The following is a 72,089-nucleotide window of genomic DNA, read 5'->3' as shown; positions in this document are numbered from 1 at the left end:
GGTATGAGAAAGCCGACACTCATTTGGTTAAACGAGGCTTTCGTAACAGTCCAACAGATAGCACATTGTATGTAAAGTGTGAGGGTGATGTACTTCTCATTGTGGTTCTTTATGTCAATGATTTGCTGATCACTGGACCAAATGAGAGATATATTGTTGAATTTAAGGCTGATTTGAATGCTACTTTCAAGATGAAAGATTTGGGGCTATTGCATCATTACTTGGGTATACAATTTAAGCAATGTGATGGTGGTATTGCCTTGTGTCACAAAAGTTACATAGAGACATTGCTATGTAAGTTTGGACTTGAGGATTGCAAACCTATTGCCACTCCCATGGAAACAATTTTGAAGTCATGATGCTGGCGATCCTGCTGATGTCACTCTTTACCAAACTGTTATTGGCTACCTCATTTATGTATGCAACACAAGGCCAGATATTCAGTTTGCAGTCTCACAGGTTAGCAGATTTATGCATAGCCCAAGGTCTAAGCATTGGCAGGCTGTCAAGAGGATTTTCTACTACCTTAGTGGCACTTTACATCTTGGCTTGTTCTATCCCAAGGGGAGATCATTGCCGCCAAACTTACATGCTTTTTCAGACTCAAATTGGGCTGGTTTTTTTGACACGCAAGTGTCCACAAGTTGTTTTTGTTTCATGCTTGGCAGTTCATGTATATCATGGTTGAGCAAGAAGCAACCTACTATGGCCACTTCGAGTTGTGAGGCTGAGTACAAGACAGTCTTCACAGCTACGGTTGAGTGTGTATGGCTCAGACGCCTTATGGCTGATTTGGGTGTTGGACAGGATACTTCCAACACTAACTACACTGACAGTCAAAGCGCATTGGCATTTGCGAGGAACCTAGTTTTTCATGCTCGCACAAAGCACATTGAGGTGCATTACCACTATGTCAGGGAGAGGCTCTCAGCAGGAGAGATCAGCTTGGCTTATGTGCCAACACAGGACAACCTTGCAGATCTTTTCACAAAGGCATTGTCTCGTGAGAAGCTTGAAGCTTTCCGCAAAGCTTGGGGCTTACTCCCCTTTGTGGACCGATCATGTCCTCAGGGCATGGCACTTCCCTTTACTTGTGCCAGCTCTCATTCATCACATCACTCCAGGGGGGATTTGTTACCATTTACATGTGGTAGTGATGTGTGTGAACACACTAGGACCGCCGGGGCATTTTTTCCCTCTTTAGGAGGTTTTTCCCCCCGAGCATTGTATATACGCCCATCACTCTAGGGCTATCTATCTTCCATTGCATACTAAGTAATACACTCTCCATTGTGTACCTTGAGCTTCCTTCGTCTTCTCCAAGATGTGTGTGTTTCTCTGCAACCCTAATTCCAACACTCACTATGGAGTTAGAGGACATTAGAAGAACTCTACTTGAAGCAGTGAAATTCATCATGCAGCGAATGAAGACTGAGGCGGAGGCCAGATCAGTCGACTTGACAGATGTCAGAGATGATGAAGTGCCATTGATTTAGGTGGACTACAAAGTGAGGAAATAGTGGGAACCACTCTCAAGGGTTATACTAGATGGGGGAGCAGGGGTAAATATTTTGGGAGTACATCTTCAGCAAAGGATGGGAATTACTAATCTGAAACCAACACCTTTCAAAGTCCGAATGGCGGATCATAGAGTGGTGCAGGCAACTGGAATGGTAGAGAATATTCATATACGAGTGGGCAAAGCAAAGTTCAAAGCCAATTTATATTGGATGTACAAGGAGCGTATGGGATACTACTAGGACGCCCATGGCTGCGAATGGCACAGGCTATTCACGACTATGCTGATCAGACTTTGACAATACAAGGGGCCAGTAGCAAAATCCACATTCAGACGAATAACACCAGAAGTTGGAGAAAGGAACTGAGACCCAAAGAGCTCTGCCATAAGTACAAGGTGAAGAAAATTGGCAGCTATGAATATTTTTCCATTAATAGAGATAGATCTCAATGCAATTTTAATAAACAAAGATGAAGTTGAAAAACAAAAGAAACAATTTCCAGAACAGTTCATTGAATTGAACTCAGGAGAACGTACAATGAGGTTAACTGGAAGGCCAGAAGAACCAGTTGAGTTCAACACACCAGTAGAACCGGCCTGCTCTAGAGGAGCTACTGGAAATCAGAATGGTAATTCAGAGCTCAGAGGATCATCCTGGGATTATGCTGAGGAGTCAACCAAGAGAAAGGGTGGAGGGCCTAACTGGTTGCTTCCAGATGATCAGGAGATAGAGGAATGGAATTTAGGTTCTGAAGAAAACCCTAGAATGATCAAGGTAAATAAACATCTGAATCCTACGATGAAAGAGAAGGCACAACATATGTTCCAACACTATAAAGATGTGCTTGCATGGGAGCATACTGATCTGAAAGGGGTGGATCCAGAGGTTTGTCAACACAGAATACCACTGAAACCTGATGCCATGCTAGTACGACTGCAGCGCTATCGAATGAATCCGAATTATGCTAAGAAGGTCAAAGAAGAGATGACAACCTTCTGAAAGCTGGGTTCATTACTAAAGTAACCAGTAGTGATTGGTTGTTTCCTATTGTGGTTGTGCCTAAAAAGAATGGGAAGCTGAGAGTATGTGTAGATTATAGGAAACTGAATGCTCAAACCATTAAGAATCCATTCCCATTACCCTTCATAGCTATGTTACTTGATGAGATTGCAGGATATGAGATGTACAATTTTATGGATGGATATAGTGGCTATAACTAGTTACAAATTGCTCCTAAGGATCGAGAAAATACCACTTTCATTATGGAGTGGGGAGCATTTATGTATCTAATAATGCCATTTGGCCTTTGCAATCCACCGGCCACTTTTCAGGGATGTATGATGGAAATCTTCAGTGAATTTCTTCATCAATTCCTCGCCATATTCATGGATGACCTCACTGTATATTCCACAGAGGAAAAGCATTTACTATTTCTGGAGATGGTTTTTAAGCACTGTCAGGAGAAGAGGATTTGTCTAAATCCATTCAAATCTGTTTTCTTAGTCTAGAAAGGACAGCTACTAGGACATGTGGTGTCCAGAAATGGAATAGAAATGGCCAATGACAAGATCCAGTGCGTACAACAGGCCAAGGCACCTAGGAATGCATCAGAATTGAGTTCTTTTTTGGGATATATTAATTTTTACATAAGGTTTGTGCATAACTTTGCTTCTCAAGCATTACCATTGTATGAGCTTACAAAGAAAACCAACAAGTTCATTTGGACTGCTGATTGTGAGAAAAGTTTTCAGAACTTAAAGAGTGCCATCATCAATAAACCAGTTCTTCGCCAACCGAATTGGGATGTCATCTTCCATGTACATGTGGATGCTTCGGGTCTGGCAATGGAAGCGATACTAGCTCAGCCAGATGGAAGAACTGATTTTCCTATATACTTTGCTAGTCGCAGATTCAGCCAGGCTGAACAAGGATATACAACCACTGAAAGAGAGGCTTTTGGGATGGTTTTCAGTGCTACGAAATTCTAGCATTCTTTGCTAGGCAAATTGTTTCATTTCTATATGGATCATCAAGCCCTATTATTCTTGATTAATAAAGTCATTATTCAAGGCAGGCTAATAAGGTGGATGATGTTCTTTATGAAATTTGAATTTTGAATTTTCCATAAACCTGGCAAAAACCACTGTGGCATTGATTTCCTCTCTAAGAGTACGGAGGGCTACTCTAAAGCATCTTTAAGAGATGAACCAGTGGATGCTGAATTATTTCAGGTAGAATCGGCGGAATTAATTCATCTTGAATTATATGAAGCATATCAGTTTCTTTCTCAGGGTGGCTTCCCAGATGACTGGAAGCAGAACCAGAAGAAGGCTCTGGTTATTAAAAGTTTAAAGTCTACCATTATTGGTGGCTCACTCTACAGATTGGGTGTCGATGGAATTCTTCGTCGATGTGTGCCTATGGAGGGCAGATTGCAAGTTATTTCAGAAGCACATAATGGGGAATCTGGTGGACATTTTTCTACCGATATTACTTTCAAGAAGATTCTGCAGGATGGTTTATGGTGGCAAACATTAATATCTGATGTCAGAAGTTTTTTGCAAAACCTGTGACATATACCAAAGAATGGGTAGACCCACAGCAGCAGACATAACTCCTTTAACACCAGTACATCCACTGAGTGTTTTCATGAAATGGGGTTTGGATTTTATGGGACCTATCAAGAAGGTTACTCCTAGGAAGAATAGGTATATGTTGATGGCTACCTGCTATGTAACCAAGTGGGTAGAAGCTAAGGCTCTTCCTGATAATACAGCAAAATCCACTACAAGGTTTTTATTTGAGAATATTGTACGCCGCTATGAATGTCATGTGGAGATTGTGTTAGACCAAGGGACACACTTCATAAATGACACTATGGATATCCTCATGGATATGCTTTCAATCAAGCATCGGAAATCCACACCATATTATCCTAGATGCAATGGGTAGGCCAAAAGCAGCAACAAGACCATATCCTCACCAAGATTGTGGAGAAAAAGCCAGAACAGTGGGACTTGAAGCTTCAGACTGCTCTATGGGCATATAGAACAGCTTATAATGTCACTACGGGCTTAACACCATTCAAAATGGTGTATGCCACTGAAGCTGTTGTCCCTATGGAATTTGTTATACCCAGTCTCAGAATGGTTGTAGAGTATGGTTTAGATTTTAATCACAATTTGAAGAACAGACTGGAAGAGCTAACCCAGTTAGATGAGCTGAGACAGAGGGCTATGCTGAAACAAGAAATTGTTCAGAAAAGAAGGAAACACTGGCATGACAGACGAATGAAGGTTTGAGAGTTTCAGAAAGGCGATTTGGTTCTATTATATCAGTCCAAATTAGGCCCTAAGAAACCAAACTTAAAGATAGCTTGGGCAGGACCATTTGAAGTTGATTGGGTGTTCTCAAATGGCACGGTAAGGCTGAAAGATCTGTCTGGATTATTGTTGCCAGGGATATATAATGGAGCTAAAATCAGCTCTATTATTCAGAAGCCAGGGAAACGAGCATTGATGGTCTAGGAGTTGAAGACCAGGAAAATCCAGAATCGGCTATTTTAGGTCTTTTCCATGTACAACCAGTTCCAAAACCAGTCAAAAAGCCAGAACAGCACCAGTGTGATAAAACCCTGTCCAGACCAGAACCAGAAAAGTATGGACACCAATATCAATTTTTGAGGGACCAATGGTCAGATGGAATATTAGTAGTAATCATTTCAAAGACGAGCGAAATTATTATCCAATGCATGTCTGCCATGTCACTTGCGGTGCACAAAACTCTAGGAATGGTAAGTGGTGGATCTTTTATGGCGCGAACGCGTATAACAGTAAGGCGAGTAAGCGATTTTTCTTGCAATTCTCCTGCGCGACGCTTACCTTCTGTTGTCCATTCACCATCGCCGAGCTCCGAAGTTTCCTCATTGTAGCTGCAAACTTCTTCTTCTAAGGAGACTGTGGATTGTCGCTTATCCTTGCCAGCCACACCTGGATACGGGTTCGACGAATCAAGTAAGTCATATTCTTCTTCTTCTATTGCTTCATCGTCCTCAAGGTGTATGGGTAGGAAGAAAATTTCGGAGAAGATGCAGGAGGCTATTGACAAAGCCCAAGCTCTTATTACTGCGGCAAAGGCAACTCTTCATTCCGCATAGTAAGATTCAGCGTTATGTGTTTACTGAGCAAGCCAAGGCTTTACTCCAACTATGGGATTTGTGTGTGGTACTGCAAGCCACAAGGATTGAGTTTGACACAGCCATCATAAGGCAAGTCCTTGATTCTTTTAATGTTGAAGATGGAAGTGTTGTGGTCTATGGTAGAAAAGTGATAGTTACTCCAGAGAACATTGCTTTTGCTTTCCGAATGCCAAATGAGCCAAAGCCATCTGTGGCAATCCCAGAAGAGATCAGTGCAACTTTGAAGGAAGATGACGGTGCCAAAACGAGACAAAAGCCCAGTGTGCAAGGGATTCCAATAGCAGGTCTGCTTATCGATTTGTGGCTGAAGCTGTGAGCCTGAAAAATAATCCGACATATGTGTCAGAGAAACTCTTTGCTATGATTTTAGCAAAGAGATTGGATTCTAAAGTCGATATCAACCTCTGTCAGATATTGTCACACAATGTACTTCAGCAAACTGCCAAGTTGAAGTCTCAAAGTGTATTCAAGGCTTGGTATGTTTGGCAGTTTCTGTAATGGGCAACTTCTCCAGACGCCCATGATCAGGTGAGAATGGGTTGGAGCCAGAAGCCATTCCCGTATCCTAGAATGTGGAATTATCATCTGATGAAGAAGCCCCAGAAAGCCAGTCAGTTCCCACTGGACAAAAGAGAAAGGCTATACAAGAGGAAGCTGGCAGTTCAAAGAGGCCAAGGACGACACTGACCAAAAGCACGGCTCTCTTGACGCATCTATAAAGTCAAATCAAAACAGTGTCTATTGAAAAGACTTCAGCTAGCCAGACTGAACAACATACTGTACAAACCACTGGTGGAGTTAGCCAGCCAGCATGCCAGATTTCAGCAACCACTAGTACTAGACAAGGCCAATCAGAAAGGGTCAGTCATGAGTAGCCAGCAGACTAGACTGATAAGGGCAAAGGACCAGCATCTCCAAGTCCACTTGGCAGCGTTTCTGTCCCATACAGTGAAGCAGCCCTGCTATTGACAAAGAAAGATAGGTTACAACAGATGCAGACTCATCCTCTCAAGGGACGCCTAGTTTTGCAAAAATCTGATTATTCTGCATTACCCTACCTGGCTTGGTCTATGAGCCAACTAGCTCTGACCCAACAACAGTTAAGGATGGTTGTTCCGTACTTGTTCAGTCATCATGGAACACTATTGTCAATTGTATGGGACAAATGCTGGATATTGCAGGGTCAGAAGATGAACTCACTAAGGTAAAGACTAAACTGAGGGAGGCTCAGGAGCAGATTGAAAAGCAGGAGCAAGGGAGAGCAGTCCAGAACCTGCGCCACAGTATCCTTGAAGCTCAGCCAGCTAGGACTATTCAGCAGTTACAAAGTAAGCTTGACAAGGTGGAGTCTGAGATACGGACCATACAGGAAGAAAAGGCAGAAGCTGAAAGAGTCGTTGATAGGTTTGAAACTATGCTGAGAATGAAGAGAGTCGAGTTCAACTCCTTACTGACCAGCCATACTGCTTTGAAGGCCACATTAACAGAAAGATATATTTATAATAATCTAGCCGAGATCTTGAATCCAGAAGGGAATGCTGTTTTCTGAAACATGGATAACTTGAGGGCTCTCATGGAGACAATGCAGAGTGATTTGCTAGATTAAATTTTTGAATATAACAGTGATCTGGCAAATCAAGCTATCCTTGATTATATTGAACAGCAGAAGGATGATGATAAGGAGGAAGAAGAAGCAGAGAAGGAGGATGAACGAGAAGAAGGGCATGATGATGATGATGATGACTCTCCTCCATCTCCACCTCCAGAACCTGGTACTGGTGGTGCAGGCGAAAATGATCAGTCTCAGGTAGACCAACCAGACCAGCCTGAAGGGCAGTAGTCAAGTGATCAGCAGAACTGGGAAAGCAACAACCCAGCAACACTGGAAAATCACTAGCACACCAGTCACAACATAGTAGAGATGCTAAAGGGAAAGGCAAAGATGTGGCTGAGGGTCTAGCAGGTGATGGGAAATGTTCATTATAGCTCATCACACTGAATAAGAAATTGAGACATCAGCAGGCTCCTATAACCAGGCGGTATTTGGAGGATGATGATCTTATCTCTGATCTGGAGCGATTTCAGCGACTATATGTTGGCGCCAGGGAAATGGTTGAGCATTGGAAATCCGGTGCTCTCCATGATAAGGAGGTCTATCAACTGCATGAGCATCCCCGTACAATACAACTGTTAGAAAGGGTGCCTGAATGGATATTGACTGCTGAAGAGAGAGTAGCTAATCCACATTGGCATCGGCATTCTACTGCAGATTGTCGTTCCCTAGCCACGGAATTAGAACTTCTGCTAGGGAACAAGCCAACGTATAGATGTATGAAGGATGTCAGGAGTCAATTAAAAGAGGTTTTAGTGCAAATGCAGATTGCTAGGGGAGTTCTGAATCAAAGGGTGAGAGCTATTCTTGAAGATCAGACTGCCACCAGTAAGGGACCTCAGACTCGAATGTCAGTGGGAGAACAAGCAACTGCTCTTCGGCGACTGTTTCAGCTGGTTAAGGTAACCAGAAAGATGATGCAGCAAGGGAACCAGGCTGTCCTTAATTTCTTAGAATTCGTGCATGATTCCCCAGTTCTCGTGTATGCTTTACCAGCAAGAGAGGTAGAGTTGCCAAGATTTTTTCCAGCACTCTATCCTCAACAAACAAAACCAGTAGATCGGCTCACATACTTCAAGATTACTGATGATCTTCAAGATTGGTATGAGGATCGACTGTGGAATGGAAAACCTGGCAAACACTTTTCAATGACGCTCTTCATCTGAATGATTTCCAGGAGTTAAGAGATGAGGTGTAGAGGATTAAACTGTGTATGGGACAGTGGAAAATTCAGCTCAAAGGTCTCACTTAGATCACCAACCAATTGCTGCAACTCACTGTTGTGTCCTCTGAAGTGCCTGAAAAGGACATTATGGCTAAACCAGGTCTAGGATCCCAGTACAGAGAGATGGCTGAGATTCTTTTTAAAGCTAGGATCAGAACTAATCAGGCTCTTCCAGAAGGATGGATCCATACAGCCTCGCATTGTCACAAGCTGGCCAGAACTCGTCTCACGAAGGGCAAACGCACGCTCTATGATCTCGACACCAAAACTTATCATCCTCTCACACCTTATGAAGTAAAAATGACCACAGAGAGGCAGGATCAGCTTGAGCAGGAGGCCATTTACAGACTCATTCAAAAGCACAATGTTGGCACCGGAACTTCGGAGACACCATTAAGACCTAAGGGCAAAAGAAAGCGGGTTTAGTGGAAGGATACTGGGTAGTTCCATCTTGGTATTTGATGGAGGAATTTTCCAGCCTCCTCAGAATCAGACGGTGGATTTTTCCAAACAGTTTCAGAATCAGACGATGGATTTTTCTCAGCTAGGTGTGGATCTCTCTTTGGCATATCAATTCAACAGTCATTACATCTTGTTTCAGTTGTCCCACTCTCACTCCCACTCCCATTCATACTCACTCTCTTTCTCAAGCAGTCTCTGAATAAACTCCTAGTTGTTGCAAAATTTTACCAGTTCAATCATATAAAAATATCATAACAAGATGGCTCTTATGCCATTTATTCTTCAAAATCATTTCCTCAAAGTATCATTCATCATATGAGCAATCTATCATAAAAGCATACCACATACACAACACTATTCTTATAATATATTGCTCTCTCTCTCTCTCTCTCTCTCTCTCTCTCTCTCTCTCTCTCTCTCTCTATATATATATATATATATATATATATATATATATATATATATATATATATATATATATATATATATATATATATATATATATATATATATATATATAGAAAGGATGCTTTGAGAGCTTGAAGCTCTCAAATCAAAATTAATTTCCTTGCTCCCTTAGTTTTACTTAAAGTAGGGTTAAAGTATAATTTTGTTTTAATAATAATTTAGTAATGATAATAAGAACTCTTTTGTCTCTTTTGAGCTTTTCTCGTGTGCTTCCTCGTCTTGTGAAGCACTCTATCCATTTTCTCAAACATCTCGATTTATCCTTTCAATTTGTCCACCAGTTTAAAACGGGGTAGTTATTTACAATTGTGTCAATGGATTGAATGTAGCTTGCCAAAAGTGTGATTTAAACTCAGTCTTAATTAAAATACAATATTCTTTTGAATACAATGCAACGAAAAATTTTATTCACGAAAAAGTGTCACATTCAAGGCTATGACAATCATTTTTATCAAAAGCAAGTGTTCGTTGAAGGAACATCTATTGATTGCAATTCTAATAGCAATCATTTATGCTCAATCTTAACGTACTACATTGCAAACACTCATGCACAAAAGTATTTATATGAATCTTGCTTATTTGGTTTTGATCGAAAGAAATAACTCTTAATATATCATACATATTGCCTAAATTTGGATGCCCAAAAAAGAGAAATTGACATTCTCATAATATTTCTTTCTCAAAATTGGAATCGTCAAGAATAAAGAAACGGATGAAGAGATTAAAATACATGTTTTGAACTTTGGATGCACATCATTGATTAAGTTTGATCCCAGTCATGAAAAATTTGCACAAGGATATACAAACTTTGTGTGTAGATCATTAATCAAATATGATCTCAATCATGAATAATTTGCACACGGATATACAACTTAATGCATCGAGAACCTTACTCTCTTTTCTAGCAAGATATGTCATTTCACAATCATACTTGCATGTTTTTAAGGTTGAATTCATCTTGTTTTTCAATTAAATCACCTTATGAAGCAAACCAATCCATTCCCAATATTGCAACTCATCCACGCATATCAGATACATGAAAGGTTGTCAAGTATTTTTCACTGTTTTGACAAAAAGACAAATTCTTAAGATACCTTTGTGTGCAATGTTCCTTCCGTGTTCTACTTCAACTTGACTTTCCACTTGTGGATCAAATTTTATTGTAGGTGACAAAAAACAATGTGTGCTTCGTAAGTCAATCAAGAAGTTAATGTCTCTATATCTGCCTTTCCCAAAACTTGTATGATAATGTTTTTACTGCATAGAAGACTTCATGCTATTCTTTGGGGGGTCAAGGTGTTGACCTTGTTCATATTGTTTTTATATCCAATTGGTTCCATCTTTCCTTCCATTTTCTTGTCAATTTCTTGTGTTGAGCACTTGAATGAGGAATCATGGTAAATATTCATGAACCTCGCTCTCTTGTACAAGTCCAAAATAGCTACTTTTGCAAGATTCAATTTTCTTTTGGGTGTTAATGTCTATTGCTCCAATTTAGCTCTAATAATGCATTATCTACTCACCTTTTGTTATGACGGTGCTAATTGTAGTCGCTAGAGCACAACGATATTTTAAAAATGTAAGTTGCACTTGAAGAGGTTCTTGATGTATTCAACACCACATTAAAGAGTCCAATACTAAGTGTTGAAGATAAGTGATTGTGTCAAAATTGTGGCAAGAGTTGCTATTGCAACACTAGAGAGTGGGTCGCATTGCTCACAAGAGCATAGCAACTAAATTTTTTATATGGAAGAGTAAAAGACAATAGTGAAAGGCTACCAAAATCAATGCGAACACACCGCCATCAGCTTGGGATGGTTGCAAGTTTTCAACCATATATGTTGGAATGGGTGAGACTCCTCCAAGATGTGCAACTAGGAAAAATAAGGGGGATACGGACATGTTGCCATGTCACTATGTATTGCAATGTAAAAGCCAATATGTCAAAATGGCTTAAAATTGAAAAACAAAGTGTATGCCATCCCAAAGCCACCCTTGACTCCACGAAACCACTTGTTGCGTCGCTTAACAATTCCAACACCTAGCAAAGCTTCTAAGACCAATTAGACAAAAGTATGGGAACTTTCTTGAATGATACTAACATACTTAAGAAGCCCACATACTTAAATGAGGGTCTAAAACATCACAAAGCAACTACTGGGTGACTTCCAGAACCAACACCTTTTCAAAATCAGTGAATAGCTCCCTAATCCAAGGTGAACAAGGTGAAAAGTCACAATGGCCTACATAAGGCGACGAGAAAAAGTGTGGTATGCACTACTCAATATCCCTCTTTACAGCAATGGGAAAAGAAACACCAATTATCTCTCACAATGGCCTACACATACACAACAAGATGCTTAGTTAATGCCCCTCACAAGAAAAAGGAATGAACAAGGTTTGCCATCACTAGCTTGCCATGTGGCATTAATCGACAAGCTTGATCCAGCGACCCTAAATTACTCCCAAGAGTTCCATGCTTAACCAACTACCTTCTCCCAAGCCCCACAGACTCACACAAGCTCAAGGGAAGAAAATTAACTCAGCTACCACCAAGTAGTAGCCTTTTTGCTAGTTATTATTCCACAACCCAGAGGTGACATAAGGTGGTGATCTAGCCATTCAGAGAACATGCCATATGCAATCTTGACCCCTCTTTTCTGCTAATGAGAATAGTCATTGTTCATGACTTCTCATCACCTTGCAATCTTATATGTAAACAACAAGACCGTGTGCCAAGTAAAACAGACTACAGCCAAACCCCAAGTCATTATACCGCTGCAGCTTTCAGCTGACAACTTGCTCATTGCAACGCTTATTGAAAACGCTAGCAAGAATAACAAGTCACTCTTTGTCTGACCCCACAAAAGAATTACTCATTCATGTGACGCCTGAGATAAACCGGAAGCAAGTGCAAACTGGAGAAAATAAGGCGGTAACAATGGACTCATCAAGAACAAGAAAAATATGTACAAAAGAATCCATGTCTTATTACCAAGAAATCCTTGGGGAAACATGACTCCACCTTTACGGTAAGAAGAGAGCTTAATGCAACTCCTAACCATGGCAACTCAACACACTACACAACTCTGACTCTAGGTAAACAAAGAGAAGCTTTTTGCAGCAAGTATACAATGTCAAAATTTTGATCAACCAATGAAACAAGGTTGATTAGGTTGAAGCCTAAGCCACAAAAAGGGAGCTGGAACTTCATAAAACAAAATCTTCTGGACTGTAGTACTCTGCTACGATCCTATATACATAAGAGGGAGTGTGCCCACCACTGCAAAAAATAAAACATTCCAAACTCAGCATTGTAGAACGTTTTAGAAACAGTAAACAAGATAATGCTCATTCAGAAACTAGGAGAGAAACAAGGCAAACAAACACGAGTCCAAGCACACACCCACTCATAGGCTTTCCATATCGCTACCATACGCCAAAGGCATACTACAGGTATGGAAGTGGATGAAAAATGTATGGTTCAGGTCTTCAGGCAACTCCATGAGTTAGATACCATGAAAACACAAGCTACATGTAGCAATTATGAAAGTGTTTGCAATCCGTATGGTATTTGGCGTACAATACACGGAAATAAATACACACACACACACACACACACACACACACACACACACACATATATATATATATATATATATATATATATATATATATATATATATTATATATTATATATATTATATATATAGTTATATATATATATATATATATATATAAAGCTTGATGAAGTCATTCGTGTATCATACGCCAAATACCATACAAGTCTGAAAATGTCTATGTACCCACTCATAAGCCCCTTGCCCATGCCCATGCCCGTTACAAGAAATGCAAACAAGTGATTCCTACATGCCTCCCATACAAAGAAACAGACACAAAAACAAACTTCCTTACATATCGGTTATCAGTAAGCTGACAAGGTCAGGTGGAACATAATCAAACGTTGGATTGACTGTTCGCAAACTGGACCTCCCAGATCCCCCATCCAAACAGTCAGACATATCCCCAAAATCGATGATGTCCGATGGAGACTTCATGTCATTCAAAAGAATATAAGGATTGTGTGGATACTGAGGACACAGCTGCAATGACCAACCAATTTAGAAGATTCAGTACTGGCCCATCGTGAAACAAAAACCAACAGCAACCACTAAAAGTAAAAACAGCTCTCAAAAAATAACACCTAAAGTTATCTGACAGAACAACCCCTTCGCTTAAATTGCTCGCTTTGCCAACATGGAAGTGAAACACATGAGATCAACAATCCCAATCTCAGTACAGCAATTACAGAAATTCCAAATCATCCTTGCTTGGACATGTTAGTTGAAAGAAATTCCGTCGTCGTTACGACCTCGATGTATGTTGCTATTATGAGTCATGTTTTCAGCCTGTTTTGGTGCAATTCAATGCTCAAAGGGTTGTTAGCTCTATGTGACATACATGTAGCTCGAAAAATTCAAAAAAGAATGGTTTTTATTTTTGCTGTTCTGTGCACAGACCCTGAACCCTAACTTTTGTCATCCCGACCACGACCCCATTTGCTGTCCTCGTTCCCCGTCCCATGTTTCTATGGTCCCGGTTCTAAGTGAGCCATAAGGATTTGCAACCCTGTGATGATTGACGATAACTCCATCTCCTATAACATCTAGCTGTTCTATGTCCACGTCTTCCACAATACTTCATCAAATAGAACAGAAAATACGACTTCAAACATCTTGAATATACAAACAACAGCACATCATACTAATCAATTAAATACACCATTCTCTCCACATCCCCGCCTCTTTAAATACTACTGAATGCAGTATTCTTGCAACCACAACACTTGTGCATAATGAATGTTACCTTGTGCAATCCGGCAAGGACCACAAATGGAACAGCATGACGGCGTGCTGCAAGTGCTACCATGTGTAAACCTACTGGAACCATAACTCCTCCACTTGCGACCACAGCATGTGCTCCAACAATGACCTGGAAATTCAAGTTGAGGGCAGTATGAAATCCTACTGCTGGATAAACATAAGATCGTGTCTAAGAGGGTGGCTAATGGAAAAAAGTTTGCATACAATTCTTATATAAGATCGCTACCAAATTGCGACCCGTATCGACAAGACAGATCCCCTCAGTCACAACAGGAAAAAAAAAATGTGGAAATAAAACTCTGATTCTGTCTCATGTAAGGGCAGTTCTTAGATAATAGTTCTGTGAAGGCATTACAGACAGTAGGATCAAATCCTTGTGGCTGTTAAAAGCTCAAATATGTAAATTATTTTTCTCATGTATGTGGGCATAGAGCAGCCTATCAACCTTATCGAGCTTATATGAAAGAGATTGAATCAGTAGAATAGCATAATGTTGGCCAAAATGCAACGAGGGAGACTAGGCCAAACGGTGAACAAAAGGAACAAATCATCAAGCATAGAAAAACAGTGCCAATGAAGGATGGACTAATTGAACACTTATGTCCAGTACCACGTTTTATTCAAGACAAGCCAAAATGACCATTTTTGGACTACATAAGTAGTCCTTAGTAAAAGGTTGAATTTTGGGTGCATCTCTAGACCATTGGATGAAGCTTACGGATTAGTGCCATATGGCAAGCTAATGATAATAAACTTTTTTTTTAAATTTCTTTTGGGCCCTTGTGAGAAGGTGTTGACATTTGTGTACCTCTTCTCTTTAAAGAGGGGCATTCAGTATTGTGTCAAACATTATTTATTATGCTTTTAAAATATATTGTAATTATTAATTCATTGCTACACTTTTTTTCCAAAAAACAAAATATTTTCTTGTGATACCACATGTTTTAATATACAAGTGTCACTTTCTGTTTTTCTCTCTCACAAATCACAAAGAAGCCTCTTATTATGAAATTCTTCTCAATAGCCTTATGTAGGCCATGTTGTTTCCTTTTTCCATGTTTTTGGGCTCTAGCCTATTTAACCCTTTAATCCAGTAAGCTCTTTTCTTTATAACTATAACGACTAGACTCTGGGCTAAAATAAAAGTCTTCTAATTGTTTATCATACATAACACCCACAGCTCTTTATAATTTTTGTAGTTCACTTAGTACCGCACATCTTTGTAAGTGTACTGATGGTACGTGACCGTATCTGCCCACCCTGGTGCTGATCACATTGGGAAACAAATGCTATGACAAATACGTTCTCCACTAACATGTTGAAGAGGTGGTTTCAGAGTGCTTGATAAAAATATGATGTTCCTAGCAAACTCAGAAATATGTATCTGCGTGGAGGAAACTTCAAGCAGTTTACAAAGATAAACATAAACAAGCTTCATGTGCCTCACAGCTGAAAAAGCCATTGAAACAACCTCAAAGTATCCTACACACAGTTTCAAGCATTAAAAAAACCCTAGGGTGCAGAAACTAACCATATTCACTCTGGATATCAAAGCAAAAACAGCAGCATCAGCGACGAGGGTCGTTTGCAAATTTGCATCTGCCAACTCCCTAGCCAATGTCTGGCCCTGATACCTAGACACGCAAGCAAAACCCCCATGTTATAATTGTACACAGCCACTTCCATACAACAAAGCCTTACCTCCTTTACCTGGGTGCACCTTCTGCAACAAAGACTTCAAATGAACGCTTTTTCTTGGCTTCAAGGAGAAATTGAAGCACTGCATGTGATCTACCACATGTCATTATCACTTCACTGGCAAAAAATATAAACCAAACCTAATGAGAAGTTGGTTGGCGCAGGCCGTATAGCTCTCTTTCTCTACAATAGCATAGCACCTGCTCCATCACCTAGAGTCTTAGACTAAGAAGCGGTAAGTACTTATGGTGAATGTGTTGAAGTGCCTGGTCTGCCACTTGCGCATGATAGCTGTCGATTTCTTGAAGCAATTCGTTGATGCCCTCGATAACACTATGCTTGAGTTTCCAAATTTTAGAGTTTTTTTCTCCAGCTGTAGGAATAAGAAAAGCCAGATTTTAGTCACATTTTCATGAAAAAGCCTGCTCTGCTCCTTTAAGAGTAGATAAAATTGAAGGATTCCCTACATTTGCTTTTGCTTTCAGAGTCGCCACCAGATGATGTATTGCATGCTGTAGCTCTAGCTGGTATGGACTCAAGAAGGTTGTGCAATGAAGGGGCTCTTAGTACGCTTCTATTTGCAGCTGCAACCGCGACTGCAGAGAAGCCGGCTTTTTCACTACTCTCTTCATCATCATCACTCAGAGCGATGTTGCTTACATCAGCTAACGTTTTTGTTTCGAGTGATGCTTCCTCTTCCCTTATGATGTGTAGAACACGTCGTACTACATTTCCAACTGTAAGCTCTGCAAAACAGATCATAGTACCTTGTAAAGTAGGCCATGTCTTTCCTGCTCTTTAACACAACCATGCAAGGTTACACTTTTGCCATAAAAGACAAAGTATGATACTTGATTAGTACTGCAACTTCATTAAAATCTGCAACAACAGTTGACAGACTAACATAAAGCTACAAAAGCACTTCAACAATGCATAGTTGAGACAAAATCCAGCTTCAGGTTTTTCCATGAGCTTGAGATACTCCCGATGGGTTAAATTTTGGTGGCTCCAGGATCAAAGAAGATGACTGCTTTGTGGCCAAGATTCTTTCCATAAGCTCTACACAATTCCTTGGGAGCATCGGGTGTAGAAATTGCATAAATGTCTAGAGCAAGTCTCATTATGATTCTGGATTTCTTGGTGGGAGGTTGCTTGGAAGATTTATCTCCTTTGTGGAGATAGGAAGCGTGTCACGTGACACATCCAACCCTATGTGTCCGTGGACAAGTTACAACATGACCAGGGTTCAGTCAGTCAAGTCAGTCTAGGATAGGAAGTGATCTGGCACTTTTGTGAGTATGTTCGCAGACCGTGCATGGCCAGTCACTTAGATTAGATGCATATCCTCCGGTTGCACACAGCATGATCATCAGCATTCCCATCAGAATCCATTAGGGGAATTTTCCAGAGCATTAAACCTATTTTCCCTATTTTTTGACATTTTTCACTTATTTATTAAGTGACTTTTGTTGGGAACTAGGTAAGGCAATTTTGCTAAGATAATATATAAGCAAACCAAAGCTAGCACTTTCTGGCAGAAGAAGGAGAGCATCAGGCACTCAGTGCAGTAGGCCTCCGGAGACCCTTCTCAGCAAGACGACCCCCCCCCCCCCCCCCCCCCCCCCATAGCCTGGCGTTTTCCACTCAGAAGGCCAGCGTTTTCAGCCTAAGACTTCAGCAATTTCCAGCCATTGGTACAGCATTTCAGAGCCTGCATTTCAGCATTTTCTAAGCCCTACAGCCAACGTTTTCACCACCAGGACCCTGGCGTTTTTCAGCCATACCTTGGTGATCTCACGCAGTGTTTTCAGCCATCCAATTCAGCAAGAACAAGAACCTCAGCCTAGCGTTTTCTGCAGTGTTTTTGGACAACCCATGAACCTGCATTTTTTGCACTGCCAAACCAGCGTTTGTGCTGCAGAAAATCAGCGCTTAAGAGACCAGCCACTTCAGCGTTTTTGCCTACTTTGCATCAGCGTTTTTGCACTGCCAAACCAGCATTTTCAGCGAGGCAAAATTCAGCAGATAAAGGAGTAGCACATCAGTGTTTTGCAATAGCATTTTCAGTCGAAGGACCATCGGGCTTAGCGGATAAAGGACAGCCCGACAAGAAGCATCCCAAGCACTCAGATTTCAGCATTAGCCTCGTCCTCGTCGGCCTCGACATAGCAAGCATTTAGGATCATCACATCAGCCATTGTATCAGATTGTGCAATCAATAGTAGACCATTCTCACCATCGAGAGTGGGGCCCTTGGAGGAGGGTTTTACAACGTCTCTGGTGTCGTATTCTCTTCTCTCACTATCTCTCAGTCTCATGCACTTTCACGCACAGTGTCCATTCACTTTGTTTGTGTCCATTGCACTCTCATTAAAGAACGGAAGGCTCTCCCTCATCAGAAAAAAGGAACCTTGAGCACAGTTCGGAGCGCTCATCTTGAGCAAAGTTCAACATTCATTCTGTTACACCTTACATTGGTATCAGAGCTTTGGCAATGTTCTGTATCACCTAAGGAAAGAACCACAAGAATCACAATAATTTTTTTTTGCTTGTTGCGGTCGCATGAACCCAAGTTCACTTGGGCGTGTCGATTCCTGATTGTGTTTTCGGAGAGTGACAGGAAGAAGGGCTTGTCCAGCCTCCTCTTGTGCCTCTTTTCACTCATTGAGAGCAGATCGTGCACTTAGCGGCTGGCGCCAAGGTTGAGTGCAAGGCCGCCAAGGGGTGCGCCCACGGAAAAGAGCAGAGCTCGGGTGAAGAGAAGATCCTTCTCTAACACAGATTGCAAGCGAAAGAAGAACCTCAAGAACCTCACGACCCTCAAGAACCCCAAGAACCCAAGACCCACAAGAACCCAAGTTCCTTGTGAACTTAAGAACCAAAGATCACAGTATGGTCATCACCCGAAGCGGAATGGATACTTCGCATGGAGGTGATGGGCATGAAAGTAGTGAAGAAGAATTTCCTCACCATGGAGGTTTTCTTGACCCTCCCCCTACGCCATCTACGCCAGGGATTGCACCAAATCTATGGAGGCTTTGGTGCAATCAATGATGGACATGATGGCACGACAAGAAGCGACTCGCATTGCCTTGGAACGCGAGCGCGATGAACGAAAAGAAAGAAAAGCATAAAGAAAGGCGGCTATTGAGCGTGAGCATGAGCAAGCGCGCTTGGAAGCCGAAGCAAGATGAGCGGCCTTGAGGCCAATCGTGAGGTTCAAAGGGACCTCCACATGCAAAAATTGGTTCGACAAGTTCTTGCCTCGAAGTCCGAACCAACCAAAGATGTTGGTAGTTCCTCAAGTGGCGCAAGCCGAGATTCGGACTCCAACAACCTAAGGATAAAGCTAACACAATTGCTAAACCTAAGGTCACTCCAGATGAAAAGGTAGCACAAGGAATTTTAGGAGGATACATCACGTCGGAAGAGCAAAGCACTTATTCTAAGGAAGGTTGTTGTTTTCATTGTCACATCAAGGGTCACATAAAAAGAACACGTCCTAAGCTTGAATCGAATGAATCTAAAGAACCCACAGAACCCACTTCCTCTTTCAATGCAATAAATGACAACACGAGTGTGCCCCAAGTTTCTCATGACCCTCCCATTGATGAGTCTCTCATTAAATGTTATGGTCATATGACGGAGCAGCGTTTTGTCATATTGTTTGACCCAGGCAGTATGCATGATGTGATTAGTCCCTCTCTTGTTGAGAGAGCCCGCCTAGAGGTTAGTCAGAAATCTCCTCTCTAGGTTTCTGGCTTCGCTCCCGGTATGGACTCTCTCATCACGAAGGAGTACTATGATGTGTTGTTTACAGTTCAACAAGCTGCTTTTCGAAGAAAATTTTTAGTCTCTCCTCTTTCAGGATGTGATATGATTTTGGGCATCCGAAGGTTTCGTGAACATAACCCTCTCATTGATTGGGTGGAAAATACGTTCACTTTCAATGCCAAAAGTGACTCTCCCATTGTCATTCGTGGAGAGCAAGTTGTTCATTCTCCATCTCTCATTTCTAATGTGCAGGCGAAAATTGAACGGATTCACGAGAAGGAGACTCTCTCGGTCGTCTTCTCCAAAGCTTGACACATAAGAATTGCATGATTATGATAAGCATGATGAATGGCATGATAATGATGAGCATGTTGATTTGGATGACAATGACAAGAATGACGACAAGCATGATGATTTGTATGACCAAGATGTGATTTCTCACAAGTATGATGATTTGCTGTCACGTGACGTGACACATCCAACCCTATGTGTCCGTGGACAAGCTACAGCATGATCAGGGTTCAGTTCAGTCAAGTCAGTCTAGAATAGGAAGTGATCTGGCACTTTTGTGAGTCTGTTCGCAGACCGTGCATGACCAGTCACTTAGATTAGATGCATATCCTCCGGTTGCACACAGCATGTTCATCAGCATTCCCATCAAAATTCATCAGAATCCATTTGGGAAATTTTCCAGTGAATTAAACTTATTTTCCCTATTTTTTGACATTGATCACTTATTTATTAAGTGACTTTTGGTGGGAACTAGGTAGGGTAATTTTGCTAATGAAATATATAAGCAAACCAAAGCTAGCACTTTCTGGCAGATGAGGCAGCAGGAGCAGTGCTCAACAAGCCAACTCTCAACAAGGACAAAAACCCTCTCAGCAAAACAACCCCCCTTCATGCTAGCGTTTTCAGCATTGGCGATTTTCAGCAGCATACAAGCGTTTGATCAGCCCTTAGTCTGGCATTTTCAGCGGCCCTCTTCATCGCCAATTCCCTCAGTCATAAGCACTTGAAAGACTCAGCAACAATAGCGTTTTATGGTACTGCTGTCCAGCGTTTTTCAACCAGCCATTCAGCGTTTTCCATGCTACAGTAGGCAGCGTTTTTGCAGCAGAAACTCAGCACCAAAGGACAACGATTTTCGCAATCAAGGTAGGACCAAACAGCCAGCAAAATTAGCGTTTTGGACTTAGCAGGATAAAGGACAGCCCGACAAGAAGCATTCCAGCATTCAGTTTTGAGCCATAGTCTCGTCCTCGTCATCCACACCGTCAACCGCGACACAGCCCATTAGATTTGCATTCAGTCATTGTACCAGATTGTGCAATCAATAGTAGACCACTCTCGCCATCGAGAGTGGGGCCCTTGGAGGAGGGTTTTACAACGTCTCTGATGTCGTATTCTCTTCTCTATCTCTCACTCTCATGCACCTTCACGCACAGTGTCCATTCACTTTGTTTGTGTCCATTGCACTTTCTCAGTAAGAACGAAAGGCTCTCCCTTCCCTAAGTAAAAGGAACCTTGAGCACAGTTCGGAGCACTCATCTTGAGCAAAGTTCAACATTGACTTCCGCTGCACCTTACATATGCATGAAGATGATGTGATTGTTCTCAAGGATGATATGTTAGTTGGTACTGTTTCTAGTGAAGCTAACCTCATTGCAGATTCGCTCAGTCACGAAGAACCGATCTTGGCTCTTGAGTCAAGGTCTAAAGAACCCCTCAAGAAGAACCTATCTTGGCTCTCGAGCCTAGGTCCAAAGAACCCTTACAGGAAGTACTGTGTTTGAATGATTTGTCAGCACGCATTGTTCGAGTGTTTCATTCGTGATCGTTTCCTGTATTTTAGTCAACGTCTATATGTGATCCCTTTTCCTAGGCATGACATATTGTACGTTGAGCACGGTTCACTCATGAATGAGCACGAATGTATGCGGATTGTTCATGGAAAGCTGAAAAGTATACATTCAAGGAAGTCACATTCCATGTCTCTTCCTTGGCACGACACAGTCTTAGAAAGAGCACATATAAGTAAGAGCACGAAGAATCGGCATTTCTGTTGTAAATTCCCATAGTTGATTGATTTCGATCCGAAAGACACTATTCGATCTCATTGTTTGCGTGTGTGTGGTGAATGGTTTGGCACTCCGTCTCTTTGTTCATCTACATTGCATGCACAGCCTTTGAGGAAGACGAGATTTTTTCCACTCACTTTACATGGAATAGGTATGTATGGTTTTGTGTTGGAAGTGGTTTCAGGAATTTTCAGCCATGGAGATTCTTGAAGAAGGAAGAAGCATGACTCTAGACGACGTTGCAACATTGCAGGAGCCACAAAAGCCTTTGTGTTGCTTTCGGCGCAGCCCAAAGAAAAGCGTTGCAGACCTTTATGAAGTTCAAGTATTGCACGACCCACACATCAGAGTGGGCTGGCGAAGAGTCCTTTCGAGGATTCCGGATGTTATTGGAGATCTCCCTCGACGCCATACAGCTCGGTACCAATACCTCACTTTGAAAAGGGGGGATGTCACGTGACACATCCAACCCTATGTGTCCGTGGACAAGCTACAGCATGACCGGGGTTCAATCGGTCAAGTCAGTCTAGGATAGGAAGTGATATGGCACTTTTGTGAGTCTGTTCGTAAACCGTGCATGACCAGTCACTTAGATTAGATGCATATCCTTCGGTTGCACACAACATGATCATCAGCATTCCCATCACAATCCATTAGGGGAATTTTCCATAGCATTAAACCTATTTTCCCTATCTTTTGACATTTTTCACTTATTTATTAAGTGACTTTTGTTGGGAACTAAGTAGGGCAATTTTGCTAAGATAATATATAAGCAAACCAAAGCTAGCACTTTCTGGTAGAAGAAGAAGGAGAGCATCAAGCACTCAGTGCAGTAGGCCTTTGGAGACCCTTCTCAACAAGACAACCCCCCCCATAGCCTGGCGTTTTCCACTCAGAAGGCCAACATTTTCAGCCTAAGACTTCAGCGATTTCGAGCCATTGGTACAGTGTTTCAGAGCCTTCATTTCAGCGTTTTCTAAGCCCTACAGCCATCGTTTTCACCACCAAGACCCTGGCGTTTTTCAGCCATACCTTGGCGATCTTAGGCAATTTTTTCAGCCATTCAATTCAGCAAGAACAAGAACCTCAGCCTGGCGTTTTTTGCAGCGTTTTTGGACAGCCCATGAACCTACGTGTTTTGCACTGCCAAACCAACGTTTGTGCTGCAGAAAATCAGCGGTTAAGAGACCAGCCACTTCAGCGTTTTGGCCTACTTTGCATCAGCATTTTTGCACTGCCAAACCAGCGTTTTCAGCATGGCAAAATTCAGCAGATAAAGGAGCAGCACATCAGTGTTTTGCAATAGCATTTTCAGTCGAAGGACCATCGGGCTTCGCGGATAAAGGACAGCTCGACAAGACGCATCCCAAGCACTCAGATTTCAGCATTAGCCTTGTCCTCCTCGTCCGCACCGTCGGCCTCGACATAGCAAGAATTTAGGATCATCACATCAGCCATTGTATCAGATTGTGCAATCAATAGTAGACCATTCTCGCCATCGACAGTGGGGCCCTTGGAGGAGGGTTTTACGACGTCTCTAGTGTCGTATTCTCTTCTCTCACTATCTCTCAATCTCATGCACTTTCACGCACAGTGTCCATTCACTTTGTTTGTGTCCATTGCACTCTCTCATTAAAGAACGGAAGGCTCTCCCTTCCATCAGAAAAAAGGAACCTTGAGCACATTTCGGAGCACTCATCTTGAGCAAAGTTCATTATTCATTCCACTACACCTTACAAAGCGTGTCCCGTCTAGAAACATTCGAAGCACCTACCTTCCTGTTCAAGAATAATTTCTTTGCTTTCTCCTCGATTTCAAACCTTTGTTTCTGTTTTCTCATCTCATACCTTTTGCTTCTGCTTCTTTTGGTCTTTTGAGAGCAAATTTTAGTATTCTTTGAATCATCAAAGGAGTTATGTTTTCTTTTCTTAGCCTGGGCGCTGGTGATTAACTTGACTGGAACCATCGGTTCACTCTCAGATGAGCTACTAGAGTATCTCGTTGGTGAGTAGTTAGGTGAGGTAGTACAGGTAGAGTCAAAGTGTCACGCAAATGCAAAAATTTAACATTCTCGTCGAGGATTCTGTTTACGTATCGGCTTGTCCTCTGTTGTAAATTCAAGTTCTCCCTTCATCGGTGATGGTGGTCCAATAGTGTAGCGCTCACACTCATCCTCCAAGGTTAACAGTTTAAAGAAAGAGACAGGAAGGTAGATGTCCAAAATCTTTTGATTGTAATAGTCCATGGTTTTAGTGGCTAGCATTTCAAGTTATCCCAGTCACATGCATGTGGACAAGCTACTTCAAGTCTAGGGTTTAGGTCAACTTAGGAAGTGTTATGGCACCCTTGTGAGCCTGTGCGCAGGCCGTGCATGTCTAGGCACTTAGAGTAGTTGCATATCCTCTGGTTGCACACAGCATGATCATCAGCATTACAGTCAGTAGCCATCATGAGCAATTTACAGTGCACACGACCCATTTTCCCTATTTTAGCCATTTTTCACCTATTATTAATAAGTGACTTTGTTGGGAAACTGGGTAGGGCAAATTTGCTAAGCTCTAAAAGAGAAACCTAGCGCTAGCACTTTTTTGGCAAAGGAGGCACAAGAAGTAATTACACTTGCAGAGCACCTTCTCAACAAGACCGACAGGATTACCTAGAGTTTTTCAGCCATCAAGACACCTGGCGGTGGTGGAGTTCCCAAATCAGCCAGCGTTTTCAGACTACAGCAACTAGCGTTTCCAGTTTGCAGATTGCGGAGCAGCATAGCGTTTTTGCCACAGCTAACTAGCGTTTCCAGTTGCAGCACCACCTAGCGTTTTGCAGTTCCTGGCAGCAATTCAGCCCAAGCACTTCAGCATTTTCAGTTTTCAGCACAGCCCCAAACCTCGCAGATCTCACCTACCGGCAACAGATCCTCGTCGCACCGTCAGATCAGCCAGTGTTTTCAGATTCAGCCTGCTGTCCGCAGATTTCAGCATCTACGTTTTCAGCGCATCGTGGTCGCCATCGCCGTCCTCACCGACAGAGTGTCAGAATTCAGCAGTTAGCAGATTTCAGTCCTTAGCGTTTTCAGATTTCAGCCCGTCTCGTCGTCGTCATCATTGTCGCCGACATTGTCGGCAAGTCCATTGCATCCAGACCATTGTACCAGATTTGTGCAATCAATAGCATAGACCTCTCTCGCCATAGAGAGGGGGCCCTTGGAGGAGGGTTTGACAACCATCTGGTGTCGTATTCTTCCTATTCTTCTCTCTCTCTCTCTCTCTCTCTCTCTCTCTCTCTCTCTCTCTCTCTCAACACCTTCATTCACAGTGTCATTCACTTTGTTTGTGATCATTTGCATTCTCTCACTAAAGGAACGGAAGGCTCTCCCTTCCGTGAGTAAAAGGAACCCTTGAGCATAGTTCGGAGCACTCATCTTGAGCAAAGTTCAACATTCACTTCCGCTGCACCTTACAACCCCATTTTGTCAGAAGCTATACTTTGAATAAGGACATCAGGTCCTTGTAGCGTGAGGCTTTGTGTCACGAGGACTTGGCAGTTATTAACCATGTCACAGAGATGTGGCAACTGCTAACCTTGGTTGTTGGTTTCTTTCCAATGGGGTTTATTTTATTTGTTTTGAGACCCTCTTTTTGAAGTAGCAAACGGTCGGACATTGTATGGCCAATGTGAATGGTAGATTCACCCGCAGACGGGAAGTGGTCGGCACTGGAATTCGTATGGTAAGAGGATGTCTAGGCTCAGAGCAAGATCATATAGGTCCCCCCGTCGCACTTAGCAAGTTGGTGGATACTAGGAAGTGAACTCAATTAAGGCGTAAAGTCAAGGTGGGACTACCAACAAAAAGTATCCAACAGTTGGGCCACATTGCACTTTTGGATGCGGCTCCAATGAGGATAGATGTTCAGAAGACCAGTGGGAGCCCAACGGAAGCATCTCCTAAAATTTAGGGAACTGCTATTTTGGGCCGTGAAATGTGTTCGCGTCATTACCTCCGGTATGACTAGGGGAACATTTTACAACTCTGCCGCGAAGTCAACTGGGCAACCGGTCAGGATATTTTTAAGCGACGAACCCGAAACGGGAAAATGCTTGTAAATGCGCCAAGTGTCAACTTTTCATGCACTTGCCTCTTGCAGAAAAATGGGCGCTGATTTTTATGCTGGGAGAGGCCTCATTTGCAACCTGTCACAGGTTAAGAGCTATGGAGTGCTTTCTTTCCCTCTCATGTACAGTGTGGTGCTAGGAGTGATGCCCTGCACACTACACACTGCTCTCTCTCTCCCCTACGTGCAGTTATGTGATGCCCCACAAGAGGGCTACTCATTTGACTGATGTACAGTTGTGTGGGTTCATGCTTTTGTGCTGAGGCAAGAGCCTCCTTGAGCAGGAACAGGGGTAGCTAACTGCTGCTCCAAAGCAGGCACTGGTGAGGGTCATAACCTCACCGTACAGGTGCAAAATCAGCGCTGTGTATGCGCTGTAAATTCACTGTTTTTCAGCCGTACGGACGCCAAGATCATTGGGAATCGTGCCCCACTGGCAAAGGACAGTTAGGGGACTGTTTGGGGCTGAAAACAGGGCAAAAACCAGTAAATACAGCGTGCTGAATTTACTGTTTTTGGACAGGAATCAGAGGGTATACGACAGTGCAAGCGAGTTCCAGCAGGAGAATTGGTTTCGCGCAAGTTTTGGGGCTGTTATGCTGCCGAAATTTGGCCAAATCAAATGGTATCTAGGTGGATACACGTGAAGGATTCCCAGGACCTTACCTTGTAATTTACCCTCCTAAAGAATAAAGAAATACCGAAAGGGGCACGAATTTTGGGGCCTACAGGTTGTCGGCGTCTGCTCGGAGCATTCTAGCTCCCGAGCCGTGTGTGTGATTAAGTGTTAATTCCCGTTACAGGTCTCCTTTACCAAGTGCTCTGTGTGTGTGCTTAGAGTAAAGAATTTCGGGTGAAAGCCAACGCCTACCGCCCTACGGGCCGGTTTCACTTTGTGGCTAAAGAACTCCACCATTGCGTAGCATTCTCCTTAAGAAAAGTAGCTGCTTGAGAGATTTTGGATTCTTCTGTGCAGTTTGCCAATGAATAGATACTGTCAAACTACTGAAAGAACTTGCAATGCTTTCTTCCAATCTTTCACTCCCACAAAAGTGAGAAATTTTAGCATAAATCCACCATCCTTTAAGTCTTTAAAGTTTAGGTTGAGACAATGCAAGTACTTGAGGTGGATAATAAGGGTAGGCATACAGGCTCCAATTGTGAAACACGTGTGGTGTTGGGGGAGACGGTGACAAAGGAGGCCGCACTAGTGGTGCAAAATCAGAAGGTGCACACTGCAACTGTCTGCCGGAAAATTCCCCGCTGCCCCCTCCACAAAAGGAAAAGAAGCTTCTATGGGTGGTACCCCCCAGCAACATATAGTTCAAAATCTGCCAGAAGCTCTCCAGGATAGGTAGATTCTTTTGAGGATGATTCAAGAGGATGTCGTGAAGTTCTTTGAGGAGGAACTACAAGTACTCGGGGTAACACCATCTTTCTCTCTTTTTCGGTAGGACCGGTTTGCTTGTCAACACAGCAAACCGTTAAAGCTATGAAGACTCTATAACCGATGGACACATGTGCCAACTTAATCTCGTATCTATTGCACGCCTCAGGGAAAACGCCCCAAGATAAGTATATGTATCTGCATACTCTACAGTCTCTCGACCATACATAAAAGTGGGGGCGGACCTCCTTACCCACTGCGCCGTAGTGTTAAACACCATTACCTTGGTCTTACCAAGGTTCACAGACAACCCATTGTCTTGTGCAAATACATGCAATGCATCCAAATGACATTGCATCCCCTCTGGAGAATCTGAGATCAGCACAATATCATCAACATAAATAGCAACGGAATCATGTCCTTGCAAGTTGAGCACCTCTATCACCCTCTATCTGTACATAATCTGAAAGCTCATCTACGTATATCCCAAAGAGAGTCCCTGCTTCACCCAAATGGGGGAGTGAACCCTGTCGGACATGCCCTGAGTGGTGCGTACCCGCCCTACCACTGTCCTGTATAAAGCTAAGATACCCCAAATCCGCTCTGTGGGCACCCCCATGTCCTACAATCTGCGTATGTGTCTGGCTCGAGGCATTGAATCAAAGGCGTTGCGGAAATGCACAAAGCTACAATAAATCCTCCTGCCATGGTGTCTACCCTCCTCAATAATGGCTCTGAGTGTCAAAATTTGGTCAAGAGTGGAGAAACCTCTCCTGAACCCTGCCTGTTTGCGGCCCATATGCCCTCTCTCTCTCTGCCCATCCACTCAACTCATGCTCAAGAATTGATGCATATAGCCTAGCAAGAGTGCGACCAACCATGATGGTGTGGTAATTCCCGGGAAGCATAGGATCTCCCGACTTGAAGATAGGCACAATCGTGGACATACTCCAAGTCTCAAGAAAACCCTCATACATGGCTCTACTAAACATCATAGCAAGAGGCTCTCCAACCATATCTCTGGCATGGATGAAGTGTTCTACTACCAGACCATCGTGATCCTGTGCTCTTCCCGTCTTCATCCTGTCAATGGCTTTCCTAACCCATTCAGGAGTAAAGAAAGTACATGTCTCTAGGCATGCCTCTAGAGGGTCAGGCAAAGGTGGCTGTCCCGATGCTGTATAGAGAGATGTAGCATATTCCCACCATGTCTTTGTGGAAGTGATGGCTGGCGGTGGAGAGTGCTCATGGAAAAGCCTTCATGCCTCACTAGAGTCCTGACTCATAAACAGCTGATACAGATCCCGCTCTAACTGAGAGAGAGAGAGAGAGAGAGAGAGAGAGAGAGAGAGAGAGAGAGAGAGAGAAAGAGTCCACACAGTGGACACGCGGAGTTCCACTCCGAGATGCACTGGCCCCAAAACCCTATTGCCCCTGCCAATGTTTCGTTTATATTGCTCTCGACAAAGGTACAAGCGCCGGGGAGAGTTCTTGCCTTTGCTAGATTTGCCAAAGAGCTCCCCCAAGGCACTTATTTAAAGGCCCCAGGCCCTGAAAAGCATCAGTTACAAAATCTGATGCTGAAAAGCACCCTATTCTTGCACGAGGGTTGCCAAATAAACGTCCCGAGAATCGCGACCCGAAATCCAAGATTCCATACAATGTCCCATGTCATTACTTTTAAGGCACTAAAATTGGCCTTCTTTAGTGGGCATGCCACAACATCACTTTTGTGACAGTACCACAGAATCACCTCTGCCTATCATTCATTCCAGGCAAGCATCCAAAGGGTACCACTTTTGGCTATCATTCATTCCACCTACTCACTAATAACATACTGCGAGTGCTATGTAGGTAGTAGCACAATACCACTTTTGTACTGTGGGGAAGTGGTATAGTGCAAAAGTGGTTCTTGCTACCAATGGGGCAGTAATGCTACCTATCTTTTGCTGCGCCATTCACATTCTTGCTGGTACCCGGATAGGTGGGATGAATGTTCTTGCACGTAGTGCAAAGGCCTCTTTCTCTCCTCAGACATCTGACCCACACAAGTAGCCCCAAACTGAAGCACTTGAAAAATGAAAAACTGCTCTGCATGTCCACTCAAATTTTTTACTTGTTGAATTCAGGCATTATTGTCTTAACCTATGATATTGGGTCATGTTACATATCAAGAACAACCTACTCCATGTATAACCCAACCCTTAACAACCTATTTTATGTATAACCCAACCCTTCCACACTGTTAAAAGCATAGCATGCCTTACACCAATTGATCTATGATGGCTGACCTACGGTGCTTTCATATCGATCCATATCCAGACAAGATGCATGCATGCATAGATATTCCTCGAGAGCCAAGAGCTCAACGGACAATGCTTTAAACGATGATTAAATATTCATTCCTTCCACTCAGACATAGAAGCCAGTGCATACCAATGGGATTAGCAGCAATGACTCGTAACCCAACAGATTTTACTGTTTCGATAAGTGTTGCAGCAGGAGTAGGTAAAGTGAGTCGCTGTTGGGATATCACCTGCCTCAATAGAACCGCTGTCAACCTTGCCGTGACCAAAGATCCTTCCACTTGCCTAATTTTACAATTCAAAGAGCAGATACACAAAGTATAGCCCAAAATTAGCATATGACAACAAAACACCCACAAATAAAACATACAGTCCAAATGTTAAATGCATGAGGTGAAAGGACCAACCACAATGAGTGCATAGCTGATGGAGAAAATTGACACTAACAAAACAAGTGATAAATCACGAGGCCTGCCCTTCGGAGAGCGCAATGGCAAGCATGCTATCATTAAGGACAACTATTTCACCATGACTAGAACAAAAAAGCATGTTTGACTATGATAAACTCACGCAAGACAAGATCTTGCATGACTTTCATTGCACATCACTCCATGGTAGATCCCATGGAGCCATAGACATATTAGAAATATCACCAATATCGTGGTGGAATCCACGGCACAAAAAAAATGCTATTCATGGTGACATGGAGGCACAATGACACTGCTCTTTGTTGAGGAGCCCATTGTCAAAAGCATGCAATTCAGAAAAGCTTCACACAGATAAAAACCCTAGAAGCACATAGTGAGAGAGAGAGAGAGACAGAGAGAGAGAGAGAGAGAGAGGAGAGAGAGAGACTCTTATCAAAGGAATAAAGCAAACCATTGTTTGGAAATTGATCTCAAAAGGAGGATTGAAAATAACACTTACGTGTTGTCTTCGAGTACACATAACAGTCGATGAGTCCATGGAAGCTTAAGCAAGGTGACGACGACACAAATGCAACCTTACTATGACCAAAACTATAGCCTTGCGATCATCCATGCTGCTCCACGTATATAATTGGCCTGCTAAAGGTCTTCGCACCCATATCATGAAGATCGTTCAAGTCTCATTGTTTGACATGTGTCCTCAAAGGGCCTTATAAGTCTTCAAGATAAAAGAAATCGTGTCCTTTTAAATGTTATTTCTAAAGCTTCTTTGACATACTGAAAAGACTTTGAAAATAAAGGACTAAAGAGTGCATTCATAGGAGTTTGATCCCATCATCCATGATGTGAAGTATTAATTCAACGAATTTTTTTATATATATTTTAATTTGCAAAAAGTCCTTTCATTTAAAGATTCAAAAAACGTCGAGGGAGAAATGCAGAGCTGCCCTTCCAAGGTGGAGAGGGGCGAACGATTGCTGCGATTGAGCTAAGCCCAACGCTGAGCCCCAAAGAGCAGAGCTGCTGCACCACATACAGGTTACCTTCCCCCCATGGTAAAACCTTCCCTTCACCGAACGGCCATCGCAGCAGTAAACCCTAACCAGATACCTTCCCGAGCCCCTACTTGCAATTCTACATTTTTCTTTTCTAAGGATAAAAGAAAAACATTGTATTATCACAAAATAGATACATTGCTAATACTCACCCTTGCGAGTTTTGCCGGAAAAAAAGATTGTATATAGATTCATTTCATTGAACTGTTTTATTAGTTCCTATGCTTACTAAATCTATCTTTCTTTATGACGGCATTAAAATTATTTTTATTTTAGTTTGTCAATGTGTCTCTTTACTTTATTGTTTTTCTTTTAAATTCGTTTAATTTTATTTTGTTTTGAAATGCTAATGTGCAGTGTGCACCTTTCATCTTATTGTTCAAGTGGGGCCCTTTGCAATATACAACAATTGATTATGTATGTATAATTGATATACATTATAACACAACAAAAATGCCATATGATTGTGGGCACTCATTTAAACTCACCCTCCTTCCCCGCCTTAACTTAGAAGTTAGCAGGCCTTAGTGCCTCCTCACCTTGTTCTTTCAATAATGCACCAAAAGTTCTACTGGCAATATTTCAAAATAGACACACACACACACACACACACACACACACACATAGGTTTCAAGCTTCTGGCCCTGGGGCTCAGACATAGAATGAGGCCAAGAAGACCTCACACAGATTCTCTCTCCCCTTTATGGCTTGTACTTGCATCTGTAATCGTCTGTGTTGCATCGTTATGGAATGAGAAACACTGATTGATTCGTGGAACAACCCTCAAGATTGATACTTGGATATTTGAACTGACTTGGTTGAGTTCTACAGATCCTAGCCGAGGGGTGAAGAATAAAACTTAGCAGCAATAGTAGTAGAATTAGAAGAATAAGATCTACCAACTTACTAAAGACCGGTTGAGAGGCCTAAAAGACAAAGTGGGTAAGGATCAAAAATCCTAACAACTTATAGAACCTTGGCCGAGGGGCTGAAACCATAAATAGAGTCGATACTTTCGGTACTTAGTGCTTTTGGTGTCACGTGCACATCTAACCCTATGTGCATGTGGACAAGCTGCAACTCCTATTTCTAAGGTTTAGGACATCCTAGGAAGTGTTCTGGCACCCTTGTGAGCTTGAACGTAGGACGTGCATATCTAGGCACTTTAGATTCTCTGATTGCACATAAGCATAGCCAATGTCTACAATGTGTAGGCATTGGGAAGTGTTCCCATACATTTGCATTAGTACTCAGCCTAGGTATTTATCTACAGGTAAATCACCTCTTATTAATAGTTCATCAACTTATTACTAAGTGACATTTTTGCATCATTTTAGAAATTGTGGGGGTTTTAAGTTGGATTGCCAGTCCCAGCTTTTACCCCATATGTAAGTGACCCTAGGGGTCACTTCTCTGTCAAAGTTGACGATGCGAAAGCATAGAGACCAAGGGGAAGGGGGGGGGGGAGAGAGAGAGAGAGAGAGAGAGAGAGAGAGAAGAAGAAGAAGAGAGATTTAACGTCGTAGGAAACTATCCCAAGAGAGCTTTAAGATCTAGCTGACGAGGAGTTGAACTCAAGACCTGTTATGAGAGAGAGAGAGAGAGAGAGAGAGAGAGAGAGAGAGAGAGAGAGAGAGAGAGAGTCTCCTGAACAACCAACCTTCACAATGAATAATTGATATAATGTACAATGGGGGCTAAGGGTTGCTTATATAGCAACCTCACTAATTGCCCGACCCAGACTTTGACAAATAAATAAAATAAATACCTAAAAGCCAAAATAAATAATGGGATCACTTTGGGCAGTTCACTTCAGATGCTATAAGCATTGTTTTCGACTATGTACAATGGGGGGTAAGGGTTGCTTATATAGCAACCTCACTAATTGCCCTACCTAGACTTTGACAAATAAATAAAATAAATACCTAAAAGCCAAAATAAATAATGGGATCACTTTGGGCTGTTCACTTGAGATGCCATAAGCATTGTTTTCAACTTATAAGGTTTTATTAAGTTTTTGGGCAGGTTCAGACCATTTTTAAAAAGTGACCAGCCGTCCACTTAATAAGTGGGCGGCCTCTAACTAATAAAGCAGCAGATCAGCCAGCGCTCTCTCTCTCCATCTCTTTTTGGCAGAGCAAAAGCAATCTCTCTCCCTCTAACAGAGGTGCCCTCACCTCCCCCTATTCCTGCTGAGAAAAGCAAGATGAACACTCTCTATTCCTGCCGGTGGCCACGTGCAATAAAAGCAGACTCTCTCTCACTCCCCGGGTGGAAAAGGCTAAAAGCAGCCAGCGCTAGCTACAGGGAGATGCTGCTGCAGATTTCAGCCGTGAAGACGCCGCTGCAGATGATGCCCTGGGCTGCCCCGAGTGTTCCAGACGTCGCAAAGACCTATTGTGCAAGTTCCATCGCGAAGAACTTAAAAAGTGCATGCGGAGAGAGTTCCCATCACAACAAGTTGCTGTTTTTCTCTGTTTTCAGCCCATAAATGTCGTTGACGGGGCTGATTTACGAGAAGGAACCCGAGAACACACCTCTTCTGTGTGTAGGATGGGAAGAGGTGGTTCTCTCTCTGTCCAGAGATCTCTTCCAAGGAATTGCTTTTCAAGAACCGAGTTGCATTTCGAGCGGCGAGACTTTTAAGGTAACTCTGAGAAAAGCGCTCTGAGGAACTAGAGTCAGATCAGCCCAAGGGTTTCATACCCAAGATTGGGAAGTAGATTCATGAATTTGAAAGTGATAAGACTCTCGAGTTGGGATCACGAGCTTGAGATACCCAAGGAAGGACTTTGTGTCTGAGAAAGCAGAGTTGTACTACAAGAAGAGGACTCTGGGAGTAGAGTTGGAAAAAGGGTTGCAGGGATGCCATGCCCCGAGTCTGGAAGGTGAGATCAAGAGGCGAGAACTTAGATTCTCGAGCATTCAGAATAGGAAACGGAAATTCCTAGGAATTGGGCTTTGCCCTGAGGATGGATCTGAGGCTTCCGAGAACCATCAAGTCTTATTCTAGAATGAACATGGTAATACGTTCGGTTCAATTGCTTGTATAGACTTCTCCTCAGAAATGAGGATACTATTACCCGGGGGGGGGGGGGGGGGACGAGCCCATCTTCTCGTCCCCAGTACTGTGTCGATCTTCTCACTCTCTATCTCCTCTCTATTTCTCTCTGTATCCTCTGCCTTAGTATTAAGTGATAAATTTCATTTATCCAAGTATATTTTATATTGTTATGCGCTCTCGTTTGTGACACTTTGCACGTGCATAGGCCACTAACTAGTTGGTGTTGATCTGTTGTCCATAGCCGGTGGTCGGTGTTGGTCATCAATGTCGCTTGAGCAAAGGAGGGGCCATGTTGAAGTTGCCAAATCTGGAAATAACTCCTCCTTGCACCCCAAGAGGGTGACCGCACAATCCCCGAGCTACTCCACAAGCTCTCTCTCTCTCTCTCTCTCTCTCTCTCTCTCTCTCTCTCTCTCTCTCTCTCTCTCAACACCTTCACTCACAATATCATTCTCTCCTCTCTAGTCTATTGCACAACTCTCATGAAGTACAAGGAAGTCTTTCAATCATTAAAAGGAACCTTGAGTAAGCAAAGAGGGTTCTCTCTCTCTTTCTCAGCAATTTGCGTAGAAAAAGCAACGCCAAAAAACTGTCCAGCTTTCTGTAAATCACCATGATGTCCGTACAGCAGGCCACGTGTCAGCCCACCACGTCAGCAAATCAGGGTTAGGGTTAGGGTTAGGATTATGGTTAGGACAAAATTAGGGTTTTTGATTTTAGTGTTAGGGTTTCAACAAAATTAGGGTTTTTGATTTTAGGGTTAGGGCTTTTGATTTTAGGGTTAAGGTTTTAGCAAAATTAGGGTTTTTCGTTTTAGGGTTAGGGTTTCAACAGAATTAGGGTTTTTGGTTTTAGGGTTAGGTTTCAGCAGAATTAGGGTTTTTGGTTTTAGTGTTAGGGTTTCAGCAGAATTAGGGTTTCTGGCAACCACGTCATCATTTTGTGACATACCCCCCCTCTTGAAAGCATTGTAATCGCCCTCGATTACGCCTGCAAAATAGACAGAAGCCATAAACCGTCTTAGCAGACACTGACTGTTAGTACCTACATACTAGGAACGCACATCTAGCTTATATACACCCCCGGTTGAAGAGAGTTCGACGTCCTCGTCGAACGAAGGGAAAAGAGGGCTTGGCTATGCATGAGGCCAAGGGACTAAGGGGTGCATATAAGTGCAAAGTGAGAAAACTGTACCCGAATAATGCAAATAGGTAGCATGCTTTGTTTTTGTCATTTTTGGAATGAAGTGTGTGTGTATTTTTGGATTTTTGGCAGAAAGCTGAAAAGAGATGCTTTGAATACCCAAGTAGAATTCCCCATACTTGAGCATTCCCCAAAAAGGTAACCCGGAGTGCGCGGAGCCACCTGCTGCGTTGGCCCGCACGGAGACTTCTTGAAAGTCGAGTTGGAAGGAGAGTCCGTCGCAATGCAGCCCTTGCGAAGTTTGCAAGGAAACTTACCGTCTTTTTGACGCGCGTTGTAGACTTAGGCTGACACATCACAGGACATTCAACATTCATTCGGATCTTAGACCATGATTTATCGGCAATGTAGTTAGCAATCGCATCTAGATCCAGTCGGGACCTCATAGATACCCGATTAACTAACCCCTATTACAACCATGTCTATTTGAGATCATTTAGACCAAAATGCTGGAGTCATTTCGTCTATAAGTTCCTGCACTTAAACAAGTCAAGAACAAGTCAGTTTCATATTTTCCAGAATTCCATTTCATAAAGTCATCCAGCAGAATACTGTCAGCTCTCAATATCCCTAAAGCTCAAAGAGACATCAGTGACTCTAGTATTCGAAAATCGAGGCATCTGTTGACAAAGGAGCAGAGTAACTCCCCTCTTGTGCAAACCCACTTCACCAGATCTCCGACCAAGCTGAATTCTGGGTTCTATTTGGAATAGACCATGCTAAACCAAAAGCTTCAAGGTAAAGATTCACATTCTGAGGAATATCTGCTAGGTCTTCCTCCTCCATTCGCTTCGCGTCCATTGCAAAGTAGGTCTTGAATTTAACCAAGAACCGTCAGTTCGCATTACCTTCTTTCTTTCTTTCCATGTCAATTTCTGTTCTGGAACGAGTATCTGCTCGTTCTTGTCCAATTCGAGTTGTTCATCAACAAGCACATCGCCTTCAAAAGGCTTCAAGAGACTCACAAAAAAAAACACTGTGAATCCTCCAAGTATTCTGGCAGCTTCAATCCAAAGGAGATATCATTTATCTTTTCGGAAAACGTGGAAAGGTCCACACTATGTCATGCTAAGCTTACAAAGAAGCCGCTCCTTTCCCTTTTGTTTTCTTTCTCAATCGTGCATTCCCGTAATGTAAGAGCACCCAATCCTTCTCCTTCAATTTCCAATCGCGACAATGGCAATGCTGCCTTTTTCTGTCTTTCCTAAAATTTCTGCAAAGCCTTCCGGACCAAGTCCCTAGTGAATTAATCGGCTTCAAAGAAAAATCTTATCTTTCGCGCTAAGGAAGGGTAGAACCTTCGTAGCAAATTCAAAAAAATCTCAAATGGCATCTTCCCATCAAAGAGTCAAACGTGTTTCCGTAGAACATATTCCACCATAGGTAAAAACCTTTCCCAAGTAGTCTTCTGATCCAACCAAGAAGACTTCAACAAAGCCAGTACCACTGAATTAGCAATCTCTGATTGCCTGTCAGTCTGCGGGTAGAACGAGAACTGCAACCGCGTGCCTATGTTCTCCCAAATAGCCGTCCAAAACAAACTCGTGAGCATGGGGTCCTTTCAGAGACAATCACCTCAGGCATGCCATGTAATCTGGAGACCTGGTGAAACCGGCCCGTGGGGCGGTAGGCGTTTGTTGCTAATTGGACTATTTCTTATTTTTAATGATTAATTTCTTTTTATGAAATTAGGATATTTTAATGTGTACACTAAGAACTGTTAAAAGATTGTCGCTACAGGAAATGCCATCAGGAACGGACAACTCTGATCTGTCATTTGATGGGTGACGGTAAACATCGCGAAGGAGTTTCTGTAAGTTCGGTGGAAAGGGCCGGGTTACGAGTGCCTCTGATGCGTCACATGATGGGTGACGGGTGCATCAGTAAGGGGGCATCCTGTAGGCTAAGGAGGAAATCCGAACTGAGTGAGAAAGTACGCGTAAGAACGCAAGCACAAGAATAAAGATGGGTTCAATGAAGCTTTTTACGAAAAGCAGGAAGAGTCGCGAGAGGACAGATGTTTTCCCGCGAGGAGTCTGTGTCTGCATTGCATCTGTGTCGTGTCCAGCACCCGGGGACGCCTGGAATGTGTCCGTGTAGCATTGTTTTCACTAACGGAGTGAGTTTTTAAAGTTTGAACAGATTCACACTTTATTTTATAAAGTGACCGGTCACTTTTAAGTAACCGGCCTCTTTATTAATAAAATAAAGCAGCCACTTAGAAGATAAAGCAACAAAACCAGCCAGCGAATTCTCTATCCTTATTTCGGGTAGAACAACGCCCAAAAAAAAAAAAAAAACGGCCGCAATCTCTACACGAGCAGTTATTCGTGCCGTGGCCAAGGAGCTATAAAAGCACCACATGCCCTCACTCACGGTAGGTACCAACATCAGCAAGAGAAGACTCTACCGCAAGAGATCGCGAGACTACGAAGCACGGGAGTCGCTTTTCCCGCGCAAGAGTGACAGGTATCTATTGTGGATTCGTCATACGAATTGTTGTCGCGTGTTTGTGTGGTTTGTTTTGCAGGAATCTCCCGTCTTACGGGAAGGCCCTTTACGGGAAGTACGGCTTCACGCCTAAGTCCCTTACGGGAAAGTACGGCTTCACGCCTAAGTCCCTTACGGGAAAGCACGGCTTCGCGCCTAAGTCCTTTACGGGAAGGAACGGCCTTGTGCCCAAGCCCCTTTACGGGAAAGCACGACCTTCGGGTCTAAGATTACAGAACGGAGGGGTTTCCTCGGGTTCTCGTGCTTGTATAAGAATTCTCCCTGAATAAAAGAATACTCTTTACGGGGGGGGACCAGCCCATCTTCTGGTCCCAAATACTGTGTCAATCTTCTCCCTTCTCTCATGTTTTCAAAGAATTATAATTTTCAGATTTTCTAAGTGCTCGTGTACGCTCCCGTTTTGTGACACTGGTATCAGAGCTCGGACTCCTCTCTTTCTCTGCAAAGAAGGACGATTCCGGGAAGAACGGGAAGAACCATGTCGAGCCAAGGGAGAAGCGTTGAAGAGGAGCTTCAACAAGTGCAAGCTCAGCTTGCGGAGTTGCAACAAATCTTACTGTTGCCAGACGTCCAAAAGCTTTTGGGCGGAATGAAGAAAACGAATGGAACTGATGCAGCCAAGCATCCAGACAACACTGTTGGCGTGAGACCACAGGAGGCAAGAGAAGAAGAACGTGCCGAGGTGCACAAAGGATCTTCGGATCGGAATGAACGGCCTACTTCAAGGAAAGGCCAGGAAAAAGCGCTCTCTCTACTAGACGAGAGCAAGGACATCTCTATCTCATCTCCATCTTACTCTCCTAATTATACTTCTACTTCTCGATCATCTCGTTAGAAGAAGGAAGCCGCTACTGCCACTACCCTACATCAACCTAAAGATAAGCCTCGATTCAAGAAGCAAGGTCGCAAGTCTCAACATCGCATGAGAGTCTTCAAATCAGGCGACCAGGACATCAAGTTCGACACCTACAACGGACGGAGAGACATCTCCAAAGCACTGTCCTTCATCAGATAGTTTGAAGTCGCCTTTACCAATGGGCACTTCACAGAAAAATCCAAATTACGCCATGTGGGGATGCACCTCAAGGAAACGGCAAGTAATTGGCGGTTAGCCAAGATTCTGGAAGGTTCTCAGGCCAGAACTTGGGAGAGCTTCAAATCTGAATTTTATGAACAATTTCTTCCACCTGACTTCGAGCAGGACATACGGAAGGAATGGGATTGGCTTGCCCAGAAGGAACATGAAAGAGTAACGACTTATGTGGACAAGTATTGGTCGGGTCTTCTGAAGGTCACTCCCTTCATGAAGATTGCCGACGAGGAAAAGAAAAGAAAATTCAAAGCGGGTCTCCAACCGCAGCTTCGAAAGAGTATGAAGGTGTATCCGCATGATACTCGTCAAAGGATGATGGAGTTAGCAATCATCGCTGAGGATTTGCACTCAACTGGGACGCCCAGAAAGATGGAGCATAGCACTTACCGTGCAAGGCAAAGAGGGGTCTACGATGACCATGGGGGCCAAGGAAGAAAACGTCCTCCATCTAGAGACGATGATCATTCTAAGAAGCCAGAGGGCACTGGCAAGCGAACTAAGTATCTTTCTCCTACTCAACTTCAAACTTTCAGAGAGGAAGGAAGATGCTTCTACTGTGGCGAGAAAGGACATATGAAACCGGACTGCCCTCTAAAGCAGCAACGGCAAGAGCAAGCCTCTACGAGGCAAGAGAAAGCAAGGAAGGAACCCGCACCACCAAGTTCGAACTCAATCCCAGATGTTCAAGGAAACACAGAATCGGAGAAAGGGAAGCGTCAACTTCTGAAGGGCTGGGGGTCTTTGAACAACCAGCGAGTACTGATTCTCTATGATCCAGGATCCACTGATAACTTCATCTCCCTAGATACTGCAGAACGTCTGTGCCTTACACCGGCTCAGCTTGGCACACCGGTTACATCCGGATCGGCATTCGAGGGGTTGACAACCAATGCAACTCCTGTGCAAGGACAACTCAATCTTCGGATTGGCGAGTACAAGGACCGCGAATCATTTTTGATGGCACCCATCGAGGGATGTGATATCATCTTGGGTAAGCCATGGCACTTTCACATGACACCTATTCCCGATTATGTGGAAAAGACCCTCACTTTTGATCATGGGGGTAAGAAAATAAAGATTCAAGCTGATGCAGGAGATTGGCAGTTCCCAATTGTAAGCCATATCTCCATTAAGAAAGAAATGAAGAAGTGTGTTTCTGCTTACTTAATTTTTGCAAAGGATAAAACTAGTAGAGACTATCTCTCTAGTCTGGAAACTAAGCATCTTCAATTTATTGAAAAGTACAAGGATTGTTTCACGGAAACACTTCCTGATGAACTCCCTCAGGTACGCCCGGAAGATCACCACATAGATCTCATACCGGGTAGCTCGCCTCCCAATCAACCCCCTTATCGGGTAAGTCTTGCTCAGAAAGAGGAAATTCTGAAGCAAGTCAACGAGCTTCTAGAGAAAGGGTTAGTACGGCCCAGTGCTTCACCCTACTGCTCTCCAGTTCTACTGGTGCAGAAGAAAGATGGCACGTTTCGAATGTGCATAGACTATCGGTCTTTAAACAAGATCACAATCAAGAATCGCTTTCCGATCCCCCGGATTGATGATATACTTGATAAGTTGCAGGGTGCAAGTGTCTTTAGTCGCATAGACTTAAAGAGTGGGTATCATCAGATACGGATCGCCCCTGAAGATGTCCATAAGACTGCTTTTCGCACGACCTTTGGACTGTATGAATTTTTGGTAATGCCTTTCGGCTTGACCAATGCTCCTGCGACGTTCAATCGCATGATGGACCGCATTTTCAACCCGTATCGAGCTTTTACGGGAGTATTCTTTGACGACATACTTATCTTCTCTAAGTCAGAAGAGGAACATCGGAAGAGCGAGTTCTTTCTCTCTGAGATACACTATCTCGGCCATATAGTCTCTCACAATCAAGTGAGTATGGATCCTGCCAAGATCCGAGTGGTCGAAGATTGGCCTATTCCTACTACGGTACATGATGTACGTAGCTTTCTGGGATTATGTTCATATTATCGAAGGTTTGTCCGAGGATTTGCTCATGTAGCGGGACCACTTCATGATTTGACAAAGAAGAAGATTCCTTTCAGATGGGGATCGAGGCAACAAGGAGCCTTTGATCGGCTCAAGTACTTACTAAGCCATGGACCTATTTTGATAGTGCCTGACTTAAGGAAACCATTTGAGGTTCACTGCGATGCTTCAGGCGATTGCATCGGAGCAGTGTTAAACCAAGAAGGCCATGCAGTGGCATATGAAAGCAGACGGCTTAAGGATGCAGAGTTGCATGCATCAATCTACGAAAAGGAACTCTCGGCTGTGATTCACGCCTTATCCAACTGGAAGCACTATCTTCTAGGAGCGGATTTTGTGATCAAGACTGATCACCAGAGTTTGCGGTATTTTCTTACACAAAGGAAACTATCTGAAAAGCAGATGAGATGGGCAAACTTTTTGTCTATGTTTCACTTCCAGATCCTTCACACGGCTGGGAGTAAGAATGTAGTCGCAGACGCATTGTCTAGGCGGCCAAGGGTGAACGCTATCACTTCGGTGTATCACCAAGAATTAGAAGCACTACCGGATTTGTATCCGAATGATATAGACTTCTCCACCATTTGGGGAAAGCTACATCGTGGAGAGAATGAATTTCCCTATTCCATCCGGGACGGTTACCTCTACCACCATCAGGCAATATGTGTGGCGGAACCATTAAGAAAGAAGATCATGGATGAAGCACACGCTTCGCCTTATGCGGGTTATCGGGGTATTCTCCCTACAACCTTAGCAATGGAAAGATATTTCTTTTGGCCTAGCCTTAAAGCAGACATTGATAAGTATGTCAGGGAATGCTTGGTTTGCCAAAAAGTGAAGTATGATCGGCATAAGACGCCTGGGTTGCTACAACCTTTACCTGTGCCTAATGAACCTTGGGAAAGTATTGCCATGGACTTCATCATGGACCTCCCTAGAACACAGACTGGAAATGATGCGATCTGGACCATTGTGGACAGGTTTAGCAAGCAAGCACACTTCATACCAGTCAAGAAAACGATCAAAGCAGATCATATGGCTAGGGTCTTCCTGGCACAGATCTTTAAGCATCATGGAATGCCTAAGTCTATTGTGAGTGATCGAGATCCTCGCATCACAAGAAATTTTTGGCGTGCCTTGATGGATAATCTCGGTACAAAGCTGAATTTTTCATCTGCCTACCATCCTCAAACGGACGGGCAAAGTGAGATAGCCAATTCCACAGTATTGGATATGTTAAAAGCTTATGTGTCAGACCGGCAATCTGACTGGGAGAAATATTTGCCTCTTGTCGAGTATGCGTATAACAATACCATACACTCATCGACGGGGAAAGCACCTTTTGAGATACTTTATGGTAAGCCTTTGCTTCCACCTATCCTTTTAACTAAGGATAAGATTTTCGCAGCTGACGAATTTGTCCGGGATTTGGACACAGCCTACGGGCAAGTGAGGAGAGCTATTCTACGCTCTCAAGAAAAGCATAAGAAAGCTGCAGACAAGCACAGGAGGAATCTCGACTTAACGGTCGGGCAGTTAGTCTTACTCAAGTTTGAGAAAGTAAGACTTAAGAAACAAGCGTCTCATAAGGGGAAGGTGGTAAAACTTTCTACCCGTTATTATGGGCCGTTTAAGATCACTGAGCAAGTGAATGATGTTACATTCCGATTAGAGCTACCGCCTAATTGGAAGATCCACAATGCTTTCCATGTCAGTTTACTCCAGCCATATGTGGGACCGCCTCCGAGTCAGCCAAGTGCTGAGGAACCTCTTGAGGTTGAGAAAACAGAAGAAATACTCCAACCGGAGCAGATTGTAAGTCATCAAGAGCGGCCCCTTAAGTCTGGAAAGATAACACGGAAGTATTTGGTTAAGTTCAAGAATTATTCGAACTTAGATGCTCAGTGGATGACTCAGGAGGAATTAGCAGCTTATCCCGAGATATTGGAGGTATATGTCCAAGCACTACAGTTGAGCTCAACTGTTTAGAAGCCAAAGGGATGTTGCTAATTGGACTATTTTATGAAATTAGGATATTTTAATGTGTACACTAAGAACTGTTAAAAGATTGTAGCTACAGGAAATGCCATCAGGAACGGACAACTCTGATGTGTCATTTGATGGGTGACGGTAAACATCGCGAAGGAGTTTCCGTAAGTTCGGTGGAAAGGGCCGGGTTACGAGTGCCTCTGATGCGTCACATGATGGGTGACGGGTGCATCAGTAAGGGGGCATCCCGTAGGCTAAGGAGGAAATCCGAACAGAGTAAGAAAGTACGCGTAAGAACGCAAGCACAAGAATAAAGATGGGTTCAATGAAGCTTTTTACGAAAAGCAGGAAGAGTCGCGAGAGGACAGATGTTTTCCCGCGAGGAGTCTGTGTCTGCATTGCATCTGTGTCGTGTCCTGCACCCGGGGACGCCTGGAATGTGTCTGTGTAGCATTGTTTTCACTAACGGAGTGAGTTTTTAAAGTTTGAACAGATTCACACTTTATTTTATAAAGTGACCGGTCACTTTTAAGTGACCGGCCTCTTTATTAATAAAATAAAGCAGCCACTTAGAAGATAAAGCAACAAAACCAGCCAGCGAATTCTCTATCCCTATTTCGGGTAGAACAACGCCCAAAAAAAAAAAAAAAAAAACGGCCGCGATCTCTACACGAGCAGTTATTCGTGCCGTGGCCAGGGAGCTATAAAAGCACCACATGCCCTCACTCACGGTAGGTACCAACATCAGCAAGAGAAGACTCTGCCGCAAGAGATCGCGAGACTACGAAGCACGGGAGTCGCTTTTCCCGCGCAGTCCGTGTAGCATTGTTTTCACTAACGGAGTGAGTTTTTAAAGTTTGAACAGATTCACACTTTATTTTATAAAGTGACCGGTCACTTTTAAGTGAAAGTGACCGGCCTCTTTATTACTAAAATAAAGCAGCCACTTAGAAGATAAAGCAACAAAACCAGCCAGCGAATTCTCTATCCTTATTTCGGGTAGAACAACGCCCAAAAAAAAAAAAAAAAAAAACGGCCGCGATCTCTACACGAGCAGTTATTCGTGCCGTGGCCAGGGAGCTATAAAAGCACCACATGCCCTCACTCACGGTAGGTACCAACATCAGCAAGAGAAGACTCTGCCGCAAGAGATCGCGAGACTACGAAGCACGGGAGTCGCTTTTCCCGCGCAAGAGTGACAGGTATCTATTGTGGATTCGTCATACGAATTGTTGTCGCGTGTTTGTGTGGTTTGTTTTGCAGGAATCTCCCGTCTTACGGGAAGGCCCTTTACGGGAAGTACGGCTTCACGCCTAAGTCCCTTACGGGAAAGTACGGCTTCACGCCTAAGTCCATTACGGGAAAGTACGGCTGCACGCCTAAGTCCCTTACGGGAAAGCACGGCTTCACGCCTAAGTCCCTTACGGGAAGGAACGGCCTTGTGCCCAAGCCCCTTTACGGGAAAGCACGACCTTCGGGTCTAAGATTACAGAACGGAGGGGTTTCCTCGGGTTCTCGTGCTTGTATAAGAATTCTCCCTGAATAAAAGAATACTCTTTACGGGGGGGGGACCAGCCCATCTTCTGGTCCCCAATACTATGTCGATCTTCTCCCTTCTCTCATGTTTTCAAAGAATTATAATTTTCAGATTTTCTAAGTGCTCGTGTACGCTCCCGTTTTGTGACAGCGTTGGCTTTTACCCGAAATTCTTTACTTTAGACACACACAAAGAGAACGTGCAAAGGAAACCTGCAACAGAAATTAACACTTAAGCACACACACAGCTCGGAAGCTAGAATGCCCCGAGCAGACGTCGACGACCTGTAGGCCTCAAAATTGGCGCCCCTTTCGGTATTTCTTTATACTTTGAGAGGGTAAATTACAAAGTAGAGTCTTGGGAATCCTTTACTTGTATCCCGCTAGATACTACCTGATTTGGCCAAATTTTGGCAACATAACAGCCCCAAAACTTGCGCGAAATCAATTCCCCTGCTGGATCTCACTTGCACTGGCGTAAACCCTCTGACTCCTGCCCAAAAACAGTAAATTCAGCTCGCTGTATTTACTGGTTTTTTCCCTGTTTTCATCCCCAAATAGTCCCCTAGCTGTCCTTTGCCAGTGGGGCACGATTCCCAAGAGTTCTGGCGTCCGTATGGTTGAAGAACAGTCAATTTTCTGCGCATACACAGCGCTGAATTTGCACCTGTATGGTGAGGTTATGACCCTCACCGGTGCCTGCTTTGGAGTAGCAGCTAGCTATCCCTGTTCCTGCTCAAGGAGGCTCTTGCCTTAGCACCAAAGCATGAACCCACACAGTTGTACATCAGTCAAATGAAGAGCCCCCTTGTGGGGCATCACATAACTGCACGCAGGGGAGAGAGAGAGCAGTGTGTAGCGTACATGTCATCACTCCTAGCACCACACTGTACATGAGAGGGAAAGAAAGCACTCCATAGCTCTTAACCTGTGACAGGTTCTCAATGAAGCATCCCCCCTGCATAAATCGAGCGCCCCCTCTTGTGTGCTTGACCTGTAATGCATCTGTGAACAAATAGATACAAAAAGGAGAAAATTTACATAGCTTCCAAAACCTGCGTATCGCTGAAAACGCAGCAAAACAACCCTGTAAACACGCATCTGATACCTTCCAATGCTGAAAATGAGCTCCTTGGTCCTAGGTAAAGTCATGGGAAGCTCAAAAATGGAGAGAAATGGCTGAAAATCACAGTTATCAGCCTCCAAAAAATCATTTTCGAGCTCTATTCTCCCACACTTGGTAAATTGACCAAAAAGTGCCACTTGGTAAATTTCCCCGCATTGGGCTTTCTGCTTAAAAATCTCTCAACTGGTGCATCAATTGACTTTGCAGCAAAGTAATAAAATGTTCCCCTGGTCATACCAAAGGTAATGACGTGAACACATTTCACGACCCAAAATAGCAATTTCCTAATTTTTAGGAGATGCTTCTGTTGGGCTCCCATTGGTCTTCTGACCATCTATCCTCATTGGGACCGCATCCAAAAGTGCAATGTGGCCCAACTGTCGGATACTTTCTGTTGGTGATCCCACCTTGACTTTATGCCTTTATTGAGTTCACTTCCTAGTATCCACCGACTTGCTAAGTGCGACGGGGGACCTACATGACCTTGCCCTGAGCCTAGACATCCTCTTACTATACGAATTCCAGTGCCGACCCACTTCCTGTCTGCGGCGGGTGAAACTACCGTTCACATTGGTCATACAATGCGACTATTTGCAACTTCAAAAAGAGGGTCTCAAAAATTAAACAAAAATCATTGGAAAGAAACCAACAACTAAGGTTAGCAGTTGCCACGTCCTCGTAACACCTGGGCAATAAACAATCGTGCCCACGCTGTGTTCTCGAGAGATGAAATCCATTGCAATACTTTCCCAGGGCGGGTGGGTATGGGTAAAGGCTGTAACAATCGTTGTGCTTTATGCCTGTTAAACTTGACCTTCGGGCATACCAAGTAACTGCACACAAACTCGTCCACATCCTTCTTGAGTCTCGACCAAAAGAAGTATCCCTCTACCCCTTTCAAGGTGGTAGCAATGCCGCGATGACCTGTGAAAGGCGGACAGTGGCATTCGGTTAGAACCTTTTCCCTCAACGCCTCTGTAACACACAACATGGTTTTCTTCATCAAGTAGCCATCCCGAATGGAATAATCCGCTACTATCTCCCCTTGCTGTATTCAACTGAATACATCTGCAAAATCTGTTCTGTGGCGTACTAACCGACCATATCCTCGAAGTTCCTATGATGTATCACGGAAATAGCCAGAACCAACGGCTTTTGGAACAAAGTATTTGCCACCAATTTCTTCTATCCTTGCACATGGACAATCCGGAAGTAAACCATGACAAGAAGTTTTGCCCACCGCATCTGCTTTTTCCGATAGCTGCTTCCGTGACAAGAAGTAGCGTAAACTCCCATCATCTGTGAAAACTGTAAAATTGGCTCCGAGTAGGTAATGTCGCCACTGAATAAGAACATGGATAGCCGCCAAAAGCTCTTTCTCACAAATCTGTGCTGTCAATTCTTGCCTTGAGAACAATCGGCTCTCGTAGGCAATGACGTTTGGCCTTCTTGCATTAAGACCGCATCCAGACTACGACCACAAGTATCACAATATACTTCAAACGACTTCTGCAAGTCCGACAAAGTCAAACTGGTCCCGTAGTCAATTTCTCTTTCAAAGTCTGAAAGGCAATCACCTCTGTGGGTCCCCACGAGAAAAGGGAGTCCTTTCTGTGTCAAGATATGCAAAGGGGAAGCAACCTTTGCAAACTTTCTAATGAACCGCCTGTACTATGAACACAATCCCAAGAAGCTTCTAACTTCATGGACATTCTTCAAATCGGGCCAATCACGGATAGTCTCTATCTTGGCCGGATCCATTAGCACTCTTGTTGACTGCTGACACAATGTGTCCCAAAAAGTGTATCTCTCGTTGGAAATATTCACTTTTCTTTGCATCAATCACTAACTTATGATATCGTAATGCCTGAAAGACCTGAAGCAGATGATCTCTATGTTCTGCCTCATTCTTGGAGAAAACAATGATATCGTAAAAGAAAGTGCCAACAAATAGCCTGTACTCTCAAAAAATCATGTCCATCATCCGGTTAAATGTCACAAGAGCATTGGTTAACCCAAAAGTCATCACCAAAAACTCAAATAACCCAAAAGTCGTCCGAAAGGCTGTCTTGTAGACGTCTCCCGACGCGGTTTGGATCTGATGATATCCACTCTTCAAATCAATCCTGCTAAAGCACGAGGATCCCTGTAATCTGTCGAGTATATCATCAATCCTAGGAATCGGAAACCTGTTCTTGATGGTGATTTTGTTGAGAGCTCTATAATCGATGCACATTCTCCAAGATCCGTCTTTCTTCAAAACCAACAACATTGGAGAGCAATACGGTGAAGTATTAGGCTGGACAAGACCCTTTTCCAAGAGGTCTTTCACTTGGTTCATAATCTCTTCATTCTGGGCTCGGCTCACACGGTAAGGTGGTCGGTTTGGTGGCGTACTTCCAGATATCAGATTAATAGTAGGATCTTAAGGACAAGCGGGTGGTAACTCGCCTAACACGCCCTCCGAAAAGCAATCGGCATGAGTGTGGAGAAAATCTTGGCGTTCTTTTGTTCAGGTCAAAACATATTCGACCTTCATCCATCGTTCAGTTCTCTCCCAAAAAGAAAAAAAAGTGAGTAAAGAAACTGAAGTTCATCAAGTATAATCTCTGAGCCCTTCATTTGTCAAAGTCACTTTCTCAGCCCGGTAGTCAACCACGGCGTTGTTCTTGTGGTACCAACGGATTTCGAGTAGAACGTCACAACTTTTCAAGGCAATTACGTAAAACTCTGCGTGCCCTAAACACCCATGTCATTGCAAACGAAGTTTGCCAATGCTCGTTGTAATGGCGACATCCCGTCCGGGTGCCACTCAAACTACCTCCACCTGTGGCCTCAGCTTGTCGGGCGTAATTCCAAATCGAGCCACCAATTCAAGAAGTTGGCCTTGGCTCCTTCAAAAGAGCTTCCTGATCTTTCCCTTTGCCCGGCAAAGTTTGTACTTTCATTCATTTGATTCGGTTCAGGTCCCACGCAATGCGGTACCATTTCTGCTTTTTATCTGCCTTTTCTGCCACGTCCCTCAGCTGCTTTAGAACTTTCTGGCCTTTCTTCATTCTGTTCATTCGGTGCCTTGTTAGGGCACTTCGTGGAGAGAGCCCTCTCTTGAGGAGTAAGCTTCGGTCGTGCATCCTTTTCTTTCTGTTCTAGGTTGCTCTTTCTTTTTCTACTTTCATTTTTCGAAGTCTGTTCGGCTCTTTGCGTCATGATCTCATCTGTGGGGTAGGTCAGACTGCCAGAGTGAATGGCAAAACCCCGTTTCGCATGACTCATCAACTCCTGAATGGAAGCTGACTTTTGTTCTAAGCAGTGATCTCGGATCTCTGTAGGTAGACCCAAGGTAAACCGCTCAATCTGTTCCTTGAACGAGATCTTCTTAAATGAAGAGGCGGGTAGAAAAGAGCTCCAGAATCTTTCGCAATAAGCGTCCACTGTATCCTTCTTGGTCATCCGAAGATGGTTCCAAGAAATTCGTATATCGCGTTCATACTCTCGAGTCAGCCAAGAAGAAATAAAAAGCCTCTTGAATTTCGGCCATTTAATTGGCGCAGTCTTGCTTAATAGAAGCGTGGACCACCAAGTTCGAGCATTCCCCTTAAAGTAAGAGGCAGCTCTCCGAACCTTGTGCAATCATAAGTAGACCACTCTCGCCGATGAGAGTGGGGCCTTCGGAGGAGGGTTTTACAACGTCTCTGGTGTCGTATCTCTCTTCTCTCTCTATCTCTCAGTCTCATACACTTGCACGCACATTGTCCATTCACTTTGTCGTGATCATAGCACTTTCCACTAAGAACGGAAGGCTCTCCCTTCCATAAGAACTAAAAGGAACCTTGAGCACAGTTCGGAGCACTCATCTTGAGCAAAGCGCAAACATTCATTCCGCTGCACCTAACATTGGTATCAGAGTTTTGGCAGTATTCTGTATCACTCAAGGAAAGAACCACAAGAATTTACTTTGCTTGTTAAGGTCGCACGAACCCAAGTTCGCTTGGGTGTGTCGATTCCTAATCGTGTTTTGTTGAAGAGTGACAGGAATCCCAAGAAAAAAGGGCTTGTCCAGCCTCCCCTTGTGTCTCTTTTCAGTCATTGAGAGCGGACCGTGCACTTAGCGGCCGGCCAATCTACGTGAGGTGGGAAAAAGCAACCTTGGTGTGAGCGCAAGGCCGCCAAGGGGTGCGCCCGCAGAAAGGAGTAGAACTCGGGTGAAGAGAAGATCCTTCTCCACCGCGATTTGCAAGCGAAAGAAAACCTCAAGAACCTCAAGATCCTCAAGATCCTCAAGATCCCAAGAACCCAAGAACCAAGACCCTCAAGAACCCAAGTTCCTCGTGAACTTAAGAACCAAAGATCCTAGTGCATGGTCGTCACCCGAAGCAGCATGGATACTTCGCATTCAGGTGATGAGCATGAGAGAGGCTACGAAGGATTCTCCCCACCAGGAGATTTTTCCAACCCTCCCTCTTCGCCATCTACGCCACGAGTTGTTCTAACTCCTATGGAGATGATGGTCAAGTCAATGTTGAACATGATGGCACAACAACAAGAAACGAATCGAGTTGCATTGACACAACTCGCAAGCAAAGCAGAACAACAAGAAGCTAGGGACCGTGAACGCGACGACAGAATTGCAAGAATTGCCGCAGAACAAGAAGCCAAGGACTGCGAGCGCGACGAAAGAAACGCCAGACTTGCCGCACAACAGGAAGACAAGCGCCTTGCTTTAGAACGCGAACGCGACGCAAGGAAAGAAAGAAAAGAACTAAGAAAGGAGGAAGCGGCAGCACAAAGCGCGGCCTTGGAGGCCGAGCGTGAAGCTCAAAGGTAGCTACGCACTCAAGAATTTATTTCCCAAGCGCTAGCCTCGAAGACCGACCCACCCAAAGATCGTGGGAGTTCCTCAGGTGGTGCAAGCCACGACGCGGCTTCCAACCATCCAGTCACAGAGAAGTTGACCTTCAGTAAGTATGATGGTAAGATGGATGCTACGGTTATTCATTCTTCATTGCATCAATTTAATGCTTATTTTGCGACAACTAAGAAGACAGGAAATAGCAAAGTTTTGACGGCAGCTATGTATCTTGCCGGTGATGCCATCAATTGGTACCACCCATGGCAAGAGGCACAGCTAGCCGCGCACCTAGAGGAAGCCGACGAATTCACGCTCCTCTCTTTTAGTTGGGCTGATTTCCAAGACAAGCTCAAGGCGCAGTTTATGCCACCTCAGTACCTTGTACGATTGAAGGACGATTGGCGCTCTCTCAAGCAAAATGGTATGCCCGTTATGTCTTTTCCCAATCGTGTTTTGCAACTAGGCACTGAGTTACGCAAATCGGATGATGAGCGCAAAGAGGCTTTTCTCTTTGGATTGGACGAGTATATCAAGTACGAGGTCGAGGTACTCGATCCAATCGATCTCAACAAGGTGGTAGCAATTGCTCTCGCACAGGAGATGAAGCACAACAAGGGAAAGCCTAAGGAGAACAAGACTTCCACAAGTACCTCGCAGACTTCTAAGAACCCTCAGAACGGTAAGAATGGTAAGAATGATAACTCTTCTAACCAATCTTCCAACAGTCTCTCATCAAAGAATTCTTCCAATGAATCTAAGGGTAAGGCTAATACACTTGCTAAACCTAAGCTTACTCCATATGAAAAGGTAGCACAAGGAATTGTAGGAGGATACATCACGTCGGAAGAACAAAGCACTTATTCTAAGGAAGGTCGTTGTTTTCATTGTCACATTAAGGGTCACATAAAAAGTACATGTCCTAAGCTTGAATCGAATGAATCTAAAGAACCCACAGCACCCACTTCCTCTGTCGATGCAATGAATGATAACACGAGTGTGCCCCAAGTTTCTAAGAACCCTCCCATTGATGATTCTCTCATTAAATGTTATGGTCGTATGTCGGGGCACCGTTTTGTCATATTGTTTAACCCAGGTAGTATGCATGATGTGATCAGTTCCTCTCTTGTTGAGAGAGCCCGCCTCGAAGTTAGTCCGAGATCTCCTATCGAGGTCTCTGGCTTTCGTCCCGGTATGGACGCTCTCATCACGGAGGAGTGCCTTGATGTGTTGTTTGCAATTCAACAGACTGCCTTCACTAGAAGATTTGTTGTTTCTCCTCTCTCAGGATACGATATGAAACCGGCCTGTTCAATCCAAAAAGGGCGGTAGACTTTACTTTAAACCTTGATTTAGCTTTCACCCATTATTAGTCGTCTATTTTACCTGTACTTTCAAGACACAACAAAGGGGAGAGGGATACAGGCTGCTAGATTGCACCTGTATGAGTAGACAGACACCAGATTGGCCCCTAACTTAGGCGCCCCTTTCGGTATTTCTTTATTGTTCAAAAGAGGGAATAAACGCTGTGGTTCCTACAAGCTGCCCCGCACAAACTCGGCTGAATTTCCACTGTTCCAGCCCGATTTCGGCAGCATAACTGTACTAGAACCTTTCACGGTCAGTATTCCCACGCATTGACTGACTTTCCCGACGCCTACGGGCACTTTGCAAAACCTGGCGAGAATCTGCAGCACGCTGAATTCTCTGTTTTCAGCCCTGAAAATGCGCCAGATCGCCTGTACAGCGGTCCCCTTGCGTCCCCGAACCTCCTGGGGGTATTAGGGTCCGTTTAGGGCCAAAACCCTAAACCTGCAAAAATACACAGCAGGCTGTAATTCACTGTTTCGGGCTCCGTTTCGCGTGCCGGTCGCATCCCTAGCAAGTCCTCGAGCTCTCGCACCTGTAGGGCTACTTGCCCTTTGAATCGGACGAGATTTCTGGCGTGAAACCTCTCCGAATTCACCTGTACCTGCGGGGGGATTAGCCGCTAGCTAATCCAGTACCTGTGCAAGAGGCTCTTGCCTCGGCAATCGCGCATGAACCCACACAACTGTACATTGGTCAAATGAAGAGCCCACTAGAGGGGCATAACATACTGCCAAAGGGGAGAGAGAGAGCAGTGCGTAGCGTGCAGGGCATCACTCCTGGCACCGCACTGTGCATAAGAGGGAAAGCAAGCACTCCATAGCTCTTAACCTGTGACAGAGACTTGCAAAATGAGCCTCCCAACTATAAATCACGTTTTTGCCTTCTCTATAAGTAGTAAACTGGCCTCAAAGTGCCAAGTGTCACTCATTTGTGCATTTTCCCGCTTTAGACCCTCGGGTCTAAAAATATCTCACCTGCAGCCTCTGTTGACTTGGCCACAGAGTAACAAAATGATCCCCATGTCAAACTGCACGTAATGACGCGAAGACATTTTCAGGTCCCAAAATAGCAGTTCCCTAAATTTTAGGAGATGCTGCCATTGTATCTTTCTAGGTCATCCGACCCTCTTTGTACACTGCGGCCACATCCAAAACTGAAATGTAGCCTCTGTAGCAAAGGATTCCACTTTGGCTAGTCAATGACCCCACTTGGCTAACCATAGTCCTTGTCCAACCTTAGTGCTCTCTTGCCCTCAGGCCTGGACTCCCTCTGGACAGTTCCACACTAGCTATGCAATGCAGGGCAGTTAGATTTCCCGAGGGGTGTTTCCAAAAAGTGAAAGTAAATAGATAATAAGAAAGAAATCAACAAAAAGGATAGATAGTAGTCACACGCTGGTGACATACCCCCCTCTTGAAATCTCAAACGTCCTCGTTTGCATCTATGTCGTACATGCTTACTGTCAACACTGATGTATTCAACACCTGTCGACACATATACGACACATACATGCTCATTGTCAACCCTGGTGTATTCAACACCTCGTCGACTCATGTATTGCCTGCGTGTGAACCCTGTCCCAATGACATAGTGGTAGCTGCACACTCTGCCATTGCTTTGAGTCACTAACTTTCCAATGACAAAATGGTAGCTGCACATTTTGCCACTGTCTTATAGTACACGTTGGATCCCGTAACACTTTCGAGCATACCCAAACCGACAGTTTAAGAATGCAGTTACACATGTACTCTTTAATAGAAGCAATCACTGTATCCTTGACAGACTGACAAGAAATACTCACTTCTATAGCACTAACCAAACTTTTGGACATTCCATAAGAGCAATTGCCAAACTGACAATCTGTACAGCTCTAACATTCATGTAACAGGTATTTCATTTGAGCTCACTTTAAATACCATGTACATCATTTGTTTCAGAAGCCATTGTCACACTGACAATCCATGTAGCTTTGAAACTCAAGGGGTCAAGGTAGGTTGCAAATCGAAGGCTTCCAGGTAAAGTGATAACACAGTTGGTGACTCTGCAAGTTCACCTTCTTCCATCCACTTAGCATCCATTGGTGGATAGTTTCTGAACTTTACCAAGTAACGCCTAGCAACCTTGCCTTTCACTTTCCTTTCTTTGTGTGCCAAAATCTGTTCAGGGACCAAGATCTCGTCAAGTTCCTCGACTTCCGGCTGATCTTCAGCTGGAATAGCTTCTGGCACATCACCCACATAGGGTCTGAGAAGACTCACATGAAACGCATTGTGAATCTTCCAACTGTCAGGCAATTTCAGCCTATATGCAACATCACTGATTATGTCGCACACTTGAAAAGGCCCATAGTAACGCATGCTGAGCTTTGGAAACAGTCTTTCCTTGCCCTTCATCTTCTTTAACCTTGCCTTTTCAAACCGTAGAAGCACCCAATCACCAAGTGAATATACCACTTCACGACGGTGACGATCAGCTGCTTTCTTTTGCTTTGCCTGAGTCCTTTCTAAGGCCACTTTGACCTTCTTGTACATTTCATCCATGTCTTGAACATACTTATCTGCTTCAAATATCTTGTCCTTTGTATGCAGTATGGGAGGAACTTTCTTGCCACCTTCAACTATCTCAAAAGGTGCCTTGCCAGTTGATGAATGCACTGTATTATTGTATGCATACTCCACCAATGGCAAATACTGCTCCCACTTTCCTTTATGTTCTGACACATAGCACTTCAGCAGATCTAGGACAGTAGAATTTGCCTCTTCTGACTGCCCATCTGTTTGAGGATGAAATGACGAAGAGAATTTGAGCGTGGTACCCATATTCTCAAACAAGCCTTTCCAGAACAAACTAGTCATGCGTGGATCACGGTCGCTAACAATCGACTGTGGCATGCCATGATACTTGAAAATATTGCTCATAAACAAGCGTGCCATCTGATCTGGCTTTATCTTCTTCCTGACAGGAATAAAATGAGCCTGTTTGCTAAATCTGCAAATAATGGTCCAAATACCATCATTTCCTGTCTGCGTTCTCGGAAGATCAAAGATAAAATCCATAGCAATACTTTCCCATGGTTTATTTGGAATAGGTAGTGGTTGCAATAACCCTGGTGCCTTTTGCCTGTCAAACTTGACCTTTTGGCATATTAGGCATTCTCGCACAAAGGCATCCACATCTCTTCTCAATGTAGGCCAATAGAAGAATGTCTCAACCGCTTTAACTGTAGCATCCATACCACGATGCCCTGCATACGGTGGGACATGACTCTCTTCCATAACTTTGCGTCGCAATGGCTTTGTGACACACAATCTGCCATGCATCATCATGAACCCGTCTTTAAGAAGATAGTGTTCATGACGTTGTCCATCCATTAGTTGCTCGAAGACCCTTGCAAAATCTTCATCATTTGCATACTGTTCTCTCATATCATCAAGTTCATGATGATAAGGAATCGACACAGCTGAAATTTGTGGCTTCCTTGACAAGGCATCAGCCACAACGTTCTTCTTGCCTTCCACATGCACAATCTGAAAATGGAACATGGACAAGATATTTGCCCATCGCATATGCTTCTCAGATAACTTTGTCTGTGTCAAGAAGTATCGCAAGGTCTGATGGTCCGTTTGGACAACAAAGTCTGCACCTAGCAGGTAGTGTTTCCAACTTAAGAGCGCATGAATCACAGCCAGTAATTCTTTCTCATAGACCTGCATGGTCATCTCTGGCCCTTGCAAAATTCTGCTCTCATAGGCTACTACCCTGCCATCTTGCATTAGCACAGCACCAATGCTACTACCGCAGGCATCACACTGGACCACAAATGACTTCCTAAGATCTGGCAACACAATGACTGGATCTGAAGTCATCTTTTCCTTTAAGAGATTAAAAGCTGAAATCTCTTTTTGTGTCCATCTAAAGGTGACTGCCTTCTTTTGAAGAGCATGTAAAGGTGAAGCAATCTCAGCGAAATTTCGGATAAACCTTCTGTAATAGGAGCATAGTCCCAAAAAGCTTCGGACATCATGCACCGTCTTCAAATTTGGCCATGACTTGATCGCTTCGACTTTTGCAGGATCCATTCTGACACCATCCTTTGAGACAATGTGTCCCAGAAAGTGAATCTCTTCCAGAAAAAACTCACTTTTCTTTGCATTGATGAGCAACCTATGACTGCGTAGCTCTTTGAACACAATGGCCAAGTGATGCCTATGCTCCTCTTCATTCTTTGAGTAGACTATCATGTCATCAAAGAACGTACCAACAAACTGCTGGTGTGGACGGAAAATTCTGTCCATCATCCTATTAAACGTAGCAGGAGCATTTGTGAGACCAAAGGGCATCACTAAAAATTCGTAAAGGCCAAACGTTGTTCTAAAAGCAGTCTTGTGCACATCCTCTGATCTAATGCGGATCTGATGATACCCACTCTTTAGATCTATCCTGCTAAACATAGCTGCTCCTTCTAATTTGTCCATAATATCATCAATTCTAGGTATAGGGAACCTATTCTTGATGGTATTCTTGTTCAGTGCACAGTAGTCGATGCACATACGCCATGAGCCATCCTTTTTCTGCACCAACAACACTGGAGAACAGAATGGAGATGAACTGGGCTGAATCAGCCCCTTTTCTAACAACTCCTGTACTTGGCCCATTATCTCTTTCTGCTGAGCCGCACTAACCCTGTACGGAGGCTTATTTGGTGGGCTACAGCCTGGCACCAAATCTATCGCATGGTCCTCGGGTCTCTCTGGCGGTAATTGAGACGGTAATGAATCGGAAAAACAGTCACTATACTGTTGTAAAAACATTGACCTTTCTTTATCTAGCACAGATAAATTTGATTCATCAAAATCTGACACTTCACGTGCAAAAACCAAGTACGCAGAAAGATGCTTTTTCATTACAGAAGTAATAGCAGAAGCTGATATAGTAGGAATAGACTCCCCTTTAAGCTTTACATCCAGAATGTGAGTCTTTCCCCTGCTCTGTACAGTGATCTTTTTGTTGTAGGCATCCATGATTCCCTGTACACGAAATAACCAAGGAATACCTAACAACACATCACATCCGTCCAGTGGCATGATGTAAAATTCTTCAGCATCTACATAGGACTGGATATGTAGACGCAACTTTCCAATGATGGGTGTCACAGCCTCTGTATGGCCAGGACATGCCAAACCTGCCTCTGCTGTATACCCCATCTCTTCAGGTCTGATTCCCAACTTTGAAGCCAATTCTGGGGAAATAAAGTTGGCTTTGGCACCTGGATCAAAGAAGATAAGCACTGTTTGATCCCTAACCTTTCCCCATGCTCTGCAAAGCTCACTTGCATCTGAATTTGGCTTGTCGCCCACCATATCTGGCACTAGACCAGCCATGGGCTTCTTTCCCTTCTTGTCCTCCTTGTCTTCAGAATCAGCTGGCCTTTTCTTTGTAGGACAGTTGTAAGCAATGTGGCCAGGCTGCTCACATATAAAGCATTTGTTCTCTGTCCTCAGGACCTTCTTTTGCTCTTTTGACTTGCGAGGAAAACGTCTTTTCCATTTCTTTGCGGGTCCTTTTTCTGATTCAGCCGTAGCTTTGTCTTTCCCTGCGTTGGCCGACTCCTGAGTCCCTTTAGGAGCCTCATTGGGAACGTGCTTCTTGGCTGAATTTTTCTTGCCTGATCCTGCCTTGACGCCAGTGTTAAATTCACAATCTTCTCCCTTGAGCAAACCATTGCCAGTGTTTGCTACCTCGATGAGCTGCGTCAAAGTAGTGACTTTGGTCTTTGTGCAGTATTTTCTCAATCCTTTGGGTAGGCCACAACAGTATTTTTCTATCTGTTCTGTCAATGGCACAAACCTATAGGAAGTTACTAGAAGTAGAGCTTTCCAAAACTTCCGATTGTAATCATCCAGATTTCTGCAAGTGGCAGCATTAAGCTGGTGCCATTCTGTCATGACATCTGCTTCGAAATCATCAGATAACCATGCTGCTGCAAAAATCTGCTTGAAGTAAATCCATGTGGACGGAGCTTGCCCTTGAAGCAATAAAGTTGTCCACCATTGTCCCGCATTCCCTGTCAAGAAAGTGGCTGCCTTGCGGACCTTTGAAGCCTCTGTAAAGTTTCCCCCTGCATAGGCCTTATCAAACTGCTGGAGGAATGAAAGAGCCTTCTTCCTGTCATCAAACCCTGTAAAGGTCGTGAATGACACACCTTTGCCACCTTCTTTGTACGGAGTTGGCCTCTCCAGCGGCGTTAAATTGTCATATGGAAGTGACTGAAACATGGGAACACTATTAGGGTTCATCTGTGTTCCTTGGCCGCTATTAACTTGACCTGGAAATGCCATATTTGGCTGCTGATTTGTAATTCCAGCCATACCAAAATTTGCTTGTGGCATCCCAAATTGTCCCTGAGTGCTTTGAAACCCTGGTTGCATACCCATGACACTGTACATGGGGTTAGGCATCATCGTTTGAGCACCCGCAAACACTGTTCCTGACGTATAAAACTGATTTCCAGGTGCATGACCAGCCATGCTCTGAAATACCGATCCACCTCCAAAATAGCCAGGGTGTACTGAAGGTGGTGGGAAGACCTGTTGCATAGCCTGTAAGTTGCTTCCCTGCCCATTAGAACCAGCTATAGGTTGTTGAAAGGTGGCGGGCTGAATTGGTACAGCTTGAAAAACTGGCATCTCAGCCACCTGTTCTTGCACCTTAGGCATAGGTTGTGGAGACTGCATGTTCTCCGTCAAGTGTACAGGTGTTTCCATTGACTGTGCGGTATGAATCACCTGTGCTCGAGCCTTAACAGGCTTTTGAATATGATCCAGTGACCCAACTTGCTGAGACGGAACAGGAGGTTGCAGAAAGGCTAAAAACCTTGGGTTCTGCATTACTTGTGTGAACATAGCCACAGCAGTAGCCAACTGGGTCCTGAATATATCATCATCAGTCTGTGGTGGTCTTGAGGACTCACCCACTTCATGTGTCTGTTGACCCTGTGAAGAGGAAACCTCTTCAGTCACATCATCTGGTCTGTCAGCCATAATTACAATTCCCTGTGTCTGGTCTATGATCCCCTGTGTCTTCAAGCCCAAAACTGACCAAGGCTCACTTCTATGGAAAAAAGTGATTTAATCCCGTCGATGGAACCATGAAACCGGCCTGTTCAATCCAAAAAGGGCGGTAGACTTTACTTTAAACCTTGATTTAGCTTTCACCCATTATTAGTCGTCTATTTTACCTGTACTTTCAAGACACAACAAAGGGGAGAGGGATACAGGCTGCTAGATTGCACCTGTATGAGTAGACAGACACCAGATTGGCCCCTAACTTAGGCGCCCCTTTCGGTATTTCTTTATTGTTCAAAAGAGGGAATAAACGCTGTGGTTCCTACAAGCTGCCCCGCACAAACTCGGCTGAATTTCCACTGTTCCAGCCCGATTTCGGCAGCATAACTGTACTAGAACCTTTCACGGTCAGTATTCCCACGCATTGACTGACTTTCCCGACGCCTACGGGCACTTTGCAAAACCTGGCGAGAATCTGCAGCACGCTGAATTCTCTGTTTTCAGCCCTGAAAATGCGCCAGATCGCCTGTACAGCGGTCCCCTTGCGTCCCCGAACCTCCTGGGGGTATTAGGGTCCGTTTAGGGCCAAAACCCTAAACCTGCAAAAATACACAGCAGGCTGTAATTCACTGTTTCGGGCTCCGTTTCGCGTGCCGGTCGCATCCCTAGCAAGTCCTCGAGCTCTCGCACCTGTAGGGCTACTTGCCCTTTGAATCGGACGAGATTTCTGGCGTGAAACCTCTCCGAATTCACCTGTACCTGCGGGGGGATTAGCCGCTAGCTAATCCAATACCTGTGCAAGAGGCTCTTGCCTCGGCAATCGCGCATGAACCCACACAACTGTACATTGGTCAAATGAAGAGCCCACTAGAGGGGCATAACATACTGCCAAAGGGGAGAGAGAGAGCAGTGCGTAGCGTGCAGGGCATCACTCCTGGCACCGCACTGTGCATAAGAGGGAAAGCAAGCACTCCATAGCTCTTAACCTGTGACAGAGACTTGCAAAATGAGCCTCCCAACTATAAATCACGTTTTTGCCTTCTCTATAAGTAGTAAACTGGCCTCAAAGTGCCAAGTGTCACTCATTTGTGCATTTTCCCGCTTTAGACCCTCGGGTCTAAAAATATCTCACCTGCAGCCTCTGTTGACTTGGCCACAGAGTAACAAAATGATCCCCATGTCAAACTGCACGTAATGACGCGAAGACATTTTCAGGTCCCAAAATAGCAGTTCCCTAAATTTTAGGAGATGCTGCCATTGTATCTTTCTAGGTCATCCGACCCTCTTTGTACACTGCGGCCACATCCAAAACTGAAATGTAGCCTCTGTAGCAAAGGATTCCACTTTGGCTAGTCAATGACCCCACTTGGCTAACCATAGTCCTTGTCCAACCTTAGTGCTCTCTTGCCCTCAGGCCTGGACTCCCTCTGGACAGTTCCACACTAGCTATGCAATGCAGGGCAGTTAGATTTCCCGAGGGGTGTTTCCAAAAAGTGAAAGTAAATAGATAATAAGAAAGAAATCAACAAAAAGGATAGATAGTAGTCACACGCTGGTGACACGATATGATTTTGGGCATTAAATGGTTTCATGATACTAACGCTCTCATTGATTTTGAGGCTAACACTTTAACTCTCAATGCCAAAAGTGATTCTCCTACTGTCATTCATGGAGAGGACATTGCTCATTCTCCATCTCTCATTGCTAATATGCAGGACAACATTGAAAGGATTCGGGAAAAGGAGACTCTCTCAATCTCTTTTTCTCCACAGCATGATACACAGGATTTGCATGATTATGAGAAGCATGATGATTTGAAGGATAATGATTTGTATGATGACAAGTATGATGATTTGGATGATAAAGACAAGCATGATGATTTGCATAATCAAGATGTGATTTCTCACAAGCATGATGAGTTGCATAAAGATGATGTGATTGTTCACAAGAATGATGTGTTAGTGGATGCTTTTTCTAGCGAAGCTAACCTCGTTGCAGATTCGATCAATCACGAAGAGTCGATCTTGGCTTTCAAGTCAAGGTCCATTGACCCCCCACAAGAAGATTCAATAGATCCCGAAGAAGCCATCTTGGCTCTCGAGCCTAGGTCCAAAGAACCCTCACAGGAAGTATTATGTGTTCGCATGATTGATACGCACGCATTGTTCGAATGTTTCATTCATGATCGTTTCCTGTATTTTAGTCAGCATCGTTATGTGATCCCTTTTCCTAGGCATGACATATTGTATGTTGAGCACGTTTCACTCATGGATGAGCACGAATGTATGCGGATTTTTCATGAAAAGCTAAAAAGTAAGCATTCAAGGAAGTCACATTCCATGTCTCTTCCTTGGCATGACACAGTTTCTGAACGAGCACATGATAGTATGAGCACCAAGCATGGGCATTTCCATTGTGATTTGCCACAGTTGATTGATTTCGATCAAACAGAAAAGATTCGACCTCATTGTTTGCATGTGTTTGATGAACGGGTTGTCACTCCGTCTCTATGTTCATCTACATTGCATACACAGTCTTTAGCGAAGACAAGATTTTGTCCCTTCACTTTACATAGAATGGGTATGTTCATGGTTTTGTGTTGGAAATGGTTTCAGGAATTTTCAGCCATGGAGATTCTTGAAGACGAAAAAAGCATGACTCTAGTCGAAGTTGAAGCATCGAAGGAGCCACAGAAGACTTTGTGTCGCTTTCGGCGTGGCCCAAAGAAGCAAGCGTTGCAGACCTTTATGAAGTTCAAGTACCGCACGACCCACACATCAGAGTGGGCCGGCGAAGAGTCCCTTCCAGGATTCCGGATGCTATTGGCGATCTCCCTCGAAGCCATACAGTTCAGTACGAGTACCTCACTTTGAAAAGGAGGGGATGTCACGTGACACATCCAACCCTATGTGTCCGTGGACAAGCTACCGCATAATCAGGGTTCAGTTAGTCTAGATTAGCAATGATCTGGCACTTTTGTGAGTCTATTCGTAGACCGTGCATGCCCAATCACTGCGTGTAGATGCATATCCTCTGGTTGCACACAACATGATCATCAGAATTCCCATTAGAATCCATTAGAATCAGTCAGGGGAATTTTCCAGTGCATTTAGCCTATTTTCCCTATTTTTGGTATTTTCACTTATTTTTTTAAGTGACTTTCCAACAAAAGTAGGTAGGGCAATTTTGCTAAGTTAATATATAAGCAAACCCAAGTTAGCACTTTCTCGCAGATGAGCAAGGAGCACAGCAGGCTTTCCAAGCAACAGGTGTTCCCTCCCTCTCACAGCAAGAACCTCAAGCTCGCTTGGTGAGGCCCCTCACATCAGCCCTAGCGTTTTCTGGGATCGCCAACCTTTCTCCATCCTTGGCAATTTCCCCACCTCAACCTATCGCCAGCAGAGCCATCACCCTTGGCGTTTTCCCCTACCCAAAGGCAACCTTTCCCTACCGTTTACTAACGCTAGCAACCTCAGCAAAGGATCAGCGTTTTCAGCCACAAAAACGCAAGCAATGACCTGCAACTCTGAGCGTTTTCAGCCAGCGACATCAGCCCTAAAAACCCAGATCTGTAGCAGTCAAAAACGCAGATTTTCAGCAGATGAAATCGCAGCAGATCAGCCCTGCAGAAGAACCCCCAAATTCAGCCATGAAAACGCAGCCAAAACAGTCATTTTCAGCCACCGAAATAGTCCCGAAATTCAGCAGTTAGAAGATCTCAAATTTCAGCCATCAAGTCGTCGTCGTCATCACCGTCGTTGTCATCGGCATAGTCCAAGTTGCATCAGTCCATTGCATACGCATTGTACCACCTTGTGCAATCATAAGTAGACCACTCTCGCCGCCGACGAGAGTGGGGCCTTCGGAGGAGGTTTTTACGTCTATGGTGTCGTATCTCTCTTCTCTCTCTATCTCTCAGTCTCATACACTTGCACGCACATTGTCCATTCACTTTGTCGTGATCATAGCACTTTCCACTAAGAACGGAAGGCTCTCCCTTCCGTAAGAACTAAAAGGAACCTTGAGCACAGTTCGGAGCACTCATTGAGCAAAGCGCAAACATTCATTCCGCTGCACCTAACAGGTTTTCTACCACTGCGCATGCACTTCTTGGAAAGAAGTCTCGCTCATATACCTTGCAGATTTTGGGTCCTTCGCAAAATTGAGATGATCTTTGTTGCATCGCCGATCAATTGACGACGCTCCATCTCTTGACACTCCGCCGGAGTAGGCCGAGGCGGGCCATACTCCTTGTCGGAATCTTCGTTGTGATCCCTTTCCGCATCTCCGGATGCAGAGGGAGTCAACTGATCTTTGCCTGAAGCCATAGGTGCCACGGAAAAAAATTTGGGATCGGATTTTCCGTAAAAGAGAAATCGGCCGTGCTCTGATACCACTGTAACAAACTTGGACCTCCAAATCGAGAATCTACCGCGACAACACCAAATAACCACTTCAAAACAAGTCACAGTTCACAATAGATTCAACACTGGCCCGGCGGAGTTCCGTGCCTAGAAATATTGGCCCCAAAGACTGGCGCCCCTTTCGGTATTTCTTTTTGTATTAATCTGAGTTCAAAGTACAAGAGTGCGGGCAGGCGCTCACACTCAGACTCTGTGTCCAGATGCTCTGAGTTGTGAGAGGCCTGCTCACATATTTAAAGTTACAAGGGTTGCTAAAAGCAGAGCCCCAAAAGCTGAAATCAAAAGCTTCAAGTAAAAGCTTTGAAAATAAAGCAAAAGTTCTTCCTCTCTTTCTTTAAATAAATAAAGCAGAGAGGCTTTCTCTTTCTCTCTCTCTTTCTCAGCAATTTGCGTAGAAAAAGCAACGCCAAAAAGTTGCCCAGCTTTTCGTAAATCACGCTGATGTTCGTACAGCAAGCCACATGTCAGCCCGCCACGTCAACAAATTAGGGTTAGGGCAAAATTAGGGTTTTTGATTTTAATGTTAGGGTTTCAGCAGAATTAGGGTTTGTAATTTTTGGGTTAGGGTTTCAACAAAATTAGGCTTTTTGATTTGAGGGTTAGGGTTTCAACAGAATTAGGGTTTTTGGTTTTAGAGTTAGGGTTTCAACAAAATTAGGGTTTTTGGTTGTAGGGTTAGGTTTCAACAGAATTAGGGTTTTTGGTTTCAGTGTTAGAGTTTCAGCAGAATTAGGGTTTCTGGCAGCCACATCATCACTTTGTAACAAAAGATATACCGAAAGGGGCTCCAGTTTTGAGGTCAGTGCTATCTAGAAGTGAGACTCCCCCATCCGTGTCACGTGGACTCTCTCTCTCTCTCTCTCTCTCTCTCTCTCTCTCTCTCTCTCTCTCTCTCTCTCTCTCATTCATTCAAGTTGTGTTGAAGTAAAAGTGTTGTAGAGATTTGTAGATTGTAGTCTCTCTGTGTTTTCGTCGGATCCCTAGCCAGAAGTAATTACATCGGTATTTAGTATAATCTAAAGCAAGTACTTGCTCTAGCAACAAAGCAAGGGGGTCCATGAGGGTGGTTGGGACCCAACATGCGGTGTCCTCTCTCTCTCTCTCTCTCTCTCTCTCTCTCTCTCTCTCTCTCTCTCTCTCTCTCTCTCTCTCTCTCTCTCTCATTATATTCAATTCTCTAAAGTGAGTAAAGGAACCTTCAAATTGGCTAATGAATTGATAATTCGGGGCAAGGTGCTTCGCCAAGGAGCCTTAAGGAGCCCCCTCATAAAATTGCTAACCCAGAATCTTGTCAAGTAATTAAAAAGAAATACCTAAAGACAATAAATATTGGGATCACATTGGGCTATTCACTTGAGAGGCTATAACAACCTCTTTGCAGCTCATAGTAAATACATATAGGAAGACCAAGTTCACGAAGAAGCCACCATGGACACCGTAGTAGTGACGTCTACTACTGGATACACCCCAATTATGCAACCACCAACCTGTTCCTAAATAGAAGGCCATTTTAAGCACTAGTTGCCTCGCAGAAATTGAATTGTAGACCACACTATGTCCAAGAATCCCCATTTGTGAACTCTGAACAAATCACATCCAAACTTTCCTAGACAATGAACCTTTGGAACACATCCTATCCATAGTCCAACCAACAACGATTGATTTTGCGCATTGGTTCCTCGCCACATGCATGTATCTTCAATTGATAACTTGAACTCCAACACATGGGTCCAAATCATGTATAGGGAGCTCTTTGTGCCCCCCTCTGCCGCTCACAAGCCTCTCTCTAGCTGAGCAAGTTGCGGCAACATCCACCTCACTAAAAACAGGATCCGAGGCCACTAAGGTTGCCGCTACGTAAGCCATGTCGTCTTTCTTGGTTGGATTCCTGTCACTGCTACCCTCATCAAGCTTGCCTTGGTCTTTATCCTTTCCATGAAACTCTTGTCCGAGAAGTCAATTCCACCAACGGCTAGTGGTCTTCTGCAAGGTTTCTAGGGAAGCGTATGAACATGTCGGGGAAGAGCCTAGGCATAGCTTTGTGTCTTCAACATGTCCTTGAGCCATAAGGATGACCTCCTTCTCGAACGAGGACGAGTCTAAAGCATCAAAGTCCACCAGGTCCTTTGTAATTTACAATCGAAGTACATTTCGGACATCACACTCCTTTGGAACCTTTGTGAGTACCAAGGCAGCTACCTGTGTAGAAGTCCAACCCCTTTCCATAGCCGAGATTTGATGTTGTTCTTGGTTCTTTGTTGAAGTCTCTTTGGCCGAGTGGTAAAGGCTTTTGCCTACAAAGTACATGGGGTTTCCCCTAGCAAGTCTTAATCCCTTAGGTGACACGACCCCCTCCCCCTTTGGGAGCGTTTGAAAACACTGCCCAAGAGGGTCGCACAAACATGCCGCATTTCAAGTAGTCCCTTCTCTGCCGAGGTAGCTTTGGCCAAGTGGTAAGGGCTTTTGCCTGCAAAGTACATGGGGTTTCCCCTAGAGAGTCTTAATCCCTAGACAACATGACCCCCACCCCCTTAGTTTGGCCAAGTGGTAAAAACTTTTGCCTGCAAAGTGCATGGGGTTTCCCATTTTGAGTCTTAATCCCTCACGTGACACAACCCCCTCCCTCTTGGTTCACGTTTCAAAACGCTGCCCTAGAGGGTCGCACAAACTGGCCGCATTTTCCCTCCGCAAGTAGTAGTCCCCTTGACCTTGCTTTTCAACACGCCATGCACAATCGGCACAGAAATGCGCTACCACTCCAGCCGTTGACATTGGCATTTTGAAACGTTGTTCGCAGCATACAGGCCAAAGAGGGCAACCCATCAATAGCGCCTGAGGATGCCTCCCGTTGCCGCAGCAATTCGGAACGCCGTCCGCAATTGGCAAGGAAAAATGCACGCCAATTGAGTTAGCGGCGGCTCGTCTCCCTCGGCGTGTCTCCCTTCTTGCATGTCCCACTGTCGACACCTAAGAAACCTAGTGCTCTGTCTCGCCACCCCATCCAGCAACGTTTTGAAACGCACAGAGGGGAGCCAAAAACGTTAGGACCCACCGCTAATGATAATAAAATGGGGAGTGGGTGCAAGTGCTTCTTATAAACTAGCCTAGGAGCCTTAAGTACCCCCCTCAAAGAATTGCCCTAGCTAGAATCTTGTCAAATAAGTAAAATAAACACCTAAAGAAAAAATAAATATTGGGATCATGTTGACTATTCACTTGAGTTGCTATAACTTTGACACTAACTGCATTTCAAATTCAAATATCCAGTTCTCATTGATAAATATTGGGATTGCGTTGGGCTATTCGCTTGAGATGCTATAACTTTGACACTATCTGGATTTCAAATTCAAATATCCAATTCTCATTGATAATCTTTGCACAGTGATAGGCACATTCATCCATAGCCCATGATTTTGTGAGAAGCCACCTCTGTCTTTAAAAAGATAAAAACAGCACAACTGCTCAAGCGAAGCTGACTAGCAAAGTTAGACCTCCATCGAGATAAGATCATGGACGACATAGATGGAGAACGCCAACAAATATATATCTGCACTACATCTACACAAGTATGATATATGTACACATGATACATCAGATCATTCACAGTGGAAGTTGGTCAAGAAAACACATCGTACAAGCTACCACATGGAGAGTTCAAAGAAAACATGTTGAAGAAAACGTCAGCAGGCTAAACAGGCAGGAAACAGATCTAAATACGATAATTTACACCCGATTGTTGCCAATTCTATATCGATGACTTTCAGAAACCATACGTAGGCCCATCTCAAGACAGAGCATATATGGAACAGCCATGTCTGCAACTCTTAAACATACATACATACATACAAAAACGGACAAAGGAGGTAATTTCAGCTGAAGCCTACCAATCATTAAGGCACGAATTGGACATGAAAAATATGCAACTTAAGTCCATAGACAAATGGCTCTACAGCTTCCTTAATCCTCCTCCCTTTCCCAAGCCTATTTTAAGCTCTTCAAATAACTATGCATTAAGCAAAGAGGGCTCAGAAATTTGAGCACAATCGACCTCCAAGTTTGAGGAGATGTGGATGCGCGTGTAAACTTGTTGCTCTTCCTCGGTCTAAAATACCCTTCTTATTTAGCAAAGCGTTTCCCGCATTGCCATAAAGGCATAGTTCCTACTTGATTGCATCGCAAATTAAACCTTCTGACATCAAAATTGTAATGTTGATACACTCCTCAAGTGTATATCTCACAGTTCGAACTGTGCACAGTGGAAATCAATATATTTCGAAATACATAATCAGAAACGCAATAGAAACAACGAATACCTGCGCTTCAATTTGTATATAAAATCATTGACAGCAGCTTGGGAATCTGAAGTAGGAGCTACCATGGCGGACGCAACGTTCTGGGCTCTCAATCAAAGCTAAGAGCGATAAAGAGGCCAATAATTTTCTACAGATATGGAGTTGTAGTCATCAGAAGATCAGAAGATGGAAGCTATGAGGCCGAAGACGGAAGTTGAAGCGGCAAGAGGACTGAAAGAAAGGGTCTAATCAAAGGTCATTCATGATCAACGGGAAAATGGACAATGGAATTATGAGTACGATTGAAAAGCTAGGGTTTTGATGGTAAGGGAAGGACGCCATAGCCAGGGGGCGTGGTATGGAGGAATCATTAGGAAATGAGGGCTTTCTTACAGCTCCAGTGAAGGAGAAAGGAAGGCGTACGGACGGAAGCGGATATGGGTTGCAGCAAGTGATGTAAGAAGCATCTGCGCGTGCGTGCCTAGCTTTGCCTGGACGTTTTGATGTGATGCCCTTATCATAGCCTCACAATTTACAAATAAGTTACAAAGATTCTAGGTGGCATTTTTTTTATTTTTTATTAGCACTATCCTCGTCTCCAGACTCTTCCTGTCATTTTGTCAAGCCTCTTCTTGTCATTTTGTCAACCGCTACAACTAAACTATCCCCCAATCCCTTCTTGTGGTGAACACTAGGTAATCCCTTGGTGTAGCAAACACTACCTAGTACCTCCTTTCAAGAATTTAGCGCAAGAAAGTCGCATGCCATTGGTCCACACAATGCAAAGGAAACTTACTGGATGGTACATACAAGCTAAATCTGCAACAAAATCAAATCTTTCGACATGTTGGAGGCCAACTACACATCAATCCCTATTTTATGTAGTTTTATTGTTGCAACTATGATATGCCATCCACATTAGCAAGTTTGTCACTATGGTTTATAGATCTCTATTGTGTGCACCTTTCATTGACTTCCTTTATGCATCCATGTATAGCATTCATTCACCACCTTGACCCTCATGCTAATGTTTAGGCGGCAACTTGCTATGAGCTACAAGAGAGCCTTAGTACCAGACTGTAGCTTCACTCTTCTTCCAGCACCAGATGATGGTTGTTCTTTGTCTTCAATGTGAAAGGAAGGAGATTGATAACTCATTGTGGACAATCATCCATGCATCAAATCAAGAATAGGGCATTATTGATCTATGGAAGGGCACCCAAATGCTTCTATATGTGCAAGCTAAGAGTCCCAAGATGTTTCAAAGCAAATATGATGCACATCTCTGTTACGAGTTTGGGCACTCTCTTATTGTATGTGGTTAGCATTACAATTGGGATAGCTGGCATGTAATGGTTAATTACGGTGCTATCCTTTTATTTTTACTAGATTGATGTTGTGTAGATTGGAATTCAGTGCCTAATAATCTCTCTCGGTCTTTTTTTTTTTTTGGCAAAGTGTTTTAGTTATTTTTCCAATAAGGTTTCATGTATATATCTAGTAAAGGGTCATGCAAGAAATGATAGCCACCACTTATGTACTAAAGCGCAAAGAGGGGCCTCAAATACTTGGCACCTAAAATAGATTTGATAATAAAATTAAACACTGAACTCTACAAGAGAAGAGGTGCAATGGAGTTTGGGGCCTAGGATTTTAAGTCAATCTTGTGTAAGATTCTCCTCTCTCACTCTTATGCTAAGTGTATGTGCAAAAATCATGCCTACATCTCCCCTTTTACATGCTTTCACTATCTAGTCTATATTGTGTGTGTGTGTGTGTGTGTGTGTGTGTGTGTGTGTGTGTGATGTCTTTGTCTAGTTGTATATGCTTGGATTTTGGGAGAGATGGTGAAAAGTTGATTGTCATGTGTGCGAGGAAAGATTGGGGTTTTAGCTTCCGTTCTCCCAGAATCACAACAGTGGTATCAGAGCAAAGGTTTGTGGCAATCGACAACCTGATTTTCAAATTTTAAAGAGGAATTTTCAAGTTTGTAGCATCAGATTTGAAAATCAAGGCTCAATTGACAATTCAACATCAAATCGACCAACTAATCGCGCTTATCAATCATCAAAATCCGGTATGTCAAGCTCTTAATTCAACTGCTAAACCATGTGGATTGTGAAGGGGGAAGTGCGAGAACGAGAAAAGCAAGAGATCTTATAGATATTAAAGAAGTGGTAATTTCGACTTGGCATTGGAGTTCTTTGAAGAAGATTTTGAAGGGCCGAATCCGGCGTAGATAAACAAAAAAAACAAGAAGAAGCAAGATTTTGAAGAAGTTTCTGAAGGAAGATCATGACTTTGTTAAAGAGAAGAAGACAAGATAATTGAGATGGACTTGAAGAGCCTTCAAGGCTTTCTTAAAAGAGAAATTGAAGCCTACATCAATCAAGCAGCTTGGAGTGCATCAAGGTTTTTGAAACTTGAAGTTGAACTAAGACCTCTTGCACCCGATCTTAAGATCAAGCTCAACTATTGATGCCTAAATGATTGTGGGTTGAGCCACTGCAACCTGATCAATTTTTTATAAAGGTTACCATAAGAGAATCGGAGAAGTCGAGCAATAATTGTTGTGGGAGTCACCCTTTGCGTGTAAGGAAGCATCAAAATTTACCACCACCAATCTTTGTAAAACTGGTACCAACCATGGGTGCTTGGGCTTGGGGAGCATTCGATCCTTCTTGCTCACAAGCTAAAAACAATTTGCACGGCCTCTCTCTCTCTCTCTCTCTCTCTCTCTCTCTATCCAATTTCCTCACATCGTCTCTTTCTCTCCGGTGATGATGAAGTTGAAGTCGATTATGGGGAGAGCTATGATCTCGAGTATGATGTCAATGACAATCCTTCTCCATAAATTCCTATATCTCCACACACTCTACTCAAATTGAAAGGCACAGTTGAGGGTGAAGATATGACAATTCTCTTAGATGATAGTAGTAGCCATGATTTCATCTCTGCATGATTGTCGCACAACAACTTTCTCTCTCTCTCAATTCTCTTCACCTCACAAAGTAAAGACTGTCTTTAATAATCAACGTTTCTATTGTAAAACTCAAGTCTTTCTTGAAATTTGCATTGGTGAATTTTTCCATACATGTACATTTTCTAGCTGCACCATTGCATGGTATTGATATGATTTTGGAGATGCCTTTTCGTCATGAATTTATCCCACCAATCAATTACAAAACACGATCTTTGACTCTCATCCATGAAAACAAAACCTATTCCATCCAAGCAATCCTGAAATATATAAAAACTCAAGTATTTTTTCACACTCAAGCCAAACGAGCAATTGAAAAGCAAGCAAAAATATATATAATGCTTGTAAACGAACTCTCTACTAAAACTAAAACTCCTCACCACTCTTCACATGATGATTTTCTTTCACAATTGAAAGATTGCTTCACGCATGATTTGCCTCCTCGAATACCACCATCACACCCTGAAGACCATAAAATTGATTTTATCCTAGGTAGTGAACCTCCATGTAGAGCACCCTATCGTGTAAACCCAATTGCACATAGCGAGATACAAAACCAAATCACAAATTTACTTGATTAAGGACTTATATGACCTAGTAGTTCACCAAACGGAGCTCCAGTACTTCTTGTTAAGAAGAAAAATGGAACCTTTTGTATGTGTATTGAGACTACACAATTGTGTGCGTCTGTCGCACATGTCAAAGCAAGGGACTTGCCGTACACTGTGTGCGAGCCACAAATGGATGCAAGAACATAACCAGACTAATCTAGCAAGCTCAAGAGAGCAAGGGTGTGTCACTCACCGCCCTATGCTCGCCTTCGTGGAGGATTCCTCTCCGCGAAGAAGAGGGAGCTACCGCCATGCCGCGCTCAACCGCTGCGCCGTCGCAATGCTCGATCACTCTCTCTCTCTCTCTCTCTCTCTCTCTCTCTCTCTCTCTCTCTCTCTCTCTCTCTCATGCATACACACACACACACACACACACACACACAAGGAGATGAAGAAGAAGATGGAGATGGATCAAGAGCACTCTTCAATTGCACAAATGAGAGAATGAGTGATTTTTAGGTTTAGGTGTCTTTTATATGAGCTCACCAATTCACACTTGGGCGCCCATGCTTAGCCAACTAACCCTTGAATGTTTCAGTTAGAGTGCGCCTCTCACGGACGATCACTCTTACCCTTTTTCTATTGGACCGACAAACCCGGCCCATGACTACTAGAAGTGGACGTCGGTGGTTAACATGCCTCCTTTCCTAATGTAGATTCCGTCCTCGGAATATAACAGTACAGCATCGGGATCCACGATAGGAGTACCTGTATAGCAAAAGAAAAACAACATTGTGAAAGCTCAAAGGCAACATGTGTA

At 43.7% G+C, this 72,089-nt stretch overlaps 1 protein-coding gene across 1 annotated transcript; it reads right to left on the bottom strand.

Annotated features, from left to right (window-relative positions):
• Positions 1-12,408: 12,408 nt before the first annotated feature.
• LOC147446471 (uncharacterized) lies at positions 12,409-68,234 on the bottom strand. Its single transcript, XM_086525679.1, has 9 exons — positions 67,760-68,234; positions 29,857-30,011; positions 16,534-16,812; positions 16,310-16,439; positions 16,079-16,183; positions 15,900-16,002; positions 14,352-14,477; positions 13,401-13,588; positions 12,409-12,768 (listed from the first exon to the last, which is right to left on the bottom strand). The coding sequence occupies exons 1-9, from the start codon at positions 67,822-67,824 to the stop codon at positions 12,696-12,698; spliced, it is 1,224 nt and encodes a 407-aa protein (XP_086381805.1). The 5' UTR covers positions 67,825-68,234; the 3' UTR covers positions 12,409-12,695.
• Positions 68,235-72,089: the final 3,855 nt, after the last annotated feature.

This window comes from Adiantum capillus-veneris, chromosome 12, assembly GCF_014529385.1.
Source record: "Adiantum capillus-veneris isolate H3 chromosome 12, ASM1452938v2, whole genome shotgun sequence".
Classification (NCBI taxonomy): Eukaryota; Viridiplantae; Streptophyta; class Polypodiopsida; order Polypodiales; family Pteridaceae; genus Adiantum; species Adiantum capillus-veneris.
The sequence above is the reverse complement of the archived record's forward strand: the minus strand, read 5'-3'. Positions and strand labels throughout refer to the sequence as shown.

Coding starts and splice junctions, on each gene's coding strand:
- LOC147446471 (XM_086525679.1), bottom strand. CDS start 67,824: ATGGTAGCTCCTACTTCAGATTCCCAAGCTGCTGTCAATGATTTTATA. Junction 14,478..15,899: donor TGATATCCAGAGTGAATATG/GTTAGTTTCTGC, acceptor TTGAATTTCCAG/GTCATTGTTGGAGCACATGC. Junction 13,589..14,351: donor TCCTTGCCGGATTGCACAAG/GTAACATTCATT, acceptor TGGTCATTGCAG/CTGTGTCCTCAGTATCCACA.